At 40.9% G+C, this 60948-nt stretch overlaps 2 protein-coding genes across 2 annotated transcripts; one reads left to right on the plus strand and one right to left on the minus strand.

Annotated features, from left to right (window-relative positions):
- Nucleotides 1–19703: 19703 nt before the first annotated feature.
- On the plus strand, nt 19704–39359 carry tm9sf2 (transmembrane 9 superfamily member 2). Its single transcript, XM_029520544.1, has 17 exons — nt 19704–19934; nt 22615–22682; nt 23180–23273; nt 27209–27333; nt 31271–31400; nt 31788–31912; nt 32128–32239; nt 33237–33316; nt 34426–34534; nt 34864–34996; nt 35373–35492; nt 35741–35798; nt 35877–36036; nt 36290–36441; nt 36724–36835; nt 37795–37966; nt 38370–39359. Exons 1-17 carry the CDS (start codon nt 19818–19820, stop codon nt 38435–38437), a joined length of 1935 nt encoding a protein of 644 aa, XP_029376404.1. The 5' UTR covers nt 19704–19817; the 3' UTR covers nt 38438–39359.
- A 2429-nt stretch (nt 39360–41788) lies between these two features.
- Nucleotides 41789–60143, minus strand: pcca (propionyl-CoA carboxylase subunit alpha). The gene is made up of 23 exons (XM_029520543.1): nt 60090–60143; nt 58609–58686; nt 58397–58444; nt 58196–58264; nt 57971–58084; nt 56373–56426; nt 55164–55295; nt 54546–54582; nt 53922–54000; nt 53319–53421; nt 53104–53198; nt 50735–50885; nt 50254–50397; nt 48994–49068; nt 48792–48860; nt 48216–48291; nt 47831–48044; nt 47486–47588; nt 46952–47050; nt 46774–46827; nt 45282–45422; nt 44428–44505; nt 41789–43095 (listed from the first exon to the last, which is right to left on the minus strand). The coding sequence occupies exons 1-23, from the start codon at nt 60141–60143 to the stop codon at nt 43027–43029; spliced, it is 2136 nt and encodes a 711-aa protein (XP_029376403.1). The 3' UTR covers nt 41789–43026.
- Between the last annotated feature and the right edge of the window lie 805 nt (nt 60144–60948).

Genomic DNA, 60948 nt, shown 5'->3' on the forward strand with positions numbered 1-60948 from the left:
AGCCGCTGAGTTATTATGACATTATGTTATGCCATTTATATATCCAAGCTCACCTATTTCACCGTGTTTATGCTTTGATCTGCACCTGTATTCTATGAGCACGTTTGATTTACCCCTTTTTAGTTAATAAAAACCCCCATAAGTTAAGACATTGGTACACTTCCTTCAGTAATTTTTCTTAAGTCAGTGAAGAACATCCCTTCCAGATTGAGACTTGATAAGAGGCAATAATATGCACAATCCTAGGTACAGTACCACCTCAGGACTGGATGTGGTTCCAATTTAACAAAAATATCTATACTCAGTACTGTTTATATCAAAAAAGTTCACCCTTAAAAGGGCAAAATAGGGAAAACCTAATCAGTGCCAAAGCTTACCAGTGAGGTGGGGTGCGAGTCAGATAGAGGAGTGTGTGGAATCTCAGGGGGAAACAACACCTCCCAATAATAATAATTGATGAAAATCAAACAAAACCAAAAAAGGGGATGCACGACACACACAAAAAGGAAACCTCCACCAGGACACCAGGGACCACCACCGGCATCTCTCAGCATTGGAAAGGAAAACATTAGGAAAAAATTGGTTGGGTTGACTAAACCAAAATAGTCAAAGCACAAAATGTGGTTGGCAGCCTCATAAATATCCGCAACAAAATATTCAACAAAATCCTAGGCAGTCATAGGCCATTATATGGCCTAATAGGCATAAGTGCAGAGACTATTCTAGTTGTTGTTCTAGGGAATATGTGTAATGGTTTTAATATGCATATCATACTGTGAAAGAAAAGAAAAGCCATTATTAATTTATCTTATTTTGCGTTATGAAACAAAAATATATTGAGTTAATGCTACATACAAATATTGTAGCGCCTGCTGGGACATGTTTGAAGAATGGACAAAGCATTAATCAGCCAAGCATTTATTAAATGAACAGTAATGGTTACTGTTGGTTGTAACCACGCCAAACAAAAAAAGAAAACAGGTTAAAGTAACCATACACGACTGTTCAACATCCTCCAGCTTGCACCCACACACACGCACGGCTCTCGTCAAACCCACACACTTACACCCCCGCCTGTCTACCTACTCAACCAACCACAAACCTGGCATTATTTCAAAGAACATTGAACATGTACAACATTATAACCAGACCCTACTGTAGGGTCGCTACACTGCCCTCCCCTCTTAAAGTCCCTTGCCCTGAGGGATCACATAAAAGTTCCTGAGCTGGCCATGGGGCCGTCTTTGTCTCCGAGTCTCATGTCTTAGTTCCTTTTCTGTCTCATGCCCGCTTTCTGCAGCTGGTTGTGGACAAAGGCTCACTCCATTCGGTCCTGGAACCTCCTGGCGTATTCTGGTCCTGGTGGAACCGCCAGTGTGTCTGGGGGTCTGCCAAAAGCCATTTCTGCTGGCATCCGCAGCTCTCACCCCAACGTGAGGAGGGCAGGTGTTCATGAGGTAGAATCCTGTACGGCCGACCTCTAAGCCAATAAGACATGAGGGAGATACATGTCCCAATCACACTGATGTTCCGCAGTTAGGATGCCGAGTTGTTTTTCCAGTGTTCTGTTGAATTGTTCAACCAGTCCATCACTCTGAGGATGTAAAGGAGTAGTCTGAGTCTTTTGCATACCCAGACGGTCACACATAGCAGAGAACACACTTGACTCGAAGTTTCTTCCCTGGTCACTATGGATGACCTCGGCCGCCCCATACCTGGCAAACATGCACTCCACCAGCATCTGCAACAGTCATCACCTCCTGGTCTGGTATGGCATAAGCCTCTGGCCATTTTGTAAAACAATTCATAGCAGCCAGAATGTAACGAATTCCCTTATCTGTGTGAGGGAAGGGAAGGGCCCATTATGTTCACCGCCACCCTCTCCATCGGGGCCCTCACAGCCAACTGCTGAACTGTTCCCGCTGCGCTCTACATTTGGGTGGGTCAGCAGCCTGTGCCTCTCTGCAGACCGTCCCCATTATGCATGGGATGTTGCTCCTCCTCCACACGAAGCTCTTTTTCCTGGGCCTCTCTCTTTTCACAGTATTGGCAGCTGCTGGGAGCACAGGGTTGCTGGGACATGGCCTCAGAATTGGTGTGGCAAGCTCCAGCCTTGTGCTCCACTGTGAAGACGTACGGAGCCAGTTCTTCCAACCAGCGTGCAATCTGCCCTTCCGGCTCCTTGAAGGACATTAACCACTGGAGGGCTGAGTGGTCAGTTCGCACTGTGAAGGGCGGGCAGCACAGATAGTACTTAAAGTGGCTGATTGCTCTCATAATAGCAAGAAGCTCTCTACGTGTCACAGAATAGTGCCGTTCACCTTTGTTGAAAGTCTTACTGAAGTATGCCGCCACCTTCTCCCCTTCAGGCCCCACCTGGCTCAACATGGCCCCCATCCCAATATCACTGGTATCTGTGTCCAGGACAGGTTGAGGTCCGGGGGGGTGAGGATGGGAGTACACAATTTTAACTGGCCAGTGTGTTCTTCCCCAGGTCTAACACACAGTGAGCGACCCTCAGGAAGTACAAAACTAATATACAGGGGTCCTGCACCTCTGCAACCCACACCCTAAAGTTCACTGTCAGTCCCCCCACCCGTATAGCCACCACCCCTCTTCCAAGCATAGGGGCTAGCTCACCAGTCACTATTCGCAGCTTCACCACTGTAGGTGCCAACTGTGTCTCTGCTGGAAACACATCTGGTCTCATCAGTGCTGCTGTGGAGCCAGTGTTGACAAGGGCTGTGCAAGGAGCCCCTGTCCGGATGACAAAATCCTCTACGTAAGTCCAAGCCACCACCCTCACAGACTCACAAAAGCAGCGTTGTCTGCTTTTCTGGGGGATGTGGAACCCCACCCCCCCATCTGTGCAGCTGGGCTCCGTCCACTGGAGACAAGGTAGGGTGGGACACAGGGGCGGGGGTCTGTGTTGTCCCGTTGACCCCAGGGCATTTCCCTGAACATCAGCATGCTTGGGGCCAGCCTGGCCACACAGCCAACATACAAGGGCATTGGCGAGAACAGGTGCTGCTGTGTGGTGATTGCAGCAACGCAGCACGGATTAGTTCAATCAACTCGGACGCCCATGCCGGCTTCTCTTGGCCCGTTCCCTCCTGTACTACAGTTCTCACAACAGGACTGCTTCCGGCGTGGTTACTCTCCGGTGCACCTCCTATGACCTCTCTCTCCAAAGCTAGCTCCAGTGCTTCCTGCAGAGAACTTAGTGGTTATGGCCTGGATGAACTTGTCTCTAGCTAGCTCGATCTGCACTTCAGGGGGCGTGTGGACATATGTTGTCCTTGCCAGGGTTTCAATGTGAATTGCCAACACATGGAGCGGCTCTCCAGGCTGCCTCTGCCTGTTTGACAGCTCTGAATGCAGCATGCCAGGTTGGCTGCATTGTACGAACCGCCACTTTAGAGCCCCAACTAAAGCCCCATAGGCAGCTCTTTCGGCTAGGCTGAGCAGCAGCAAGCGTGATAACGTTTCTTCTGTAAGACACAGGGCCAACTGGAGTGCCTTAATTGTCCTCAGACCAGCCCGCAGCCTGTGCCACCAGTTGAAATTGAGCATGGAAGGCTTCCCAGTCTGCAGTTTTTTTAGAAAACAAACACAAGAAACTTGTGCGACAAAAAAATGGACCAGACTCAGTGATCACCTTCCTAGCAACAAACTTTCCCCCTGCTCTATGTTCCCTACAGATAATATCCAACTAGGCCAGTGAGCAGTGATAGCTATCATGTCTTTGGGGGTCATCAGGTGGGAACCTCCTTTCACCGGTGTTTCATCTAGTTAGGCCCACAACACCTCCAGAAGGCTAGACCGTGAACACTGGCGTCCCAGAGTCACCCCCTAATGCCAGCCATCACCACTCCTCACACAAAGACAACTATCTCAAACAGCACAACTATCACCTACTCTGACCTCTCACCAACTGCACCAGTGAAAGCGGGGTGGGGATAAAGACCCTGGTTCGGGTAGGGGGGAGAAATAGAAGAGGTGGAGAGAAAAGTAGGGATGGGATACAGACCCTGGTTTGGGCAGTAGTGGTTACTGTCGGCCATAAGCATGCCAAACAAAAAAGAAAACGTGGTTTTGGTCTGCCACGTTGAATGGCTGTCAAGTGTTTTCTAAAATGTCATGGCTTCCCACAATTAACAAAGACTTGCCCAGACTCAAGATTCCACTCAATCTTCTGTTTATTTTACCAATAAACAAGGAAGGTGAAAAACATTTAAATAAAACCAATGTAAATAAAATTCACCACCTTCAACAACCAGGGTAAGCACATTTCTAATCAAACAAAATCTGATGCATTTTAACTTGTTTATATTTCAGTTTACTTATTTAAAACAAGGTTTTAAGAAACCTAGTTGAGCCACTATTTGCCTTACAACTTTACACATTAAATCTGAATTAACTTCCCCTACATGCACAGTGTTACTCTACCATCAGCAACAGATAATACAAAGTGCTTACTTTTTGGTTTTAGTCCTTTTTCCCATGCATTTAATCATTTACGTTCTTCTGCAGCAGCTGCTTCTGGTGTCCTCAGTTACCCCCAGCCAAACAACTTTTTATTTTTTATTGTCCTGGTGCTCCTAATTAATCTAATTGCGCCCACCTGCTGAGGCTCACAGCAGCCGGACCCCTTCAGCAGCCCCACCTCCTGGCAGATCACCACAACAATGGCTCATTTCAACCTTAATAGCTTCTTGGTCTTCTTGGCACAACAAAGTGCAGTAAAGATGATTTAATAGTGTCACTTCAGCACTTCACTTCAACGCTTAGGGCTCTAGTACTTGAGAAATGGTGTGACCTGAAATTAATTGTGTTGCCCAAGCTGAGTGCAGCCACTCTACATGTTGATGAAGCAGTGAGTAGTCAGGCAATTGAGGGTGACCCTCATTTTGCTCTGCTTGCTCTCTCTGTGGACAAGGAGGGTGAGGCAGGTGTGCAGGTTAAGATGCCAGTTACTCTGCCTTGCTACGATCCCCTGTCTCCCATCAGCGCTGGCTCCAGAGAACAGGCCCGACTGAAAGTCTGATTTGCTTGTATCCAGATGGAAGCCCAAGAAAAAGAGCGAGACAGGAAAGCGCAGCTTGAGTTTGAAATCTGAGAAATGGAGATCGAGGCTTAGACAGATGTCAAAATGGAACTGGAACTCAAGATTTGGGAGACGTGGTAGCGAAGCATTTTACTTTTGCCACACATGCTGGGTGACAGGGAAACCAAACCAGGTTATTCCTCCAGTGCCGCTGCATCCAATACCTGCAATTGGGGAGCTGTTTGAACGGGTACTTACTGATTGTGTGGGACCATTGCCTTGAACAAAAGAAAAAAACAATTATTAATTATTAGTAGTAATTACTAATTACTCACCATTGTGGCAAACTGCAAATATACTGGACCTTAGAGATGTCAGAGACAAATTAACCTGGCATTAACTGAACAGACAGACAGCGGAGCACAGAATGAGGAAACCTCTGCACAAATTTGACAGGCCTGAGTAAGGTTCCAGTTCTGAGGCTCTGTCAGCTTAGGCTCTGGGTTCACTGACATTGGTCGCAGGGGGGGAATACTGTTAAACAGAAAGAGCAGAAATCTGAGAGGTAAATTCAGATAATTGTTGGCAAAAGCACTGGCTGTGTTATAAGTGTGTTCCAGAGTTACTGTATTCAGTAGAAGATTGCTGCCTAATGTATGTAAGAGCTGATGAATTCTCTGATTGTTTTATTTTTGTTTGTAAAAAAGCCCATGTTGTGAGGTGCGGAAAGGGGGGGGGGGGGGTGAAAACAAAGAAAAATCTACTTCATACACAGTACATAGTCATACATTTCTGATTTTCCACAACCAGTCAAAACATGTGTGAAAATGTTCTTCTCTTAGTTCATTTGGTTGTGTGCTCTGTGATGTCATGATTAACTAATAACCATTTAATGTGTTAATAAATAAAACCATGTCCACCGAAGCAACCACAACAGAAAACTGTACTTATCAAAACGATACATTTGTCTTTGTTTTATATATAACCTCAAACTTGGGTGAATGAAATGTGTAGTTTCAAATCCAAACACCGCCCTCACTGTGCCCTGAAGTTAAAGGGAGAAATTTGACTGGACCAAATTTGCGCCGACAACCAGACCATACCCGTGGGTCGGCCCCCAAATAAAAGTAGTCAAAATGAAATTTTATGGAGTCTTGAATTGATGGAGTTCTGGGTAAGTTCTAAAGAAGAAGTTTTCCCAGGAGACCTGACGAAGCAATAACAAGAAAAAAATAAATAAATAAAAAAGAAACTCAGGAGCCAGAACACGTAGATTACGGTGCACAGGAAATATGCCATCATTTCTGGTGGTTTGCCATTCAGGTGGTGTTGTTATTACATAATTGGAATAGTTCATTGTCTGGTGTAAATTCTATCTCAGCCAAACTATCTCATCAGAAAATGGTTCGAGCAGTTGTGAAGTCCTCTTCTTGTGGTGGAATCAGTTCGGCATGTTTGCAGTCTCTTATTTGATCGGAATATCCAATTTCTTGTTATATCAATCCTTGTGTCCTCGTTGGCCTGGATGCATTCCAGAGCGGCAATTTATCCTCTGATAGTGTTATCGGGTCAACCCAAGTGAAAGGTCAGGGTCAGGGTCAGTTTGTTAAAGCACGGTCATTCAGGGTCATCATGATTCCTATCGTTTCTTTGGCAGATGGCAGCTTGGGCAGTACGATGAATTGGTTCATCTTTGAGAATCTGTCCACCACAGTGAGGATAGTGGTGTTTCCTTCAGAGACAGGGAACCCTGTGACAAAGTCCAGAGAGATGTCAGCCCATGGACACGTTGGGACAGGGAGTGGCTTAAGCAATTCCATCTGACAGAGCATGCACCCATATATTCTTGGACCTCTCGCTCCATGGAGGGCCACCAAAGTCTCTGGGAAATGGCATGCATGGTCCCTTTGACTCCCAGATGACAGGTTAGTAGCGAGGTGTGAGCCCAGTGGATTACCTGTGGACACATATCAACCAGGACAAACAAGCAATTTGCTGGACATCCACCAAGTGTTGGTGTCTCACCATTAGCTCGCTTCACCTCAGATTCAATGTACTAAGTCAACGCTTCTACCACACAGTTCAGTGATAGGATGGGACAAGGCATCAGGCTTGGTGTTCTGGGACCCTGGCCTGTAAGACAATACAAACTTAAAACAATTGAAAAACAGGGTTAGGGTTAGGGTTAGCCATCTTAACCATCTGGTTTGACGTGAGTTAAATCTTTTGGCTTTGCAAATATAATCCAGGTTTTTATGGTCAGTCCATACAATGAAAGGGCGCGTGACTCCCTCTAGCCAATGTCTCCACTCCTCCAGAGCTATCTTGACCGACAACAACTTATGGTTCCAATATCATAGTTCCTCTCCGTGGGTGAACGTTTTCAGGAGAGGAAGACACAGGGGTTCAGCTTGTTGTCCTTCTCTGAGAGTTGGGAAAGAACAGCACCCGCCCCTTCGTTGGAGGTGTCCACCTCCACCATGAACTGCCGGCTGGGATCTTGAACCCTTGAGGATGGGAACAGTGGTGAATGGGGCAGTCATAAAGTCTGTGAGGGGGAACTAGTACCCCAGTTAATGTGTGGGTTATGTTCTTTCAGCCAGGGGAGGCCAAAAATCAAAGAGTGCTGGATAGTGTGAAATAAGTGAAAACATGAGCGCATGATGGTCACCTATAACTACTGTGAAAGGCTCAGTTTTGTGAGTCTCTTTGAATATAGTGCTTCCACTGAGAGCTATGGCCTCTAATGGCTGGGATAGTAGATCAGATTTTAAATTAAGTTTTTTGGCCAACTCCCAGTCCATGAGGCTGTCATTGTTCCCCAAGTCAATGATTACTCCTTGTGAAATGGTGCTGATGCTTAACTCTGATTTCCGTTAGGGGTCGAGGAGGAAATTTGGCAGAGGGGAAACAACTCATCAGTACCCTCATGTCTACTGGTGGGTCTGCCCCTTTAACTGGAGATGCTGCTAGGAAATAACCTTGCTGCCCGCAGTAGAAGCACCATCCTTCGTACAGGAAGCAATGACACTCCTGGGCGGACAATTTGGTTTGGCGCTGCTGCATGGGTTCCTCCACCTCCTCTACCCCTTCCTCCGAGAAACCGGGGGTTTGGGAAGTATGAAGAACTGTGCCAACTGGGTGAAGTGTGTGCCATGCGGACTGATGACATGGTCGGGTTTTTTTTGTCCCTTGCGTTTCTGCATGTAATTGTCAGTTCTAATGTTGAGGATGATCAGGTCCAGAGGCGCTAGCAGATCTTGGATCTGGCCCAAGATGTCTTTGAGGGAACACATCTGATACCTTGTCTTGTAATTATGAGTTTGAAAATTGAAGTCAAATTTTTGAAACATGCTATGCAATAGATTTCAAACAAACGTTTTAACTTTGCTTTGTGTTGAATGATAGCTTGTTAGCTTTAAACCACTTGTTTTCATTCATCTCCGATACAAAATTATGTAATTATAAAATGTCTACGTTCAAAGCACATTTCTCCGGAAAACAATGTATAGAAAAATTACATTTGTAAACAAATGTAGATATAAAGCAGAAAAAGAATTTTTTGAACCTGCACTCTTAGACATAATAGCATTTCTATCACACTTTATGAACCTTTTGATCAGTTTCAGTAGGAGCTGGTTTTCCAAGTTAACAGAGTCTATCCGGCTTAGTTTGGTATGACTATTATGAGGAGTGTAAAGAGTGTAAATACATGGCATAGATGGACACACATGAATAGCTCACTGACTCCACAAGTCACACCATTCCAGTCAGCCTCAATTTATCCAACTCTATTACTGTTGAAGGACCCCAAAAAGCAGGAATAAATAAAAGAATAGGCAAAATTACATAAATTACATAAATACCGCACACAAAAAAACCTTGTGGTTTTTGCACAGAACTGCAAGAGATTATCATACAAATACATTTTCATTCATATATCTTGAAGAAAGAGAAAAAGGGACCCCTTGCTCATTAGCCTATTGTTGCACTATTTAATGACAAGATAACATGACAATTTTCAAAGGATGTTAGCTCTGTCTCATTTTAATATCAGGCTAACCAATGGCAGTGACAATATCTTTGCAGACTTATTTTAGCCCAACTAATAACCTTAACACCTCTTCCAAGGTTGATGGGCACGTCTCAGTTGTTGCCTCCATCCCAGAAAAGAGCTGATGTCCATGTGAGAGCCGACATTACAGGTCGTAAGGGCCAATCAAATATACAATCAGCACAAGCTGTAGAGATTTTTTTATTTTATTTCATTTGCTTATTTTTACTCTGTAACGGCAGTTATTTCAAATGTAGCAAAGCACAATATACAGAAGAAAGTATACTCAAGTAAAAGTAAAATTACTGATTGTTTTAAATTACTCAAAAAATACAAATTACACAGAAATGCTACAATTACAGTAACAAGAGTAAATGTAATTCATTACTTTCCACCCCTGAAGAAAATCAATGCAACTATCAAATTGTTTAGGCAGACTGCGAATATTAAGGTGAAGTAGGGAAAAATAACTTTCCTTTGAAAGTTTGTTAACAACACCAAATGTTTGCTTTCATTATAACATTTTTTGAAAGGACAACATGCAAATGCTCATAGATAGAGTTGAGTTTTTTATCTGATCCATATTTGCTTAACATAATCCAGATTGCATGTCCATGTTCATAACAGTAACGCTCATTTAGCGCTTTTTTGTCTCTATGAGCTTTCTCTATTATAATGAATAATATTATATTTGATTTAGATTTGACTAATGAAACATCCTACTAATTTTTGAAATGAATTCTTATTTATGATTCATGCTGGTATGCCTAAAGTCAATGTTGTTGTGATGGTTTAATATTTTTCCTAATTAAGACATCTATTTTAGTGGTTTGTTACACAATGCACCAATCATAACATTTTCTTCATACAAAAAAGTGCATCACCTGCATTTTGTAATAACTGACGCAATATGTAAGAACTTATTACAAAATGCACCGAAGTTTATTACATATTGCGTTCAAGAATTCTATTACAAAATGCCACGTTATTACATAATGAGATGAAAATTTGTTACGTTATTACATATTGAACCATTATTAATAATGTGTTGCTACACCCCTCCATTTTCTGTCAGTGGGGTTTCCTGTTTTATTTTGTAGCACTTCCTGTCTTGGCTCCTTTTTCCCAGCACGTTTTCCCTACTGTGTAATCACCTCCTCATTTTCCTCATGCCCTGCACCTGTCCCTTGTCTTCTCACCTCTTATATACCCCTCATCACTCTTTACTCTCTGCAAGATCGTTGCATTGTCTTCTTACTCTATGTCCCTGTCTTCTGTTTGCTACCAGTGTTCAGCCCTCATCTTCTCCCTGTAGTGGATTTTTATTTATTTATTTTTTTTTGTTAGTCACTGTTGAACTATTGGGACTCCCTGTTATATTCCCTGTTTCTGTTGTTACTTTGTATTGCTGATCTCTGTTCTTCCTGCTTTGCAGTGGTTTTTCCTTTGCTAATTTTTCCTGCCCCTGCCCTGTGCAGTGATCTTGATTTTACCTTTTGGATTATATTTTTGCCGTTAAAATTCCAGTTTGGTTCTGAGCACTCCTGAGTCCAGTGTCTGCCATGTGGGCCTCATGGCCTTCCCTAACGCTGTTTGTAAATTATGAAAGTCATATATTGGTCAGCATTAGAAAATGGCGGGAAATGCTTATCATTTTGTGTAGAGCTGTTACCTTTTAGTCCAGAGTTGGCATAAAGAATCCATAAAAGATAAATACATAAATGAGTAAAAGCACAAAAGATACAAAGATATACACAGTCAATCCCGAGAACAGCTATGCTACTTCTCAGATAAATAACTAGGAAGGAGGTATTTGAGGTATGCAAATTTTCCTTGTTTGTGTGCCTCTCTGAGTTAGGGGAGGCGCTCCTATCTTTTAAGAGAAACATTTTCTGAATTGGCTTTATATGTGAGAAGTTTCATGACCAGTTGTGAAGTCCTCTTCTTGTGGTGGAATCAGTTCGGCATGTTTGCAGTCTCTTATTTGATCGGAATATCCAATTTCTTGTTATATCAATCCTTGTGTCCTCGTTGGCCTGGATGCATTCCAGAGCGGCAATTTATCCTCTGATAGTGTTATCGGGTCAACCCAAGTGAAAGGTCAGGGTCAGGGTCAGTTTGTTAAAGCACGGTCATTCAGGGTCATCATGATTCCTATCGTTTCTTTGGCAGATGGCAGCTTGGGCAGTACGATGAATTGGTTCATCTTTGAGAATCTGTCCACCACAGTGAGGATAGTGGTGTTTCCTTCAGAGACAGGGAACCCTGTGACAAAGTCCAGAGAGATGTCAGCCCATGGACACGTTGGGACAGGGAGTGGCTTAAGCAATTCCATCTGACAGAGCATGCACCCATATATTCTTGGACCTCTCGCTCCATGGAGGGCCACCAAAGTCTCTGGGAAATGGCATGCATGGTCCCTTTGACTCCCAGATGACAGGTTAGTAGCGAGGTGTGAGCCCAGTGGATTACCTGTGGACACATATCAACCAGGACAAACAAGCAATTTGCTGGACATCCACCAAGTGTTGGTGTCTCACCATTAGCTCGCTTCACCTCAGATTCAATGTACTAAGTCAACGCTTCTACCACACAGTTCAGTGATAGGATGGGACAAGGCATCAGGCTTGGTGTTCTGGGACCCTGGCCTGTAAGACAATACAAACTTAAAACAATTGAAAAACAGGGTTAGGGTTAGGGTTAGCCATCTTAACCATCTGGTTTGACGTGAGTTAAATCTTTTGGCTTTGCAAATATAATCCAGGTTTTTATGGTCAGTCCATACAATGAAAGGGCGCGTGACTCCCTCTAGCCAATGTCTCCACTCCTCCAGAGCTATCTTGACCGACAACAACTTATGGTTCCAATATCATAGTTCCTCTCCGTGGGTGAACGTTTTCAGGAGAGGAAGACACAGGGGTTCAGCTTGTTGTCCTTCTCTGAGAGTTGGGAAAGAACAGCACCCGCCCCTTCGTTGGAGGTGTCCACCTCCACCATGAACTGCCGGCTGGGATCTTGAACCCTTGAGGATGGGAACAGTGGTGAATGGGGCAGTCATAAAGTCTGTGAGGGGGAACTAGTACCCCAGTTAATGTGTGGGTTATGTTCTTTCAGCCAGGGGAGGCCAAAAATCAAAGAGTGCTGGATAGTGTGAAATAAGTGAAAACATGAGCGCATGATGGTCACCTATAACTACTGTGAAAGGCTCAGTTTTGTGAGTCTCTTTGAATATAGTGCTTCCACTGAGAGCTATGGCCTCTAATGGCTGGGATAGTAGATCAGATTTTAAATTAAGTTTTTTGGCCAACTCCCAGTCCATGAGGCTGTCATTGTTCCCCAAGTCAATGATTACTCCTTGTGAAATGGTGCTGATGCTTAACTCTGATTTCCGTTAGGGGTCGAGGAGGAAATTTGGCAGAGGGGAAACAACTCATCAGTACCCTCATGTCTACTGGTGGGTCTGCCCCTTTAACTGGAGATGCTGCTAGGAAATAACCTTGCTGCCCGCAGTAGAAGCACCATCCTTCGTACAGGAAGCAATGACACTCCTGGGCGGACAATTTGGTTTGGCGCTGCTGCATGGGTTCCTCCACCTCCTCTACCCCTTCCTCCGAGAAACCGGGGGTTTGGGAAGTATGAAGAACTGTGCCAACTGGGTGAAGTGTGTGCCATGCGGACTGATGACATGGTCGGGTTTTTTTGTCCCTTGCGTTTCTGCATGTAATTGTCAGTTCTAATGTTGAGGATGATCAGGTCCAGAGGCGCTAGCAGATCTTGGATCTGGCCCAAGATGTCTTTGAGGGAACACATCTGATACCTTGTCTTGTAATTATGAGTTTGAAAATTGAAGTCAAATTTTTGAAACATGCTATGCAATAGATTTCAAACAAACGTTTTAACTTTGCTTTGTGTTGAATGATAGCTTGTTAGCTTTAAACCACTTGTTTTCATTCATCTCCGATACAAAATTATGTAATTATAAAATGTCTACGTTCAAAGCACATTTCTCCGGAAAACAATGTATAGAAAAATTACATTTGTAAACAAATGTAGATATAAAGCAGAAAAAGAATTTTTTGAACCTGCACTCTTAGACATAATAGCATTTCTATCACACTTTATGAACCTTTTGATCAGTTTCAGTAGGAGCTGGTTTTCCAAGTTAACAGAGTCTATCCGGCTTAGTTTGGTATGACTATTATGAGGAGTGTAAAGAGTGTAAATACATGGCATAGATGGACACACATGAATAGCTCACTGACTCCACAAGTCACACCATTCCAGTCAGCCTCAATTTATCCAACTCTATTACTGTTGAAGGACCCCAAAAAGCAGGAATAAATAAAAGAATAGGCAAAATTACATAAATTACATAAATACCGCACACAAAAAAACCTTGTGGTTTTTGCACAGAACTGCAAGAGATTATCATACAAATACATTTTCATTCATATATCTTGAAGAAAGAGAAAAAGGGACCCCTTGCTCATTAGCCTATTGTTGCACTATTTAATGACAAGATAACATGACAATTTTCAAAGGATGTTAGCTCTGTCTCATTTTAATATCAGGCTAACCAATGGCAGTGACAATATCTTTGCAGACTTATTTTAGCCCAACTAATAACCTTAACACCTCTTCCAAGGTTGATGGGCACGTCTCAGTTGTTGCCTCCATCCCAGAAAAGAGCTGATGTCCATGTGAGAGCCGACATTACAGGTCGTAAGGGCCAATCAAATATACAATCAGCACAAGCTGTAGAGATTTTTTTATTTTATTTCATTTGCTTATTTTTACTCTGTAACGGCAGTTATTTCAAATGTAGCAAAGCACAATATACAGAAGAAAGTATACTCAAGTAAAAGTAAAATTACTGATTGTTTTAAATTACTCAAAAAATACAAATTACACAGAAATGCTACAATTACAGTAACAAGAGTAAATGTAATTCATTACTTTCCACCCCTGAAGAAAATCAATGCAACTATCAAATTGTTTAGGCAGACTGCGAATATTAAGGTGAAGTAGGGAAAAATAACTTTCCTTTGAAAGTTTGTTAACAACACCAAATGTTTGCTTTCATTATAACATTTTTTGAAAGGACAACATGCAAATGCTCATAGATAGAGTTGAGTTTTTTATCTGATCCATATTTGCTTAACATAATCCAGATTGCATGTCCATGTTCATAACAGTAACGCTCATTTAGCGCTTTTTTGTCTCTATGAGCTTTCTCTATTATAATGAATAATATTATATTTGATTTAGATTTGACTAATGAAACATCCTACTAATTTTTGAAATGAATTCTTATTTATGATTCATGCTGGTATGCCTAAAGTCAATGTTGTTGTGATGGTTTAATATTTTTCCTAATTAAGACATCTATTTTAGTGGTTTGTTACACAATGCACCAATCATAACATTTTCTTCATACAAAAAAGTGCATCACCTGCATTTTGTAATAACTGACGCAATATGTAAGAACTTATTACAAAATGCACCGAAGTTTATTACATATTGCGTTCAAGAATTCTATTACAAAATGCCACGTTATTACATAATGAGATGAAAATTTGTTACGTTATTACATATTGAACCATTATTAATAATGTGTTGCTACACCCCTCCATTTTCTGTCAGTGGGGTTTCCTGTTTTATTTTGTAGCACTTCCTGTCTTGGCTCCTTTTTCCCAGCACGTTTTCCCTACTGTGTAATCACCTCCTCATTTTCCTCATGCCCTGCACCTGTCCCTTGTCTTCTCACCTCTTATATACCCCTCATCACTCTTTACTCTCTGCAAGATCGTTGCATTGTCTTCTTACTCTATGTCCCTGTCTTCTGTTTGCTACCAGTGTTCAGCCCTCATCTTCTCCCTGTAGTGGATTTTTATTTATTTATTTTTTTTTGTTAGTCACTGTTGAACTATTGGGACTCCCTGTTATATTCCCTGTTTCTGTTGTTACTTTGTATTGCTGATCTCTGTTCTTCCTGCTTTGCAGTGGTTTTTCCTTTGCTAATTTTTCCTGCCCCTGCCCTGTGCAGTGATCTTGATTTTACCTTTTGGATTATATTTTTGCCGTTAAAATTCCAGTTTGGTTCTGAGCACTCCTGAGTCCAGTGTCTGCCATGTGGGCCTCATGGCCTTCCCTAACGCTGTTTGTAAATTATGAAAGTCATATATTGGTCAGCATTAGAAAATGGCGGGAAATGCTTATCATTTTGTGTAGAGCTGTTACCTTTTAGTCCAGAGTTGGCATAAAGAATCCATAAAAAGATAAATACATAAATGAGTAAAAGCACAAAAGATACAAAGATATACACAGTCAATCCCGAGAACAGCTATGCTACTTCTCAGATAAATAACTAGGAAGGAGGTATTTGAGGTATGCAAATTTTCCTTGTTTGTGTGCCTCTCTGAGTTAGGGGAGGCGCTCCTATCTTTTAAGAGAAACATTTTCTGAATTGGCTTTATATGTGAGAAGTTTCATGACCACAGATCTCAGTTGGCTTGGGCTTGTCCTGGAGGTAGCTGGCCAGTTGCTGCTGTAGCTTGGGCTCAGTTCACCTATACTCTCAAATTTCCCTTTTCAGTCAAATGTCAAATCTTCTCAGAACATTTTTCTACCAAATAATGAATTTGTATGAAAAACTTTTTAGGGTCAAGGCCCTACAGCGGAAAGTTTGGTTGGGTACCCAGGCTCTTCCATGTCCTCGTAGCTGGGCTTTGTCTCCTGGCGCTGTGTGGTGCTGGGTGGCCTCTGTCAGTCCATTGTGTGATGGCTGGCCGCTTCCTCTCTCCCCTCTCCGGAGGGTCAAGGGCTCCTCCATGCGCATGGAAGGTTTTCTCCTCCTGTGGTCTCCTTGGTCTGGGACCGTGGCCCCAGCCCCTGCACCACTTCCCCCTTCAGGCGCTCTGCTGATGTCTGCCTGCAGAGGGATTGCTGGGGCTCCCGGGTGGGTCCCTTCAGTTGATGGGGTGCCTCTGGCTTATCTGTTGAATGGTGGTTGGCGTTCAGGTTGTGAAATGTTGGTGTCGAATGTGGACGGTTGGGTGCTGGGGCCCTCCTGCCCCACTCCAGCATATGCTTGCTTCCAGTGGTGCTCGCCATCACTCTCCTGGAACGTTGGAGGCTACGGCATGCCACTTGGCTGTGGTGACTCCCTGGGCTTGGTACCTCACATGCTCCCACACACACAGTGGTGGGAATGGGGGGCTGGGGCTCCTGACCCGACTCTGGGCCCTGGTAATGGTGTCCTGCCTCTGTTATTCAGGCTACCTGATTTGGTTTGTGTTTATTTCTAAGTTAATTCAATTGGTTCTGTTAAGTAAGCTGTCCCCTTAAGAAAGATTGTCATAATTGCGGACTAGCTTTGGATTCTTGTGTTTGTGGACTTTGGGGTTTTGAGTTTGCTTGTTGTATGTTCAGGTTTTTAGTTTCCTGGTTGCCCTGTGTTTCCCTCCTGTGTTGGACTTCTTCCCCAGCCTGCACTTTCTCCACACCTGTCTTGTGTTCCCCCTTGTCAGCCCAGCTCTGCTGCTTGTGTTTTCCCCCCCCACACTTTTCACACCTGTCTTATGTTACCCTAATCAGTCCTGTCCTCCCCCTTGTCTCATTCCAGCCTATCAGCTCCCTGCCTGCCCCTGTCTCCTGACCTGTTCCCTGTTGTGTCATTAGTTCAGTTTGTATTTAAGTCTTGGTTTTCTGTTTATTCATGTCAGATCCTCTGTTGTGTTCAGTTCCATCTTGCATCATAGTTTGCTTTTTGCCTTGCTTGCCAGCCCTGTGTATTATGGATATCATTGACGTTATATTCATCAGTTCACCTTGCTGCCTCAGTCTCCTGCATTTGGGTCCTCACTCCTGCATCCCTGACAGAGACTGCAGAGTAGGTCACGTAAGACTCAAAAAGTGATGGCGACAGGTGACTGTTGCTTCATTCTATTCCTCTAATGTAAGGAACTGTCAACATCTTGTGCTATTCATGGCATCGTTGGTATGTAGTCTTCATTTATGTCAGAGATACTCATGGTAACACAGCCAATATTTTTTTTATTTTTATTTTTTTCAAATGTGCTACATAAATATATAGTGAACGCTGCACTACAAACATACTCCTGATTTCACTTCAACTAATATTGTTTCCTAAAGGGGGCACTGTCAAAACCTGGCAACGCAGCGCGCTTATGGCATTATTTACAACACCGTCACACTTGGTGACGTTAGCTCCGTATCTCAGCGTGAGAAAATTGATTTGCGCCAATGCGGCTCCTGTGGGGGGCAGTGAGGATCACTGTTTGTTAGTCTCATAGTATCGAATTTTAGTTGTGAAATGAGCGTATTCGACGATGATAAACGATCTATGAATGTAGCTTCGTCATGCTGTATTTATTGTCGCGTCTTGCCATCTAGTGGCCGTTTGGAGTCACGGGTAATAATGGTGCATCAGGTCCAAAAGAGGTTCTCTTGTTCGTAACAAAGGGAATTGGACTGAAGTCAGTTGATTCTTGATGTTTGATAGTTAATGCTATGTCTATTCAGTAATGTAAGTTTATTAAGATATTTAATTGAAATGGTGAAACGGAAGGAATATAAAAATGTGCTTTGTATTCCTTCAGTTTCACCATTTCAGTTGTCATAGAACCTGGAGTCAACTGGTCAACCAGGTGTCCAGAGTCTTGATGAGCAGAAGGTGTTGAACTTACTGCCATAGTATATATTAAATAAGGGGGGCAGGATTGATGGTCTCAGGGAATGGCCCCATGCTTGTGTTGGGTCACGTCATTGGTGAATCCTGCCTAAAACGGACTGAGCTGCCCTTTCATTCCACCACTATGTACCCTATCTTTGACTCAACTCCTCCTTTTGAGACATCTTCGACTACCTGGACTCCCATCTCTCCAGAGACCTACACAAAACTCTCTAGACTCTTAACCCTTTAATGTCCTCACGAAGAGAGAGGGGGGGGAGGCAAATTTATTTCTTTGCATTTTTAAAATATAGGCCTCTACCAAACAGTTGAGATAACTCTGATCAATGTATTAAAAATACATTCAAATATCAAAATGTGCTCTACCAAATGGTTGAGCAAGACCTTAAAGGGTTAATTCTGAGTGAGGTGACAGGAAAGTTACAGGATCCTTCACTCCACCAGTTCCAACTGCTTCCCTTCCCCTGTCCATTCTTCTGCATCTTGTCTGTCCTTAGTTCCTCCTCTATTCAATAAAGTGTAGCAGTGCCCCTCTGCCACTCAAAAATAACTAGCTTCCAGGGTTAGGGTTAAAATAATATTTAGCTGAAAGACTAACCTCTTCTTGCATCAGGCTTTTCTTGCGCACTCCCAGGGAAAGTTTCCAACCATTCCAGGCACCAGAGTGTGCTAGTGTTTTCATCCACACCACCATACATCACCAACAGAGCTGGTTGGTTAATGGCCAAGGTTAATGATTGGAAGCCTCACACTGAATAACAAATCACAAGTCCAAGTGTCATGGCTCCAAAAAATAAATAAATAAATAAAAATAACCAGCCTAGTGCAGAGACAGATCAGGTAAAAAAGTCTTAACAGTCAAAGTAGCCCATGAGATAATTGTGAAAAAATACAAAGTATATAAAAAAAAAAAAAAAAAAAAGGACCAGAGACTGAGCTCAGTGTTCTAGCAAAACAAACAAGTTACAACTGAAAAAAGATAAGACAAGGCTGAAGAAACAAGCCTGGATCAAAAACCACACAAGGTACCAAGGGTGAGGCGAGGCTGACAAGGGCACACATAACCTGGACAAAAACAAAAGAAGAAAAACACTATCACAAAACAATGGTCACAAGGGACCTGGGAAAATAACGAGAAAGTCACAAGCAATCACCAAGCAGGCTGAATACCCTGCTGTGCTGGCAGCAAAGAGTGGTCTGAGGAGGGTATATATGGAGGGTTGATTGTTGGTAGATGCAGGGCAGGTGTGCCTTGTCAGCCAAGGGAAGAGGAGTGGAAACACCTACTGGGGCAGAACATGGAGGAGGGGCACATGCTACCATGGTAATAATGATGATGATGAGGGGGGGGGGGGGGGTAGGGGTTGGTGCCAATAAGAGTGTAGGGGGAAGACGCCAATATATAGAGTTAGGTCATCAGGACCTGCTCTGGTGCCAAAAAAGGCAAAATAAGTAGAAGACATCTGGGGTGCCAGGAAAGAGAGCTACAACACAACACACACATAGTGCTGCAAAATCACAGTGGTTGGCTGAAGTTCCAGATAAGGGGGTGAAGACTATCCACATAACACACACAAGTAGCATATCTTAAGTATAAGAAGCATAACACATGTTGTTTTGCTAGTTCTGTCTCTGACTATGTTGTTAGTAGGGCCGATGTGTATAATGAGATTCCCCATCCTGTGTCCGGATTACCTGATTCCTCTTTTAAACCACCTCTTTTCGCCACAACACCTACTCAAGAGACTCACGTGAATAGAACCACTTTAGTTAATGACTCAGATTAACCCAAGTCCGCAAAATGAACCGAGTTTGCCCCAAGCTTGGCGTTATGTGAACCCATAATGCTTTGCTTCATCAAGCGGGACATCCGGTTGTGACGTGTCTGACTGCTGCAGAGCCGGATGTTGTTGGTTGTTAGCCATAGTTTTCAGTTGCAGAGTGGCCGAAGAGGTGGACCGTAACTGTATAACTGTCTAGTGAAGACTGGGGCCGAGAAGAATATGGTGCTTTGGCTGCTTGGAGCTGCGCTGCTGGCTCGAGCGGCCAGCTTCTATCTTCCGGGCCTGGCGCCCGTCAGCTTTTGTGAACCGGGGAACGACCAAATTCCAGACTGCAAGGTAACCATGGCATGTCATCAATGTGACCACCAGGTGTTGTCTCAAAGCATCTGATAGATCGATATTGCGAGAACCCAGAGTTTCAGGAGGTGACTAAATGCGTCGTACGCCAAAACAACCGACAGGCAAACGTTAGGCTAAATTCAACAAATAGCGTGCAAAGCCTGTTTAAACACCTCAAAGTACTTTTGTTAGTGTGAAGAGCAAACTGACAGGATAGTAGCCGACAGGAGATTAATAATGCCAACATTAACCATGATAACCTATCATGAAGCTGATTATTAAATGGATCTGTCCACTATGCGTTGACTGACTCCGAGACTATGGAGGAGGTGTCTATTATCAGAACCACGAATGAAGACATCAACCTGATGTCAGATCAAACAGTGAGACAACACGAAGTGGTTGGTAAAAAACATAAACATTTTCAACAAGAGCTGAAAATTATGAGACGAGACTAGACAAAATCGTAAGGCTGAGGTGCTGGTGCCACATAGGTGTTATTATAAGGGTCTACAGCAGAGAAAGTATCTTTTTTTTCTGTTGACGGACAAATATCTGAAAATGTGGCGCACTGGCATGAATTTCGGCCTTGTCGAAGCAGAGACGTGGAGAAAAGTATTTGGATGAGGTATATCTGACAGGTTTGTCATCGCTGGTAAAATTAGAAATGCATCAGAATATTTGGTCGTATTTCCAATTCTAGCTACAGACCCTTTATGTTATTCCGTGTTGTACATCTTTAACTATCATCGTTAATCAGTGATACAACTGGGCAAACAGCACAATTAACAATTGAGCTATATTTACTGATTGTTATTATTGCTCAGATTATTCTTAGCTTTTTGGTCTATGTCAGTCTTTCAGAAATGATTTGCTTGGGACATAATTATTATTATTATAATTTTTTTTTAAGTGTTTCTAGTTGCCAAAGGAACTCTGTAGCATCTCTGAGTTCCAAGGCTGGAAATGACAGAATGATCAGAGCTATCACACACAATGCTCTTCAGTTTTGTTTTGTTTTGTTTTCCTTTCTTGTTGGTAAAGAGTTTATTCAAGGATATTTCAGGTGTTCCACCTTACTTTGCCATTGCTATGATCTTACATAGTTTGCTTTTTGATCACCGCCTCAAGTGGTTATGTCAGGCTGGAAGATGAGAAGTTAATTCACTCTGAAGAGGATTCTTCATTACAGTTTTTTCAGTGACACAATTTTTTAGTGTTTTCAGTGACACCAAGATTGAACACCTCAGGAAGTACAGCCATTGCAACATTTGCAAGACAGTCTTCACATTTAGAGTAAAGTTCCTCTGGGTGCTCAGGTTTCCTCCCATCATTTGGGAGGTTGTTCATCTCCGTCTGTGTCTGTACCTGTGTGGTGGCCCTGCAATAGACTGCATCCCTCTCTGACCTGGAAATGGATAAGTGGTAGAAGATGAATTAATTAATTTTTGTCATGTTAATTTCAAGCTGGTTGAACTGACACCAGGTTTTCATTTTACACTGGAAAGGTATACAGCTTCACCTAAGGAGGACCCCTTACCTAAGCCATGTCATTCGCATACTTCATTGCTATTTATCATAAAATCATTGCAGTATTTCCTCTGGGATTTTTTTCAGCAGCGGCGGCAGGCTCTCGGGGGGCGGGCATGTTTCCAGATAAGACTGGAGCAAAATCAGTCCAATTAATTGGTTATCGGATGTTTTTCCCCCTCATAATCAGTATCGGCATTGGCCCCAAAAAATCCATATCGGTCGGGCCCTAATATATATAATGAAGACAAAGTGTATTTAAGTGCAGGGTGTGGTCTGTTTCAGCCTCTTTGAGACCATGCGATTAGTCCAGGTGAGTTGGCCTGTATTGGTTTGATTTGGTTTGAGTATAGGACTGTTCAGGTGAGTTTGTTTGCTGAATCTGCTAGTGTATCTTGTCCTCCACCTCCTGCACCCTCCACAATTTCATGCCCCCTACCCAAACCAGGGTCTGTATCCCCACCCCGCTTTCAGTGGTGCAGTTGGTGAGAGGTCAGAGTAGTTGACAGTGGTGCTGTTTGAGATAGTTGTCTTTGTGTGAGGAGCGGTGATGGCTGGCATTAGGGGGTGACTCTGGGATGCCAGTGATGATTGTTTAGTCTCCTGGAAATGTCGTGGGTCTAACTAGATGAAACACCGGTGAAAGGAGATTCCCACCTGATGACCCCAAGGACATGTTGGCTATCACTGCTCACTGTCTTAGTTAGATATTATCTTTAGGGCGCATAGGGCAGGGCGAATGTTTGTATCTTGTGTTTACTCTAAATGTATATAATAAATAAGTGCAGCATGACGTAAGTCTCACATGTGCAGTGGGGTCTGCCAACTTGGACGGTTATGTATGAGAACCCCACTTACCCTACTTGAGTCTAGTTTACACTGATTTACATTGAATTGCTCTAGTTTACACTATTTTGCAGTAGTAGGTCATAGTATAATTTAATTTACACTGTGTGCTGTCTTTGCAGTTCTCCATGATTTATATTTCTTGCTGCAGGACAGGCTTTAAATTTAATGGGATATAAAACATCCAGTGAATTAACAAGGGCTTGGACCTGTAAAAAGAACTGAGTGAAAAAGCCACATTGAGGATTTTCTGACACAGCTCAGTCTAAAAAATTCTTCTGTTCTTGTGTTCTTCTTCTAGTCGACCATCGAACTGTTTGTGAACAGGTTGGATTCAGTGGAGTCTGTTCTACCCTATGAATACACTGCGTAAGTAGCACTGCACAAACCTGTCAGTGTTTCTCTGTAAGATCTTATTCTTTGGACTTCATGATCTACTTCATGTTCTTTTTGTCCAGAATTACTCAAATTTGTTATTGATGATTTTTATGTAAAGTGTTAAAACATTAAAGTGAAATCATCAGACAAAGTGAAGAATCATTGCATCACTGGTGTCTTATGTCAGGTGAAATTGACTGATGTTGAAATATTTTTATCATGGTTTACTCATACCAGACTCAATAAAAGAAAAAACATTACCTTCATCGTGAATGTTGTAGTTTTTCCCCAATTTCCGTTGTAGATTCACATGTAGATCACTTTTGTTAAATCTTAATACAATTTGCATACTGCCAACAACTGGAGTCTTTGGAGTTACAGGACATGAAGACTTGAGAACTCCGCCCACATACTACAGAGTTCACTATGTAAATAGGGGTAACGGCAATAGGTGATGGTCTCTGAACAGTCTTCCCCTTTGTGTGCAGGTTTGACTTCTGCTCAGAGAAAACAATGAAACGTCCATCAGAGAATTTGGGCCAGGTTCTTTTTGGAGAGAGAATTGAGCCCTCACCATACAAGGTATAGACACCAGGGAACTTGTTACGCACAAATCGCACAGACAAAGACTCAGTATTAGTTCATGTTTTGACCGCCTGAGAAATCAGGATTCAATACTTAATTATTTATACAGATCTCTAAAAGGCTATTTTTCTACACACATCGCAGACAGATGAGGTTGTCTTATGAGAATTGTAAATATATAAACAGGGCCAAGGAAAAACATTTGGGCACAAAATTACTGCCATGCTGCCATTATGGCAAACTACTGAAGTAAAATTGTAGATGAATACAGTCAGTGAGACATGCTCAGATTTTTTTTCTACGTGTAACAATGGGGGGTCTAGGAGTTCCCCCCAAATATATGTTAACAGAGTAACCATATTTTCCTGTATTTCCATGCCTTTTAGCCTTTGTTTAGACACTTTGATCTGACAGTACTCTGAGAATAATGATGGGAACATTTTGGAAAGACATTCAGAGGAAACGTTTGGTCCCACATCACATATTTCAAAATATTAAAAAACTAGAAGAACAGAAATCTATTTGCTGATTAATTCACTGCCATCTTTAGTAACATTAACACTTTTTAAGCCTTGACGCTCTGATAATCGGATTACAACTGCTGTAGTGATGTTCTTTTTGATGTTCACTAGGTTAAAAACAAATATAAAATATTTTGTTTTTACACTGTTTGATTTACCTTTGTTTAGCTAGCAGGTAACTGTTTATAAGCACCAAGCATTATCAGTGTCATGGGTCTGTGTGCGTGCAATGTGTGAGAAGCTCTGTTAGCACTGAAAACGTGAACTGGAATTTTATTGACCCAGATTTTCACTTATTGAGCCGGGTTTTCACTCAATAAACAAATGGTAGAGATTTTATAATGAAGCGCTGACAAGGCACTCTGAAAACATCACAGTGGATAGGCATATGCTGTTTATCAAGATGGGAAGAGTGGATTCCAAACTAATAATTTTAATGCGTGTAATGGAAGCTACTCCCATAGTTAGTACACAATCCTACAATTGAGAGAGAGACCACATCATTGATGCAGATGGTGTTTGGACATGCCGGTGGTCCACTAATGGTAGTGGAGTTGTAGACCTCAGTTTTCTTTCCCTTTTTCTAGGATATCAATAACACAGCTACAGACTTGGAGGAGGAGGTTATAAGAAGGGATGCAGCTGATACTGAGGTGAACAGGCCAGTCAAAGAGAGAAATATAGAGCACAAAGCTAGAGTTAAATTGCCTCGGCAAATAGCAAAGAATAGGCGACAGTCAACAGGGATTTGTCAGTAATTTTAAGGAGACTCAGAGGAAACACAAGCAATAGATTAGAGAAGATGGGAGATATTATTTACTCCTATAGTGTAGAAAGATTTGGGGTGCAAGACAGAAAGAGGATTGAAAGAGTACAGTTAAGTCTCAAAGAGAAATGGAGAAATTAGTTAAGGAAAGAAGACAACTACGAAAGTGGTGGAAAAGAGCTACAGAGGAAGAGAGGGAGGGAATGAATGTTTTGAGGAATTGAGAAGCAGGCAAACAGTACTCAGAAGGGCTGAATATCTTAGGAAAAAGAGAAAGAAGAAAGAATATGCAAGGACAGCATTTTACAGAGACCTGTTTAAGATTGTTAAAGGGTTGTTTAACCAGGAAAAGGGAGGGCAGTTTAAAGTAACAAAGTTAGACGTAGAAAAGGATCTAAGAAATACATATTCAGATTTTTTTTTGAGCAGAATAGAGTAGTAGGCCTTCCACCTGTCATGCCACCATTAGGGGACATAGATCATGAGATGGATGTTAGACCACCTAGGTGGTCAGTCAGGTGTGCAAAGGCTTCTTCAGCCACAGGGCCAAATGGAGTCCCCTACAGGGTTTCTAAAAGTGTACCTGATATCCTAAGATTTTTGTGGAGGCAATTAAGAATAGTTTGGGAGAAACAGTTTATTCCCAGAGCCTGGTGTAGGGCAGGAGGCATTTTTATCCCAATGGAGGAGTCTTCAGACCTCAGTCAGTTCCGGATGATCGCTGTCTTAAATGTAGAGGGGAAGATTTTCTTTAGTGTAGTCGCACAGAGATTAGCTAGTTATTTAGAAAGGAATAGCTTAATAGATACGGCAGTACCGAAGGCAGGAATACCAGGTTTCACAGGGTGTTTAGAACACACTAGCATTATTTGGCATGAGATTCAGACAGCCAAGATTGAGAAAAGAGACATGTATGTAATATTTTTGGATTTAGCAAATGCATTTGCTTCAGTTCCATATAACCTTATTTGGGAGGCGTTTGATTTTTTTTTTTTTTTTTTTTGAGTTCCTGGAGTAGTTCTTAATTTAGTAAGAGCATATTTCCAGGATATCAGACTGCAGAGGCTAAAAATAGGCATTATGGCTAGGTGTACAATTTCTCCATTACCATTCACAATGGCGATGGAGGTAATTATTAGAGCTTCTAAGTGGGTTGTAGGTGGAGAGAGGCGGCAGGATAGAATGTGCCTTACGCCAATTAGGGCATACATGGATGATATGGCATTGGTGACTACAACAGTGCCATGTATGAAAAGAGTACTTGAGAGACTTAATAAAAACCTAAAGTGGGTAGTATGAAAACCAAGCCTAGGTCTAGTCTAGGTAGGTGGTACAAGGCAGACTTCAGAAAGCTGTTGCTATGGAACTGGATAGAATAGATAAATTAGGGCTTCCAGGAAAGTTGAAACTGTGGTGTTTGCAGTTTGGATCATTTCCCAGGTTGATGTGGCCACTGTATTTGAGATTCCACTATCTGCTGCAGAGAAAATGGAAAGATTAGTTAGCGTTTACATTAGGAAGTGGCTAGGTGTCCTAGATGTACTGTGGCACTGTATGGGAAAGGCATACTTCAGCTCCCAGTATCTAGTCTAGTGGAGGAGTTTAAATGTAGTAAGGTTAGGACTATTATCTGGGAGTAAAGATGTGGTTGTTTATAAGGGGGTTCCAAACCCAACCAAGGGGAGAAAATTGAATCTAGGAATGGCAGTGCAGGAAGAGAAAGCCACTCTTAAGCTTACAGAGATTGTGGGTAGTGTGCAAATAGGCCGGGGAGGCTTGGGGCTTGGCTCAGGCAAACCGGTGTGGAGTAGAGCATTTCCCAAAGAGAAGAGGAAGCTAGTTGTGGAGCATGTTCATAGACAGGAGGAAATATTAAGAAGTGCGAGGGCAGTGGCTCAGGCTAAGCAGGGCTGTGGTTTAACTGGGAAGGTGTAGAGAAGAAAAAGCTTAGTTGGAAAGAGCTGTGGAGTATGGAGGAAAGTAGTATTTGATTTTTGATAGGGGCAATATATGATGTATTGCCAGCTCCCCAACTTGCTTTCCTCTACCCGCTATGCTTGTTGTGTTGAGGTACTGCAACTCTGAAGCACATGTTGTCAGGCTGTAAGGTTATTCTGTCACAAGGACGGTATACGTGGTGACACATTTTAAAAATCTTAGCTGCAGGCGTTTAAGATATATGGAGGCAGGCAAATTTAGGAGGCTCTAAGACAAGGAGAGTTGTAATTCAATTTGTTCAAGAGGGAGAGAAAGTTTAGATAACAAGGAGGCAACACAGCTTAGAGGGTGCTTGTGATTGGGAAATGCAGGTGGATTTAGGAGGAAAGCTTGTTCTTCCCCAGGAAATAGTCTGTACAAAGCTAAGACCTGTCATCTGGCCAACTAGATGAAGTTTCTTGTGTTTACTAAACTAATGAACTAATGTTTGTCCTAAGGCAACACATCTCAGGTGTGTGTCAGTGCACCTGCATCATGTCAATGGGACATATAACTAACTAAAATTTAAACCAAATTCATTATGAGAAATTTCATGAAGATGTTTTATAACATTTGCACAGTGGACAAATTAATATTGTCCTATCAGTAACAAAAAATACAGTTATATTGGAATAGCACTTATACTAACAGTGTCTCCTGTGTGTTAGTTTGAGTTTAAGAAGCCTGCAATGTGTCAGAAGGTGTGCACCAGAACCTACAACAACAACCCATCAGATAAAGCCAAACTGGACTTCCTCAAAAAAGGGATGTTACTCAACTACCAGCATCACTGGTATGTATAGCTAACAAACACATTTTGGTAAATGATAACATAATTACGCGAACACAACGGAATGTTGTCAGAATGATTTCAGATGAAACAGAGGGCAACAGAAAGGCCTCTAACCATAAGATAATTGTCATTACAGAGTCATCTTCGCTTCACAAACTGTCACATTAATGGTGAGTCCTCTGAAGCATGTGACTGTGTCAGGCAGTAGCACAAGGATCAGTGACGCAGATATTTACGCTACAATGTTTCCTCTGAGATTTTTTCAGCAGCGGGGACAGGCTCTCTGGGTGGCCGTGGAAACGTAAACAAATGACACTTGACTGCAGATTTCACTTTTACAACCTATTTATTGGCTGGCCAGTTGAAAATGTTTTTTTCCGTTACAACCACTACAACCTATACATCTCAGCCATATACAATGTCAGATAAAGGCTGAATGTAAAAAGTCAAAAATCTAAATAAAACAATAAAATGAAGTCAGTAAAAGGCTAATGATACATGACTAGCGTCATCTTCATCAGTTTTCTTTCTCTCGTTAGAGAAATATTTGTACAAACTCATCTGAAAATGCAGTCAACAGTTAATACATCATGGTGTGTAGATATTAGCTAAATGCTGTCAATTAGTTTACACGTTAGCGTCACTGAGTTGGCACCGGGCCCAATTAATTTAAGCTACAGGCATGTTATGTAATGTGAGCTGGCCATCAATACTTTGCGAGTGTCTATTTAACTTGTAAAATCTATGATGAATTATCTTAAGCTAATAAGTCTACCTTTTCTCTGGTAAGTCACTGCCCTATTTTCCAGGATAACACTCCTCTGACTCTCTGACCTGGTGCCTGACGTGATGTCACTTTCAAGGCCCTGCTCTTGCGAGTAATTAATGTTGATTATTGATGTCCGGTGGTGGTGTATTTGCAAAAATTAAAAAAAAAAAAAGGAAAAAGAAATTTGAAGGAGTGGCGGTCCACCACTCCTAAATGAATGTAGAGGAAACTGTGCTAGCATTGACTTTTTGTCATTAAATTATTCCTCCACTGCTGACTGTTTTGTTTACATAGGGAGTATGGTGATTTGTTTATTTCTATCAGACCAAAATTTAACTGGTAACTAACACACCAGCACACGCGTCATTCTTGAACTAAAGTAGCAGTTGTTTTAAATGGTGTCCCACCACATGCTGAGGAAAAATAACTTGGAGCTTATTTGTTCAGATGCACTACCTCACATCAAGAACCAGCTTTCAGAGGACAGTGTACAACTGGAAAACACATCAGCACACTGATCACTCATAACATTATGACATCCTGCCTGATATTGTGTTGATCCCCCTTTGCTGCCAAAACAGCCCTGACCCATCAAGGCATCCACTCCCATAGACCCCCGAAGGTGTGCTGTGGTAGCTGGTACCAAGATGGTAGCAGCAGATCATCTAAGTCCTGTAAATTGTTTGTCCACCACATCCCACAGATGCGCCATTACATTGAGATTTGGGGAATTTGAAGGCCAAGTCAACACCTCAAAATTGTTGTTGTGCTCCTTAAACCATTCCTGAACCATTTTTGCTTTGTTGTATGGTCCAGTATTCTGCTGAAAGAGGCCATAGCTATCAAGGAATATCATTTCCATGAAAGGGTGCATATGGTGTACGACAATTAGGTAGGTAGTATATGTCAAAGTAACTTCCACATTGATGGCAGGACCCAAGGTTTCCAAGTAGAACATTACCTAAAGCATTACACTGCCTTTACTGTCTTGCCTTCTTTCCATAGTGCATTGTCGTACCAAGTGTTCCATGGTAAGCGATGCACACACACCCGGCCTTCCACGTGATGTAAAAGAAAATGTGATTCATCACACAAGGCCACCTTCTTCCTTTGCTCTGTAGTCCAGTCCCGATGCTCACATGGCCATTGTGGACCCTTTCAACTTGGCATGGCCACCCTGACTAGTCTCTGGGTATGCAGCCCCATATGCGAAAAACTGGGATGCATTGTCTATTCTGACACCTTTCTTTCATCTGTTCATCTGTTCACCTTTCTTATCTGTTGGATTGGACCTCACAGGCCATCCTTCGGTCCCCACGCGCATGGATGAGCCATGACCCTGTTGTCAGTTCACCACTCTTCCTTCCTTTGAACATTTTTGAGAGATAATGACCACTGCAGAGTGGGGATGACCAACAACAGCTGCAGTTTTGGAGCTACTCCTGCCCAGTTCACTAGTATCACAATTTTGCCCTTTTCAAACTCGCTCAAATCCTTACAATTGCTAATTTTTCCTGGTTCTAACACATCAACTTTGAGGAGAAAATGCTCATTTGCTCCTTAATATATCCCACCAACTAACAGGTGCCATGATGAAGACATTATCAATGTTATGCCTTATTCGTAGATGTGCGTGCGTGCGTGCGTGTGTGTGTATGTGTGTGTGGCCTATACATATTCACAATAGAAACCAATATCCTTGCCTCCTTCTCGGAAAAGGTAGTGGCCATCAGGGCACAAAACTGTCCACATTGCTCTTCTGCCATTTTTTTTTCCCCCTCCTCTGTCAGTGCCTTACTATCTTCATAACCAAGTCGTTGAGGTCTCCTTCATTGCAAGGCACATCTCTTTTCTCAGCGCTGTAGTTGTCCTACCGCATCTACATTTAATTCCACTATGAGTTAAGTGGTAATTAATCCAAATCAGTTTACAGAAGCGTCAACTGATTTGGTAACCAGAACTACAGGTTAATAATGATTTCACATCACAACTTTTCATTTAATGTTTTTTCTTTATTTTCATGACTATTGACATTGTAGATTCTCACTGAAGCCATCAAAACTATGAATGAACACATGGAATTATGTAGTAAACAAAAAGTGTGAAATAACTAACATTTTTCATATTTGCTTTGCTTTGATTACTGTTTTGAACACTATTGGAATTCTCTTGATAAGCATCTTGAGGTTGTCACCTGAAATGGTTTTCCAACTGTCTTGAAGAAGTTCCCAGAGATGCTGAGTACTTGTTGGCCATTTTGCCTTCAATCTGCAGTCCATCTGGAGAGTGACAGTGACTGAAGGCCTAGTCTTCTGGCAAAGCATTCCATCACTCTGTTACGGTCAAATAGTCTTTACACAGCCTGGAGGTGTGTTTGGGGTTATTGGTCTGTTGAAAAATAAATGATTTCAATGATAATCGCTGTCTTACATTTGTCCCATGTCACTTTCGTATCAGTTCTCCCCTACCAACCTGACTTCTGCACACTACAACTGATGGTCCCAACCCTATTAAGGCAAGAAATTCCACAAATGAACCCTGACTAGGAACACTTGTAAATTGAAAACCACATCATGAAGCTCACTGACGGTGTAAAGATTGTGCAAAGCAGTAATCAATGCAAAGGGTGGCTACTTTGAGGAATCTAAAATATGAAATGTATTATTTCACATGTTTTTGTTTACTACATTATTCCATATGTGGTCATTCATAGTTTTGATGCCTTCATTGAGAATCTACAATGTAAATTAAAATAAAGAAAAACTTTTAAATGAGAAGGTGTGTCCAGACTTTTGACTGGTAGTGTATGTTTTCATGGTCTACGTTTCGGTTGTTTCTCTCCTTTACAGCTGCAGTGCTCTTCTGGCAGACCTCTTTTCACACAAACTTAAAACCTTGCAGATCAAATAGATTGCAGCAGCCAAAAGACACAAAAGGTCACTTTGCACCACTACTAATTATCCATAGGTCTGCACCCTCCACTTGAATTCATTCATACACATTTACACTTGTCCTGAGCCACTGTGTTCTTTTAATTGTTATAGTCTCCTCAAATCAGAAAAAAGAAGGGTTACTGAAAATGTTATATTGAGTAACTATAATGTGTTTGTGATGTCCATTAGTGAGAATCATATTTTTGGTATTGTGTTTGGGGGCGTGTGTGTGTAGGATTGTGGATAACATGCCGGTCACTTGGTGCTATGATGTTGAAGATGGACAGAAGTTTTGTAATCCTGGCTTTCCTATTGGCTGTTATGTCACAGAAGCAGGTCAACCCAAAGATGCCTGCGTGGTCAATGTAAGTGAGTCACACACACAAAGGCTTAATTTGCATACAATAAGAATTTGAATAAGCATGTTTCCTCAGACGTATAAGGATTATAACACCATAAGCTATATAACAAAGGTCAGTCAGATCTAAATTACTTCACATTTAATCAAAAATCCTCCCTGTAAGAGCAGGAACTGAGGATTTCTGAGTCAATATCTATTACTGTGGCATCGAAAGCCAAGGCAATCCTGATGGTCTTCAGTGTTTGAGGTCAGATTTACTAGGGTTAGAATGTGAATCAGCAGTATGCAGTGTCTCACAGTGTCTGAAAGTTCACATCTTACATGTATTAAGAGTGACAGTAAAACCCTAACTATTCTATGATGTTAATTGTGTCCTGGTTGTGCTTTCTAGTCTAACTTTAATGAAAAGGATACCTTTTACATCTTTAATCACGTGGATATCACCATCCATTACCACATTGTTGAGCATGAACAACTCGGAGCACGACTGGTTGCTGCCAAGATTGAACCCAAAAGGTACTGGATTACAATTTATCTGATATCTGGTCTAGATGTAGACAACAAGCGTTTAATCTTATTCACATTCACATCAACTGTAGGAGTTTTTTTCGTATCCCCTGTTGTAAACAACATACTCACAGACTGACACACTAAAACAGCATATGCAGGTTGTGAAGGTTGTACCCTCAGATCAGATAGTGATATGCTAAATTATTTCTCTATATGCATAGCTATGAAAACCTGAAACATGACAGTCCTGACTGTTCCGGAGGACCAAAGTTTCTGAAGAATAAACAGACAGGAGCATTTGAGATACCATACACCTACTCTGTCAGCTTTGTGGTTAGTACAATCTTGTTATTTGTTTTGTTTGTTTTTTTGTTTTGTTACAGTCTGTTGTGCTTCTCTGGTTTTGTAGGAACTTGGGTGTCTTAAGCATTGTGGCAAACAAACTGTTTTTATCACATGTATAATTACCAACAAAGGAGGCAGAAGAATAACCAAACATTTGACACTGTGCAGAGAGAAGAGAGGGAGGGAGAGAGTCAGTGGGGCAATCAGGCATCATACTAAATGCATATTCAAATCAGATCAGATTTATTTGTATAATGCCAAATCATAACAAAGTTACATCATTTCATCATCATCATTTTACATATAGAGCAGGTCTAGACCAAACTCTTTAAAAAATAATTTAAAGAGACCCAACAGAAACTTCCTTTGCCATCTGCCTCGACTGATTGGGTTGAGAGCCGGGGGGCAGTGTAGGGTAAGAATGAGAGCAGGAGAGTGGGATATTCAAAACAGGTGTAGGCAGGAACATGATGCTGTATGAAATTCAAGGAGATAATGCTGTAGTATGGAATTCGTGAGGATAAGGGAGCAGCAGGGGTTGCAGGAACATGGGATGGCGTTGAGTCACAACCTGCAGGTTATGGACAGGGAGAGAGAGGAGAGGGACTGTGAGAGACAGAGACTTCGGGAGAACATGGTTAGTGAATGCACATGCTTGGAGCTGGGAAAAATGGGGATTTATAAGGATTTATAACTGTCTAATGTCTGGAGTTGGAGCAACTAAAGGTTACTAATGCACCTTTATTACACCATTGTGCATTAAAAACTTTGTAACACTATGGTGTGTGTAATAAGAATAACTATTTGGTACAGGTTAAAGTCTGCATGCAGCCCTTTGCTGCATACTGTTTCTCACTACCACTGTAAGAAAGGAAAAAGCCAGACAAAAATAACTGAAAAAGTCTCTTTGAACTTCACTAACATAGGCGTAGCTGAAGGAATGGTTCCGTTTTGTGTTTGCATTCATGCACGTGTGCATTTGTAGGAAGACAAAAACATTCGCTGGGCATCTAGATGGGACTACATCTTGGAGTCAATGCCTCACACTAACATCCAGTGGTTCAGGTAAGACAAACGCACAAAGAAGCCTGTAGAAAGTCAAAATGTCTTTTTTGTTACACAGATTGTGACGTTTTCAGTACACGGACCCAGCTTTCATGTGTCTCTTGATTAGGGCAATTATAAATATATATGAGAAAACAAGACATTTCACTTAGGCATGAAGATGCCCAGGAGGAGTTTGGCTGGAAGTTGGTTCATGGAGGTGTTTTCTGACCTCCCAGGAAGGGGATGATGTTGTCAGTTTTCCTTGGCTCTGGAACTCAGATATTCATCATGACCTTTGTTATCCTGGTGGTAGTTTAATACAATTCAGAGGACAAAGGAAAAGGAAACAATAATTATAAGAATAATAAGGAAAAAATTACTGTTAATAGAATCTTTAATGGAATCAGTTCAAAGGCAAATTTTTCATGTTCGGCAGCTTATAAAAACTTAGAACAGGGTTCTTTACCCTGTTAGTAGTGCACCCTACCACACAGCAACTTTTGGGTCCTGTGTGTTTTGAAAACTATGATATAATCTTCTACTGCTTATCCATTTGTTGGTTGCGGGGGGTGCTGGAGCCAATCCCAGGTCACACTGAGCAAGGGCGAGGTACACCCTCAATAGGTTGCCAGTCCATCGCAGGGAAAACATACAGACAGTGTTTGACAACCACACACTCACACCTATGGACAATTTAGAGTCACCAATTAACCTAAACATGCATATCTTTGGACAGTGGGAGGAAACCACAGCACTCGGAGGAACTTTTCTCTAAATATGAAGTCTGTCTTTAAAAAATTCTACAATGGCTCAACATCTCATGGTACCTCCTGCAATCTGTCACTGAAAACATTTAAAAAATTGAAATCAAGAATCCTTGAGAGTGAATTAACGTTTCATCTTCCAGCCTGACCAGAGACAGACAGAGAGGAGCACTCACACTTACAGGAAAACATGCATGACTTTGGACGTGGGAGGAAATCCACAGAAACACAGGGAGAACATACAAACTCTGCACAGAAAGGTCCCAGGCCTGACCTTGTTCTTGTGGGGCAGTAGCGCTAACGACTATGTTACCGTGTTTACCTGCCCTGTAGTCAGTGATACGTTTACACTTTTCTCTGCAGCATCATGAACTCCCTGGTAATTGTGTTGTTCCTGTCTGGAATGGTAGCAATGATTATGTTGAGGACTCTGCATAAAGACATCGCCAGATACAACCAAATGGACTCTGTGGTAAGTTCTTTCTGTGGCTGCTAGGAGAACTTCTCTGCTGAGACCTCTCAGAGTCAGTGGTTTCACTGTTACTTAGAACTGTAGGATGGAGCTGTTCTTAATGTGCAATGTGTAATGGTTGCTTAAATGTATCAATCCTATGATAATGATGATGATCAAAAAAATAAATAAATATATAGTAGTTCAAAGAACAACCTTACTAGAGAAGAACTTGGTTGGTGTCAGGGATGGGTAATGAATGCCACAAAGCAAAACACATAGGTTTAAAAGTAAAGTTGTTTTGAGGTTGTATTTTCTCTGCAAAACTGCTCATTGGTCTTGTTATGCAGGAAGATGCCCAGGAGGAGTTTGGCTGGAAGTTGGTTCATGGAGATGTTTTCCGACCTCCCAGGAAGGGGATGTTGTTGTCAGTTTTCCTTGGCTCTGGAACTCAGATATTCATCATGACCTTTGTTACCCTTTGTATGTGTTTGTTATCATGATGGTAGTTTAATACGAATCAATGGACAAGGCATTAATGTCAATAATTATAACAATAACAATAATAAGGAATTAATTTTTTTGATTTATGAATGTTAATAGAATCTTTAATGAAATCAGTTCAAATGGTCAGATGAATAAAGATGTATTTAGGTTTTCAAAGTTTAAAGCTAAAGTGGATCTGTTAATTCTAATAAAAATTCACATATAGCTTTGACCTTGTTTTCAAAACTAAGTCTTAAAATTCCAGTTAGTAATTATCAGAAATGTTTACCAGATGGCTAGCTATTTTATAATCAGCTTAAAGGATACAATGTAATTGTTGCTGTCAAACATCTCTGATTTCCCTCCTCTCAAGTCTTTGCCTGTCTGGGGTTCCTTTCTCCTGCGAACCGTGGTGCTTTGATGACATGTGCTGTGGTTCTCTGGGTTCTACTGGGAACTCCTGCTGGATACGTTGCTGCCCGCCTTTACAAATGTAAATGAGAAAGGAATTATGAGAAAAGTATAATGCTATCATAATTTGCTCAGTTTATTCATTGATTGTTAATTGAACAGATCAGATCAGAATAATTTTTTAATGCTGATGGAAATAAAGGGCTTAATAAAAAGTGGTTACAAAATGTATGTAATGAAAGTGAATTTCACCAACCATTGTCACAGTGCAACTTGAGCCTGTACAATTGCTGTTTGATTTATGATTTTTCTTCTGTGGTTAATTTCCAGCTTTTGGAGGAGAAAAGTGGAAGACCAATGTTCTGTTGACGGCATTCCTATGTCCAGGGTGAGATTGTTCAGGCTTGTGCCATTATTCATCAGAGCGCATTCGCTCTCGCATCTAACCCCATCTTTCTCTGTTCAGGGTGGTTTTTGCAGACTTCTTTGTGATGAACCTAATCCTGTGGGGTGAAGGGTCTTCAGCAGCCATGCCCTTTGGGACCTTGGTCGCCATATTGGCTCTTTGGTTTTGTATCTCAGTGCCACTTACCTTTATAGGAGCGTACTTTGGCTTCAAGAAAGCAGTAAGTAAATATGGACATACCATCTTTCATTTGCACACACACACACACACACATCATTTGAGAAAGACAATACAATAATTGCACCTTTTTATAGTCTTTACTAAAGATTGGCACAATAAATTTTAATTTAATTCATCTAAGTAAAGCAGCAGGACTGTAGGTATGGTGGTTTACAATACTTTGCTTGCATCTGTATCACAAGATAATTGAGTCTGTAATGATTTATTGATTTTCTATGTTCTAATTCTTTAAGGCCATCGAGCACCCAGTACGGACCAATCAGATTCCTCGTCAAATCCCTGAGCAGTCGTTCTACACCAGGCCTTTTCCCGGGATCATCATGGGGGGGATTCTTCCTTTTGGATGTATTTTTATTCAGCTATTCTTCATACTGAACTCTATTTGGTGAGATTGAAAACAGACCAGTGTGCAGACCTGTAGATTCTAATCATAAAGCAATGCTCTCTATCTGCTTGGGCTGTTTCATCAGAAACTGAATCTGATACATGTAGAACACTATTAAGTTTATATTCTTTTAGAAGTTTGAGTGGTACTGTTGAGCAGATATACGTGATACATCTCTTTCCATTTAGATCAAAGTATTAACATCATTGTTAAGTCCCAGAGTTCAGTGGATTTGAAGATCTTCCTAACATGTCTCTTCAATTGAATTTAATTGAATTACAGGTCTCATCAGATGTACTACATGTTTGGCTTTCTTTTCCTGGTCTTCATCATCTTGGTCATCACCTGCTCTGAAGCCACTATTCTTCTCTGTTACTTTCACCTGTGTGCTGAGGTAAACAGTCTAATCACCTTAACACTATAGCTTTTTAGCCAGTTATTAACACACTTCAAGTTATTATTAGTAGGAGTACTAATGTTAAATTATAAACCCCAGACTACAACATTTTTGTTCTCTGTAACTCTGTCTCTATGTCTCATCTCTGTCATCTTGAACTATTGGACCACTGACAGTCAGCTGTAACTGTGTCTTCCATGTTGTTGCTAGTTACGGAAGCACATGTGGTGTGATGGTGTGATGTAGTCACGAATGTCACCCAGTGTTTTGAGTGAGAGAGAGAGAGAGAGTGAGACAGAGAGACCTGGGCCTAAAGAGAGTGCAGGTGACAGCATTTTCTTATAGATCCTGCTCCTCAGTTGACTGATCTGATTGCATCGCTGTTTTAACTTTCCCTGGCCTTAGAACTGCTTACATATTTTTTCTCTGTGCTACAGAGTAATTGAGTTCCTTAAACTGAACCAGGTTGTTGCATAAATGTACTGTTACAGCTCAACTTTACAGCAGGAAACATTTGCAGATGTTTCTGTCTATGGAGTCCACAAATCTCCATAAAGCAATGGAGGAAAATACATACATTATAAACTTAATATCTGTGGATAATTTTGATTTATGTCAATACTGTTTTCATCAATTATATTTGACACAAAATTTACAATTTTAAATTTCTCGTTTAACATCACTGTACTGGACTGTGCTGGAGCCAAAAGATCTGGAATTGCGTTGCAGCTGTTTCTCTGACCCAGGTTCTAAATGCTGTTCGTAGTAGTGATTTCTACTGCTCTCTTTTGTCCAGCAGAAAAAGGGGCTTTCAGTAGTTTTAGACATAGGCCCAGTAAAATATCCATATGTGGACTTTCAGCCCTGGAGCAGGATGTTGACACAAGGAGGGTTGGAGTAGTTAAGATGATATTTTTCAATAACTTGCTCTGTGTCTCTTTGTCATTTCCTTACAGGACTACCATTGGCAATGGCGTTCCTTCCTGACCAGCGGGTTCACTGCAGTGTACTTTCTGGTCTATGCTATTCATTACTTCTTCTCCAAGCTGCAGATTACTGGTCTGGCCAGTACAATTCTATATTTTGGATACACCATGATCATGGCTCTAATCTTCTTCTTGTTCACTGGTAGGTGTATTCAAGATATTCAGTAGCTATTGCTTCAAAGCTTTCATGGCAAAGCTGCAGAATTTATGTTTTTCTTTTGGAGATTAAAAACAGTTTATTGATATTGCATAACATTTTAATAATACTGTGATCATATCATGATAATAGTGTTAGGATATTGTGACTGTGATGATTATTATGACATGAAATTATTATGACATTGTGATAACATTACAATAACATGAATATTATGATTGCATCATGATAATGTAATGTAATATTGTATGATGTCATGAAACTCTGAAACATAAGTCTGGACACTGTTTAATCATCACTTTATACTACACTACACTACTACACTTTATACGCGTATAGTCCCAGTAGTCAATACGAGTTTTTTTATGTGTTTATTTTCTATTCTCAGGTACAATCGGCTTCTTTGCCTGTTTCTGGTTTGTAACTAAGATCTACAGTGTGGTCAAAGTAGACTGAAGGAACACACATCAGACTGGCATCAGCATTCCAGCTCAACTGAACATTAAAAACTTGAAGACCTAGCTACTAGTCTCAAGAATGCAGCGAAGACTCTGTCTTGGACAGATGACAGTTTGCTTTGTGTGCCTCGAGTGTTTGTGTGTGAGCATGTGTACATTTGGCTGTGTTTTGTACATACAGTATCTGTCTCCATATACTCAGAATGAAATTAATTATACTTGTACCCGCCTCCTCCCAGTGTCTGCTGAAGCTGGACTACCCAGTCACTGTCATTTTGTTTCATGATCCCTGCACTTTGTATTTGCAGATTTAGTCGGACAAATAAAGATGTCATGGTGGCCTGTCTCTAAACAGCTGCTTTATATTGGCTATTGTAAGTCAGGTTTTTCACTTGGTTTTTGCGTAACTCGTGATCTGTGTCCTTTACGTCAACACACCTGTAACTGGCCTAGTGTGACATGCAGCCCACCTTTCTTAGTTTCTTAATTTCTGCAGTTTTTGTTTCAGTCTCAAGGTGAGGACCGATGGCAGCTTTTATTCTTGTAATTCATCTGACCAGCAGGTGGATCTGCTCATTGGCTTGCAAAACAAGGCCTGCAGCAGTGAGAGGATTTGGTAGACAGCGCAGACTCTCTGTTTAGTTTAGTTGGTCATTCAACATCCAGAATGCTCTACTGCAACAGGACACCACTGTGGGTTGACTCCTACCAAAACACTGGCGCTGTCATTTCTGTGGTTGCTCTGGTATAAACCAAAGCAGTGGTGATACCTTTCAATGCTGCCTCAGTTTGTTTCAAAAATGCCTAGCAATCACAATCACATGGTAGCTACACTGTAATCTGTACCATTTTATGGTCTTCCACTAAATGGGAACATTTCATAGCACATTACAATGTTTTTATTAAAATTTTTTAATGGATTATGTGCATGTGCAGTTTAACACGCTCCTCTGCGCCTCAGTCAGAGCGGTCACCTGCTGAGAATAGAATAGAGTCTCTGTCTATGTTTAGGTCTATAGAAAGTGTGTCTGTCCCCCGACCACCTAAATTTAGAAAAGTTAATAAACCCAAACTAAACAGAAGAGGAGCTAAAAACAGAAATCTAACTGAAATTAAAACAGCCACAAATTCAGTCTCAAATAACACTGCGATCAAATGTGGACTGTTGAACATTCGAACATTATCATCAAAATCTCTACAAGTACATGATCTCACAGCTGATCATCATATTGATTTATTTTGTATAACTGAAACGTGGCTGCAGCAGGATGAGTATGTTAGCATTAATGAAGCTACACCCCCCACTCATGTTAACTTTCATATCCCTCGTACCACAGGTCGAGGAGGGGGGGGTGGCTGCAATATTTCAGTCAAGCCTATTAATCAACCCCAGACCAAAATCTGTCTGCAGGTCTTTTGAAAGCCTCACTCTTAGTCTTTCCCACTCAGACTGGAAAGGTGAAAAACCAGTTCTGTTAGTTACAGTATACCGTCCACCTGGTCTGTACTCAGAATTCCTATCAGAGTTTTCTGAGTTTATATCAGAGTTAGTACTCAGTACAGGTAAAATCATTATACTGGGAGATTTCAATATGCATGTAGATGTAGAAAGCCACAGCCTTAGTTCTGGGTTTCTTTCCCTACTAGACTCAATTGGAAAATCAGAAACATCCTTTCTCAGGATGATGCAGAAAAACTAGTCCATGCATTTGTAACTTCTAGGCTGGACTACTGTAACTCATTACTATCTGGATGTCCAAACAAAGGCCTTAAAAGGCCTTCAGTTAATTCAGAACGCTGCTGCACGAATATTAACAGGAACTTCCCCGTCTCTCCCTGTCACCCTCTCTCCCCCTCGCCCTCTTTCTCTCTCCCTCCGTCTTGCTCGCTCTCCTTTCCTCCCCCCTTGCATGCGTTGATAAGAACCATCCTTCTTAAAAAAACTGTTTCACCCAGTTCTAAGCATTCATACTGCATTTACTAACCATGTTCTGCCAAAGTCTCTGTCTCTCCCAGTTCCTCTCCTCTCTCTCTCTGTCCTCATCCTGCAGGTGGTGACTCATCTCCATCCCATGTTCCTGCAACACCTGCTGGTCCCATATTTAATGAATTCTGTACTACAGCTCAACTCCATGAACTTCATGCAGCAACATGTTCCTGCCTACACCCCCCCCCTCCAATCCCTATCTCACTCTCTCTCTCTCTCTCTCTCTCTCTCTCTCTCTCTCTCTCTCTCTCTCTCTCCTCCTCTCAACCCAACCGGTCGAGGCAGATGGCCGCCCCCCCTGAGCCTGGTTCTGCTCGAGGTTTCTGCCTCTTAAAGGAAGTTTTTCCTTGCCACTGTTGCCAAGTGCTTGCTCATCGGGGGATCTGTTGGGTCTCTTTAAATAAATTTATCAAGAGTTTGGTCTAGACCTGCTCTATATGTAAAGTGCCTTGATGTAACTTTGTTATGATTTGGCGCTATACAAATAATTCTGATTTGATTTGATTTCTTTCTAAAGGTCCATATTGTCCAAAGCATAGATGTTAAAGGTCCATAGAGCCTAAAGGTAGACCTCCAAGTGGCCATTTTGATACTATATATATATATATATATATGTATTACGAAGGGATTGTTCATGCTATAGTAACGTAAAAAATTAATAATAATAATAAATAACTTCTTATATTATGAGCCTATACTGGTCAATGAAAAGTTATCACTCGGGTTACACTACAAGAAAAGCAAGAAGTGAAAATAGTACTGAGAAATGTATATCATCACAACCCAGCACCACACCACCACAGTAGAGCTTAACTTTGTGTATTCCCTTTCTTGTAGTGTGCTTTTCCCTCCTGTCCTCTCCCCATGCCCCCTCCTTGCCGGCGCTGAATCATCACAGCCTCTTGTTCCTGTTCAATACCTGCTGCTGCAATAGTTAATATGAGTTATCTATCCATCTTCTACCGCTTGTTCCATTTCTGAGTTGTGGCAATGGGTTATCATCAACTGCAATTCTGAAAATTTCTTTGATTACTTATCACTGTTATTTTTACTTATTGCGCTTTACTAATGCATTTAGTGGTACCACTTGTAATGGGGGTTCATGGTCTGCAACAATCTAAGATCTGGCTGGATGCATATCCGTTAATCCATGTATATTTTGCGTTGTGCTGGCTTGAGGAAGGATTCAGACGACAATCAGTTACTGGTTACTCTTATATAAGGCAGGGTGGTGGATTTGTCTGGACAAATCAACTGAAAAGTCTCCTCAACAGGAGTTTAAATTATTTAAATTCAACTGAGTTGTTTTTTGCTTTTTTTATTTGAAATGATACTGGCTTCTCCCAAAAGATAAAACATGTACAAGAGGTGTCATTGTGGAAAAAAATAATCTCTCAGCTTTTATTTACACAAAGTGGCATGTCCAAAATTATTCATAACATTTGCAAACTGTCACAGTCTATGGGAAAGTCCAAGGTTCTGGGTCATTTCCAAAAAACAAACAAACAAACAAAAAAAAAAAACTTTTCTGTTGAATAAAAGTAACTTTAAGTCAAAACTTACAATGTGTGTGAATAATTTCAGGTTTAACTGTAAATACCATGTTTAATAAAGAACAGAATGGCAAGTTGCAGCATAATAGCCAGTAAAGGTAAAGCAGAGGACAAGCAACACAGAACAGAGGTGGGAATCAAAAACCACTCTGAGCAGACAGCAAATATCCAGTAAATTAAATGTTCATTTACCACATGACGGTTCTGACAAGGAGGATCCAGATGAGGGGTGTGTATCACAAAACTGGATTTCAGTTTAGGGAGGTAACTTCTGGTGTTTCACGGTAGCTAGCTTCAATCGAAAGCTAATATGCTTTCTGTTGGGGTATATTATCATGCATGTGTGATGCTAGACCTATTTTGGGGGTGCCAGAAAATCTGTAAAGACAGATAACGAAAAGAAATCCCAGTTATGTTAATCCAGGCTCTCGGGCAGAAGCCATGTCCTGTTATATTAGTTCACAAAGAATTTAAAAGATCACCACCCTGTGTTACTAATAGTGTACCAACTCATTTTTTACTTATACTGTTCTGCCTGACGGAGTCAGAGACACTGAATGTAGAAAAGGAGTACTTTATCTGTTGTATATTGAGCCTGTCTTTGTGTCATTTTTTTTAATTGAGTACACAACTTGAGCGGATTCTGTTCCACTCCAGTACAATAGAGGTGAATTGGAGTTTTTTTGTGTGCAGTAATATCTGAAAACAAAAAACAAAAACAAAACCCAAACCATTTGATGACTCAGCAGCAGTTTATTACAAAGATGTGCCTTCACCTTACTGGAAGGGCAGCAGTGTTATTCTCACAAGCACATCAAAACGAAAGGCCACACAACCCAACCTAACAATTTTGTCCAGAAAACAGCTGATACAGCTATGATTCGAGCCACATAAAGGGAAATTAAATGGTAGTGGCCACTGTGGAGACTAGGAGAAGAATCAAGTGGTTATTTCTGTCAATTTGTTTACTGTCCAGGTTGTCAACATCTTCCTTTGAGGGCACAGAAAAAACTATGGCTCAAACTGGGGTGATGTCAAAGGTTTGATTTATTCCAGCTCCACCAGCAGGTCTCCCTCTCCCACTGTCTCCCCTGGCTTACACTGGACACTTTTGACCTGTGAGGATACATGCGCACACAGTTAAAACAGTTAGAACATGAAAGATGCTACATTGTTTTAAGTTTAAGGTGAGTAGTCTGTTTTGTCATCAAATGCATTGGGATTTATGGGCCTGAAGTCAGGTCCATAAATATTTTGACATTCACAGAATTTTCTTCATTGGCTCTGTACAGCAGTGGATTTCAAATGGAACAATGAAGATGTGCTTTAAGAGTAGACTTTCAACTGCAATTTGAGGGTATTTGCATGACTTGGCCATTGCAGAACATTCCACTTCTTTGCCTTGAAAAAAAAAAAAAAACAAAAACCCTCATACTGACCAATAGACTTTCGAATTCATCCTGATGTTTTTAAATCAGCAGTCAAATCATCAATAAATATAAGAGAACCAGCTGGCAGCTATATATGCCAGTGCCATTCCACTACCACCATGCTTCACTGACAAGGTGCTGAGCTTTTCCCTCGTTTCTCCGTACTCTTCTTTTTCCATCATTCTGGTCAAAGTTGATCTTTGACTCATCTGTGCATTGGATCATGTTCCAGAACTGTACAGGCTCTTTTTGATGTTTTTGGCAAGCACTTATCTGGCTCTTCCACTGGCTCACCAATGGTTTACATGGTGAACCCTCTGTATTCACTCTGGTGAAGTCTCTTAATTTTCAACTTCAACCAAGATATGCCTACCTCTTGGAGAGTGTTCTTGATCTGGCCAACTGTTTTGATGTGGGCTTTCTTACCCAGGGAAAGGATTCTTCAGCCATTCACCACACTTGCTTTCTGTGGTCTGCTCTGCACTCTGTCTTTTTAACAATATAAAAAATTTATTGATTTGGCCAGACAAAGATTTAGCTGTTTCCCTGATGGGTTTGTTTTGATGATTTTAGCCTAATGATGGCTTCCTTCACTGATCGTGACAGCTCCTTGGTCCTAACCAGATTCCAAACACAAATACTACGTTTGAAATGAACTGTAGATCTTTTTTGTGCTCCTTCTAAAGGAAATAATGAGGGACTAATACACCGTAGAACAACTGATCAGCCAATTGTCCCATTAATTTTGGTCCCTGAAAAGTTGGAGGGAAAATACTGTATAAAACATGTTGTAATTTCTGCACCATTCACCTGATTTGAATGCAAATATTCTCAAATTAAAATTGAAAGTCTGCACTTAATGCAGTTCCAATTCAAATCCATTGTGCTGGTGTACAGAGCTGAAATGCTGAAAATTGTGCTAGTGTCGAAATATTTATAGACTTGACTGTAGAGGATGCACAGATGCTGTGGGTCTGTATCAGTGACAAACAATGGCTGCAACACCACTGTCTGTTACCTTTGCTTGCTTGACAGCGGTCAAACTGTTTTGCATCTTCATGGCTTCAATCACACAGATCTCCTGACCTTCTGCAACCTACAATAACATACAAAGAGAGTAAAAACAATGACTTAATGTGCAGCTTGTCTTTCAGCCCAGAAAAAAATCCCAAACTGAAGAAAGCTCCAGTTCAACTTCAGTCAGCAGGGTGCCACATCACTTTCATTACAAATCACTCAGACCTGAAACCTATAGTATGTGAATTGAAGGCACATTGTGGCTGTATGAAAAGGTGGGTTCTCTTTTGGTTAGTTGGATCCAATCCTGTAACATCCACTGAATCACAGACTAAAAAAAATTCCACAAATGTATTTTTCTAATTGTGTTTTTTGTAAGCATTTGCGTTTTCATTGTGCTCAGGTAGAATGTATCATTTGTAAGTAAAAGATTATTGTCATTCACATCCTTTCTCACACAACCACCCATGTAGTAAGGCCATGAAATAAGGACATGAGGAATATCATAGTTAAATGCACTTTTTGTACAAAACCTAAAGCTCTGCCCATTTCCCGAAATTGGCTATTATATTGTAATTACATTACACAGTTTTTGCTTTAAGTCAAGTTCAATCAGATTCCACTTCATCTTCCAATGGATGTGTAATGAGCCACATTTAGAATGCCAACTCCATATTTCCAGCTATTTTGGTGCAAGTAACTTAAAAGTAATACAAAAGTAGTTTAATGCCCTACATTTCAAATACAGTAATATTATAATGTAATGAATTACTTTGAATAGACAGTAACAAGTAATAAATAACACATTACAGTTTTGAAGTAACTTGTGAGTTATGAACATATCAGTTGTGTTACCGTGTCTCCAGGTTTGACGGACATTGCCACTACTGTTCCTGGCATTGGTGAACGCAGGATACTACTGGTGTCTTCTGGGACTTTCTCTGGCATGTAGGAATTCAATTGTGCAGCCAACTTTGACAGAACCCTTACCTGAAACTACAAAAAAACATGGAATGTGAGGAAACAGATACCAAATACCCTAACTAACATAAAGGTTGTGGCTGCAGCTTCAAGGGGCAGCTGCTTTAATAGTCTTAACTGGTACTGTTGAGAACAACTGCTTTTGTGTCACTTGGAGAAGCTGCGTGAAGAGTCTCATACATTTGATTCAGTCTGTGTAGTTCATGAGCTGCTACTCCTTCACAATTTGTCAAATAATGGGATATATGTTAAAATTAAAAGAAATGGACAGTCTACATAACTTGTTCATGCACATCAATTTCCTGGATTAAACCTGCTGGTGTCTTTATTGGAACAGCAGGTCATTCTTCTGAAAAGGAAAAAGCCCGAACCTCTCTTTTTTTTTTTTTTTAAACTCCTACTGTAATTGTTTCAATTGCTTCAAGGCAAGCCTAGGGCACATTCTGTTGGGGTGCAAAGTGGTGCTGACCCAAGGTCGCTTTAGGTGGCGCCATGATCAAGTCCTGGCAAAGCTTGCCGAGGTGTTGGAGAGGTACAGTGTGGCAGTGAATCATGCAGAAACATTAACAGAGCCCACACTGGCATGTTTTGTGAGGTCTGGCAGCATGCTCCAGCCTCCCACAGGGGAAAGCCTCACTCCCAGAAAAGAATGCCAGGTGGTGGCAGACCTCAGAAGGCAGCAAGGAAGATTATTAAAACTACTTTTCGGCCAGACATCATCATATGGTCTGCAGTGGAGAAGATGGTCCTCCTTAATCAAGCTCATCGTCCCTTGGGAAGAGGGCAGAGCAGCAGCACATGAACGGAAATACCTCAGGTACACCAAGCTGGCAGCAGAATGCCAAGAGGCTGGCTGGAGAGACAGGAGGTTACCCCATGGAGGTTACCCCATGGAGGTTGGGTGCCATGGATTTGGATACTACAATCTTTAAGAAATTCAAACAGCAAGAACACTTATGGTTGACAGAAGTGATGCCAGCTGTAGTGCATATCCCAGCATCTCATTTTGGATCTTGATCCAGTGATGTACTGTCACTGTGTTATTGAGTCTTTCCTGAGGAAATGCAGAAGCTAACACCATAGTCATTATCAGTTCTATACTCAGTACTGAAGAAGTCAAGAAAACAGCTTAATGACTATAATTCATTTTCTCGCTTATCAACGTAAACTAGCAGCCTAGAGCTCACAGAGAGAGTTCACTAAATTACATCAACTGTAAGTCAATTCGTTGTTATAGGTGTGCTATTCGATTCAATCTGTAATGGAGAGAGAATTGCTTGAACTGACTTTTAACAATGGCAGTACTATTAAAATCTGACATAAACATTTCTTATGATTGGTGATAGCTGTGTATGTGCAGACTCACCATTGTGCCCAGGTACTGCAAGTTGATCTTCCCTGAAGCGTCTCTGGTCAGACACTAAAAAATAGATAAAATAGCTTTTGCAGTCTAAACTGCCCCTTTGTGAAACAAACAAGAGGGTGGAAGGAGTGGTGCCTAACCCGAAGAACCCTAAATTATGTGTGTATGTGTTAGCATTTACCTGAAGCATCCTCTGTGTGCCATTGATGGAAAGAGGGAGCAGTGGGGAGGCCAGATTCCACTGTCCACTGACTTCTACTGTTCCGCCATCCACCTCGACCTACAGACAGATTGTTGTGTTCCACAGTGACATACTGGTGTAAGCCTATGCAGGGACTCAAGATGCATCACATACCTTTCCCTTATCTTAGGCTTGATGAACTGTTAACTCACATTAAGTATTTAATTTCTCTTTTCTTATCAGTTGAGCTGCACCTCATGCTTCAGCTTCAGTGTTTCCAGTGATGTACTTTTCTAGTCTCAAATTACATCAAATCAGATTTATTTGTATAGCACCATTGCACCATAGCACTATTGATACATTTAATTTATATGTGGGTCAAAATATTTCATTTATATATAGATTTGATAGACAATTCCTCTTTTAACCAATGTATGTAACTCATCTAAAACATCAATAAAAGATTATTTATATTTAGATTTATGATTAACTGAATTTAGCTCATCAGCTGAGGGGTACATCTTAGATACTCACATTGTAAACATTTCCTGATTTGACAACTTCCACAGCATAACACCCCTCCCCAAGCTGCACACACAGCTCCCAGTGGCTCCTCTCCACAGGGGTGGGAGACAATCTGGAAGACATACTCATTTAATGTAAACAGGAGCAAGAACATCAGGCGATTTTTGGGGAGTCAAAACATTGTATAGATGTAATCTGGAGATGACATTTCATTTTACAGTGTCTGTTAATGAGCTCAGTGCATTCCTGCCCTTTCTAAGTGTTCATTCATTTAAATTAGTCTGCTCAGGATAAGTAAGTCTGCACTGTTGTAAATATTAAAAAAGGAGGGACCACACCCATGTACATCCTTACTTCAGGCTGCCTAGCACCTTCTGTGACCGAAGCTGAACTGTGACATAGAGTGCTGCTGCTGAGGCCAGCAGCTCCCTGCGTTTGCCTGCCTCCAGTTGGTGACCTTTGAAGCCATCTGGGTAAACCTCCGGGAGGAAGTTGGTGCTGATGTCACCAGAAATGAAGCGTGGGTGGGTGATGATTTCCCGCAAGAGAGAAATATTGTGGGTTACACCTGGAGAGAATAAACCTCATTAAAAAAAAAAAAAAAAAAACCCCAAACATATGCCTTAAAATACAGTACAATTCAAAGGTTTGGGCACACCTTCCCATTCAAAGAAAGAGGAAAATGCATCCAAGTTGTTGACTGGTGCTGTATCCTCAGTGTAAAAATACTAAGGTGTACCTCTGATGACATAATTATCCAGAGCGTCCTCCATCCGGGCCAGGGCTTCACCTCGTGTAGCTCCATAGGTGACCAGCTACAGGTAACACAATAACTTACTGCATAAACACACCCTTGTGGAATAACATTTATCTAACATTTATCATAATCTATTTATTGGCGTGACAATTTGTTCCTAAAAATATTGGCCAAATAGCTTCCCTTCATTGGCTCCTAGTAAAATTCAGAATAGAACTCAAAATCCTTCTCCAAACATACAAAGCTCTGAATGAGCAAGCTAATGCACATTTAGTACTACCAGGTTGCAGTCACTGCATGTTTCCTGTGTGTTTTGTTTGTATTTTTCATATCCTCCTGCATTTGTCCTTTCTCCATCCCTTTACCGAGTCCCCTACTACTCTCCTTCATGCCTGCTTTCACCGTCTTTCAATGCCGGTTGGGTTTCTTTAACAACTACATCAAGAGTTTGGTTAAGACCTGCTCTGTGAGTAAAGTGCCTTGATGTAACTGTTATGATTTGGTGCTGTATAAAAAAAATTTGATTTAATTTAATTAAATGCTAAATATGACACTGACCTTGGAGATCATGGGATCATAATAGATACTGATGTCACTTCCCTCCTCAATTCCACTGTCCACACGGACCTGACAATGAGACAGAAGAGATATCGTTTTCAGAGTGTGAGGCTGGTGTTCTAAATACTGATGAAGAATTGACTATTTTACAGAATGGTGTCTAATGAAACTTTAAGACTCAGACACACGCATGCACGCTTACATTCTTGAGGTTGAGTGGCTCTTGGTACTCAGACAACCGTCCAATAGAGGGAAGACCAAAAGACTTGTACGGATCCTGTCAGATTAGAAAAACACCTCAGGTTTTCACAGCAGTCAGACCAGCAACTTCAGATGACATTTGGTGTTCTGTCACTGTCACAGCTGAACATTATTGATCAGTAACATCAAACTTTAGAGCAGCATCGCTGTCGAAACATTACAATCAAGAGGGCAGAGGGCGTGGCGCCATCACCCTGAAAAAGGAAGTGCTTTGGCTTACAATTCACCACACATAATCAGCGTAACATGCTGAATCCATCTATCAGTTATTACTGAGCACCAACAACTGGACACAGGAAGTTGGCAAGCCTCCTTTATTAAATGACCCCTCCTGCACCTTTTATCAAACAAGCTCACATTCAGTCACTTCCATTTCAAGACACTGAAGATGAAAAGTCATCTGGGCAATTCTGGGCACCTCTAACAGGATATCGTAACTTTTACATATAGTATCGTATAAGCACCAACTTTTGAACACCGGTTCTGACTCCCACCTGGAACATGTCTATGTCAATACTGAATTAGACGCAGAGCACCGCCTCGTGGACACAGGATGTAAGCCAAACAACAAACAAGATTTTCACAATATTTACAGGGTGTGCTTTCCACATTCTACATTACAACATGACATCACATTGGTGGATGTTCTCTATTGCCATATATTGGACACTAATAACAACAACCATATAAAACTCCAGCATACATTGCCCAATCTACCCATAATTTTGCGCACGTGATAAGACTCCTGCCTGAGCACCTCTATGTTTCAGGGTGTGCTCTCCACATCATACACTATGACATGACATTGCTGGAAGTTCTCTGGCATCACAAAACGTACACTCAACAGTGATTTCTTAAAAATAACATACATTGTCAAATCTGCCCTAAATTTTACACACTTGCACATACACCCACTCTGAACAGGTCCATGTATCAATACTGAGTCACACACCTAGCGCCACCTCCTGGAAAGAGGATTTCAGCCTCATTATGCAAACATCGTTGGAAATTATGAGATATTTACAAGACGTTTTTGTTGTTTTCTTGTTCACAGTGTACATTTCCACATAACGTAAAACAAGAGAGAGACTCTCTCCACTTCAAATTAATCTTCACCTGGAAATGTATGTGTGGAGAATATATAGAGCCAAACAAAAAAAGTTTGTTGGCCTATATCTGTTTTCCTTTTTTTGACACACACCTCTGCATAGATTCGACTCTCAATGGCCCAGCCATTTATTGGGATGTCTTCCTGTTTGTGCTGCAGTCTGTAACCCTTGGCAACCCGAATCATCTGCTCCACCAGGTCCAGGCCAGTGATGCATTCTGTTATTGGATGTTCCACCTGGGGTCACAATTAAATGAAGAAGATACAGGTTTCTGCAAAACTTAAGGATCACTCACTGGCGTTTTTCCAGGAATTTTAAATGAATCTTATGGTCATCAGGTGGTTTGTAATGGAAACGGTTTCAGATTGCCAATTCAAACTCCATGCATTGCTTAACACATGGTGACAAGTGGTTAAAAACTCCGCTTGGGTAAGTTTGGCCAAGTTGTTCCTGCTGTAGCCTCACTTTTTTGGCGTGATTGATGCACATGTGCACCAATCATCTTCGATTGATTGATGCACATGTGCACTACACAAATAACAAACAAAACAAACACACATCCTTTTGTCTCACCTGCAGTCGTGTGTTCATCTCCAAAAAGTAAAAGTTTTTCTTAGAGTCCACCAGGAACTCCACAGTCCCAGCACTTGAATACTGCACAGCCTTTGCCAACTGTACTGCCTGCTCTCCCATCGCCTGCCGGGTATCTTGATCCAGGAAAGTGCTGGTAGGACATGAAACTCCAAATCAGCATAGTAAAGGGTCTAATTGAAACAAGTTCAAAAAATAAACACACCTTTTTCTCAACACTTAAAATTTACAGCACTTAAGCACTGATTACTGCAAAAGTAACCACGCTGATAAGACATCAACAGTAGGCTCACTGAGTACTCCGTTAGGACCTATTATTTGGCACTTTAGTAATGTAGTTATCTAATCAGCCAATATAGCAGCAGCAGGTGCTAAAGTTGAATGTGACAGATTATTGCTGGTCTGTGCAGCTGTCAAGTCAAGACAATGCAGAAACTCAGAAGAAAGCACCCAATTAACCAATATCTGCTGAACTGAGGAAATCCCCAGTGTTGCTAAAAATGTTTAGGTGGGAAATGACACTGATGAATAATCACTGTTTGCTGATACCGTGGTATGAAAAAGTTTAGGCACCCCCCAGAGGCAGCATAATAATTTACCGTAATTTCTGGACTATAGAGCGCCCTTGAATATAAGCCGCACCCGCTAAATTTAATGAGAAAAACAGTTTTGTACATATCGGCTGCACTTGTTTATAAACTGCAGGTGTTGGAAATATGGGAGGAAATGGCATATTGCAGGAATTATGTTACACAGAAAGATTTCGCCTTTTCGCCAGATCAATCGCCTTTAACTTGAAAGCTGCATTGTATGCATTGCTTCGTGTGTTTTCCATAAGGGTGGTGCACTGTGACCTGTTCAGTAATTTCATTAGTCTAATGTGACGCTAAATGTATTGGCGGTATGACGCTTGTTACCCATAAAAATCCATAAACTAGCCACATAGTTGTTTAAGATGCAGGATTCAAAGAGTGTGAAAAAAGTAGTGGTTTATAATCCGGAAATTATGGTACTCTATCTTTACAGGAAAAGGTCACATTGTCATGCCATTCATTTTCAAATAAAAGATGAGTAAATTCTTTTTCCTCCACTGCACCCATTTTCCATGGCAATGACGGCAAATGTGTTGCCATAAAAAAGGAATTCCTTTGAACTCCATCACACATAGTCCAATCTGCAATAAATTTGATAAGACTTCCGCCCTGAACATCTGTGTTCATACTGAGTCACACACAGAACGCCACCTCGTGGACACAGGTGGTCAGCCTAAGAATAAACATCAGATTTAAATGATATTTACAGGGTGTTCACCACATAACCCAGGATGCCATGACATGACACAGGATTGGTAGATGTAGACTCCCGCCCTAAACACATCTATATCAATACTGAATCACATGCAGAGCGCCACATGGACACAGGATGTAAGCCAAACAGCAGATTTTCACATCCATCCACATCACTTCCACATCCTACATGACAACATGACATCAGATTGGTGAATGATCTCTATTGCCATATATTGGACACTAATAACAATAACCCTATAAAACTCCACCATACATTGCCCAATCTACCCATAATTTTGCACATGTGATAAGACTCGTGCCCTGAACACTATGTTTCAGGGTGTGTTCTCCACATCATACACTATGACATGACATTGCTGGAAGTTCTCTGGCACCACAAAGTATACACTCCACACTATAACTAACATACATTGTCCAATCTGCCCCAAATTTTACATACTTGCTCATACACCCACTCTGAACAGGTCCATGTATCAATACTGAGTTACACACCTAGCGGAACCTCCTGGATCCAGGATGTCACCCTCATTATGCAAAAATCATCCAAGCTGTGTGATATTTAAGACGTCTTCTCCACAGTGTGCACGTCCACATAACGCAAAACTGATGGGTGCTCTCTGGTGCTGAATAGTGGACAATCACAATATGTTACACACACCACTCACAGCTAAAACTTAAATTTTTGAGTTTGAGTGGGGGCGTGTCCAGGGGCCTCAGAGTTGCGCAGGTGTGGGAAGGCCTGTTCAATACTGCTTGCAGCTTCAATTACTCTTTTTTCTACTTAGCTGCACTGTGATTTGCTTTAACAATACAGCAGAGATTGAAAATAAAGTTGACTATGACTTGTAAAGCAACAGTTCAGCACTCAGTCATTCATTGTACAGAAACTTTCAATTGTTGTGAATGTTTTAAATAAACACAGAAGCTACCAGAAGATAACACAAAACTATTTTAAAATGCAACAGTGAAAACTGACAAAAAAATGAAACAACAAAGCAAAGCCCCTGTAGTTGCTGCTGTGGTCAGTCTTCACTGACTGACCTGGGAGCCTCCTCCACCACCTTCTGATTCCTCCTTTGGATAGAGCACTCCCTCTCATTCAGCCAGAGAGCATTTCCATGCTTATCAGCCAGCACCTATAAGAAGCACACACATACATGTGCATAAACACATACAAAAAAAGCAGTTCATTTTCTATTTTTTAATACAATCTTCATTACACACATCATCACTTTTTAACACCTAAGGTCTCCCACCTGGATCTCTATGTGTCTGGGATTGTCTATGTACTTCTCAATGAGCAGTCTGTCATCACCAAAGCTTGATTCTGCCTCCTGGGATGAGAACCGGAAACCTTCCCTGAATATGACACAGAATTGTTTTGGTTTTCTATTTTTTGTGTGTGTGTTTTTTTTTAAACACAGTCGTGTGTAACAGAGGATCTCTGACACATCTATACAGATATGTGAGCAAATACAATACTGCTCCACCACCCGCCCCCAATTATTTATATTACCAGCCACTCCACTGTTTAAAAAAAAAATTATTAAAATTGTTGAACTGAATTTGAGCTGGACTGTGGACATGACAACATAAAAAAAAATAAAAAATAAAAAAATGAACACAATATCCTGTTGCAGGAACCTCTGGGCTGAGATTTTGAGTCCTACCTAATAGGATTTAGCATTAGCAGACATCTATTGAAGTGGGAAGTAGCTGCACTAAGTTTCTACATTCTTGTTCCAAAAAAGATAAGATCCTCACTGCTTCCAGGAATTGGGCTTTGTACATAATATTCATGTATGAAGATGTTTTGAAGAGAATAGGGTAGAGAGAATAAACAGAAACAGGTCGACTACCTGGTCTCCTCATCATTCCAAGCTATCCTCATTCCTTTCCCCCCTCCTCCTGCAGATGCTTTTATCATCACTGGATAGCCTAGCAATAACACAAATGTCAACACTCAAACTGTAAACATGACTCAGTTAAACCACACAAATGTCAACACCAGCAGCCCCAGTGATAGCATAGGTTTGTCCACCAACAGGCAAGTTCGTATACAGATGCACTTATTCTGCAATGCAATCTTGATCCAGGAATTTAATTTGGAGTACTGTGAATATTTATTCCACCACTCTTCAACTGTGTTTGCCAAAAATAAACAGACAGAATGTCAAAATGCTGTTCATACAGATTATCGGCACAAACCACTATCAAATGCCATTAAACTTCATTCAGCTAAAGAGTATTCTTCCTTGAATACCAGCTCTTGCACCTAGACTATGAAACGCATGTGGTTTCGGAATTAGCTATCGGGATCAAGTCGGTATTTTATTCCTGAGTCCCTGGCCTCAAGTCCTTTTGAAATGATGAGCCAGTATAAAAAAAACAAACAAATGCATACAGTTGAAATGTAAAGAGACAAGCCACAAAACTGCAGACAGACACAGACACATCTTGTCTCAATTGTAGCGATAACTTACCAATGTCCTGTGCTATCTTTACAGCTTCCTCAGCAGTCTGACAAACACATGGATACAGTTAGGGGTGGTGATACATCACAGTAATTTTCCAGTTACTGTCTTTTCCATGTTCTGAACTACACTTACCAGTCCACATGCTCTAGTATGATTATGAATATGGATAAAGAACAAGATGGGTATCATACGGTCAGTCAAACAGTGGTCACAATTGTGCAGTTGCGTGTCTTTGCATAAAATTGTTGAAAATTGTTGAAATCTTATGTGAGATTCTTACCTTATTAAGAATTGTTAATAATAAAAATCTGTGATTTTTTTTAAGGATAATTCATTGCTTGATTGATTGTGTATAAGTATTTGACCTCTTAGCAGGCTGACTGATCTCAGTGGAAATGTTATGCGCCACACAATAATGAAATACAAAGCATTTGTATGTGATCCTGTTTTTATAATGTTTCTGGTTGTGTATTATGCAAGTGTTGAACTCCATATTGTTATACATGTAACAGGAGACATTCTTAATATGGCTCATTATAGTGTTCATTAACAAGACACAATTGGATGAATTTGAAATGAATAGTAAATACTGATGCCCACAAAGAAACCTTCCTATGTGAATACCTTGACAACTCCATCAAATCCTGGGATTGTGTTGACTTTAGCAGCCTTAGCAATTAGCTTGCTCTCAATTTTATCCCCCATCGCCAGAATAGCATGAGTGTCAGGGCCAATGAACGTCACACCCTCTGCGGCCTGTACCAAAATAAAACAACCATGACATTTAGATTTCAGGTGTATTAAAAAAAATATATATATAGGTCATAAGAGTTCTGTAGTCTCTTAATTTATCATGGGAGTGTTCTAGGTGCAATAAACCAATAAGTGAGTCACCTCCCAGTCTCTATCAATCAGGTATACATACACTCTGTCCTGATGGGAATGAAAAGGTTGAGCAATCAATATGCTATGCACAACTTTACCAAGAGTTAACTGCACAAATCACAAAATTAGACAAACTACTTATGTAGTAGGAACATGCTGTTCTTTTGATAATGGGCCTTAAAAATATACTACATCAATGACTTGATACCAGACTTTTGTTGGTCAGTCATGCAACCGTTTCCACAGTGTCAAGGTGGCAATGCTCCTCAAACTGTTCCTGAACACACTTCATTTTAATATTAATACATCCATCCATCCATCTTCTAACACTTTTTCGTTTCCAGATCGCAGGTTGCTGGAGACAACCTGTCCAGGGTACACCCTGGACAGGTTGTCAGTCCATCATAGAGTCAACATACAGAGACAGACAGAGACAAACAACCACTCACGCTCACATTCAGACTTACGGACAATTGAGAAACTTTACCAGTTAGCCTCGACATGCATGTCTTTGGATGGTGGGAGGAAACCGGAGTAACCGGAGGAAACCCACACAGACACAGGGAAAATATGCAAACTCTGCACAGAAAGGACCCAGGCCGGAAACCGAAACTTATTGGTCATGAACAGCTATGGTTATGTCCTAAATTAGGGAGGTATCAGTCATAAAAAGGTGTAGTACAACAATGTTTAAACATTTTCTTGTTCTTTCTTGTTCCTTTCACTTAATTTTAGAGATTGAGTCACCTCAAGGTGAAAATCTTTTCCGAAAAAGACCACATTTTGTGCGCATGTGTGTGTGTTGCCAAGTCTGTTCCCTTAACCATTGTGTGGAACCTGAGCATTAATGTGATAAATAATTAATCTGATAAATGAAACTAATTAGAAAATTACACTGCAGCAAATTGGCTGCTGCAGAAAATTGGTAGGTGACTGTGTATTACTCACCAATCGCTTTGCAAAGTCTTTGTTTTCAGAAAGAAACCCGTAGCCTGGGTGAACCTTGGTAAAGGAAAAAAAAAAAAAAACATAATTAAATGTTTTTCAGACACGAGACTATAGCTACAAGAAATTACCCTGGATATATTTTAGAAATACTGTATATTGGACACACTGCAAAGGCAGACACTTTAGAGACAAAACAAACTGAGAAAATTGATGAACCACAAACCGCAACTTTTAAACTAAAGTGATACATCTTCTAACTGAAGCTCCAATATGGCAAAGGTAAGTTGGCCCATATTCCACCAACATCGCAAAATAAAACCCAATTATTCAAATAAAGCCAGACTGAAATTAGCACCATCTCAGAATTGTTACATTAATACATTCTAGCCCTAATTCAGGCCCATTTTACAAAATCTGGTTTTGTGCATGTCTAACAATGAAATGATCCAAAGAGAGGTGAAATTTACAGCACTGGTTTTATCTGCAGCAGAACCAATGCTCCTAATGGAGCTTTATGATATCGATACAATATAAAAACAAACTTACAAAAAGAAGCAAGACAGCTGCCATTATAAATGTTATAGCCAAGGCTTGGCACACTATGGCCAACAGATGTTTACTCTGTCTGCCACAGATGCAGCATTCTGGGTTCAAAGTCGGCCAAAGGACCTATGCTGCAGTGGCAGTCCAATGCTCGCCAGATTATCTGAGCATTTTCTACCACAGGGTCATGAATAAATGGACAGGACATGGTTGGCAGAAAAAACCGTGGTCTTCTCTTTTTTTTTTTTTTTTTTTTTTAACTTCATTTCATGTTAAGCTCATAAGAATTGGAATAAATATGCTTTATTGATTAACTGAATTTGCAAACAATGTTAGTGGTGTAACATGATTTTTAAAAGCTTTTTTTTGTTTCTCACACAAAAAGGCAGACATTCTTTGACATGCAGCTATGCTAAACCTGAAAGTCACTACGTTTGCATGACACCTAAAAGAACAGAATTATTGCATGTGCTTAAGTTTTGCGCCAAGCTATGACCCAGAAGTCAAACAGCATTTAAAACGTAAACGTAGGAGGTCAGTCAAAAAAATTCAACTAACATGTCGAACATGGCAATGTCTGCAGCAAAAGCTAATTTAATTTCGCTTTTTTTCATTCCACCTCTGTTGTGGTCTGTGATGTCATAGGTCAATCAGTAGTGCCCCATTATCCACAAGCTGAAAGAGTGCATATCACCACCTATCATAGCAGAAGCGACATCATTTCAATAAATACATTTATTTCACTGGGACGAGGACAGAAGTCTGATTAGATGACTTTATCGAGCTATAACCATAGCTTGACTTAACTCTGCATGTAAATGTACTGACTGATGGAACCAAAGTGCCCATAAAGGCAGTTGAAGTGTTGGAAGAGTAATTTTTACGGATGCAATATGGCTGCTGCACTGTTGAGTCCTAAGGCCATAAAAGGTATTCATTTTTTTTAATATAATGTTTATATATATATACTAAACAAAAGATTAGGCACACTATATAGGAGAAATAAGTTGTAATCTATTGAGTTTATTCATGATGTCTACCACCGCACCACTTACAGCTTGTGCTCCAGTCACTCTGATGGCATCCATGATGGCATCCATGTTCAGATAGCTCTTACTTGTAGGAGCGGACCCAACACACACTGCTTCATCTGCCATCTTCACATGGACCTAGTCACATACAGGAGGTCAAGCCCAGTCTTTCGCTGTGCCCTAAAATACATCAAAAAAGGCTAAAACCGGATTTCTAATTGGAACAGCAGATCACATGTACTGACTCACAGCACTGGAATCCACATCACTGTGAACAGCTACAGTCTGAATACCCATCTTTTTGCATGTCTTGATCACCTGATGGAGAAACACAAAAGAATGCTACAGTCAACCATGTATTGTGTTTATGTGGGTATAGATAATTGTGTGCTGTGGTAAATGCACTATAATATTTAGTTAGTGTGGGGTGGGTGTATTTCTTCTATTTACTCTGCAAGCAATCTCTCCTCTGTTGGCAATGAGGATCTTATCAAAGGTCTGTGAAGAGAAACAGATTAGGAGGTTTATCATTAGCTTAACAAGGACATTCTTCACTCTAAAACAACAGCTTTGTTTACCCACTTGCTCAGGAGTAGTTTCCACATGGCATTACACTCCTTAGGAGAAAGTTTCCCTCCTTTTGTTACCACATCAGTGTTTACCTTTTCACTGGGACTGTAGACTGTAGAATACTGAACCTTGCCATGGACTCCACTACATCTGGACTGGAGTGAAGCATACTGAAATACAAATCAAATCAAAATCAAATCAAAATCAGATTTATTTGTATAGCTCCAAATCATAACAAAGTTACATCAAGGCACTTTACATATAGAGCAGGTCTAGACCAAACTCTTTATAAATTTATTTAAAGAGACCCAACAGATCCCCCATTGAGCAAGCACTTGGCAACAGTGGCAAGGAAAAACTTCCTTTAAGAGGCAGAAACCTCGAGCAGAACCAGGCTCAGGGAGGGGGTTGAGAGTGGGAGAGAGAGAGAGAGAGAAATACACAAACCTAATCTCAATCATTTGTTTACAATGTAAAGCCTTATTGCCAAATTTAAATAATTTAATAATATATTAATGTACAAAATGTAACAACAACTTGTTTCAACAGTAAACTGGAAACGAGCTTAATGGATATTTACCGTCACTGGAGAGCAATACTTTTTCGGTAAAATGCAACCCTAACACTGTGTGCATGTGATCATCATATAGAATACAAACAAGTTCAGTGTTTCCCCTACCATTATATTAGGGGGTCGCCCCGGCCTCCCAAAGGCACCTCCAGTCCCCCCCAGAAGGTCAAGTTAATTTAATATAATTTATTTTTCTATATAGTGCCAGACCACAACAGACATCATTTAAGGTTACTTTTCTTATATAACATGTCTATAGCTACCTTGTGCTTTTATTAAACAACATAGTAATTTGTTATTTATTTTTATTTACGCGACTGAATGTAATTATTGTCTCTCCATGTTCGCACAGTTCTCCTCTAAGCTCTGTATCACACACGGTGGCCTACATATACAGGGAAATATGTACTTTCCACTCCTTACATCATAAAACACATGTATCTGTACTTCTACTTAAGTACAGAGTGTGAGTACTTTTGCCACCTCTGCGGACCATCTAGCAGCCTGTCTGCGGATCTCAATAAATGGGCCAGAAGTTTCAGACTTCCCATATGAAGAGGCGCTGGAATTGTTCTTCCATAAGCACAGGAAGATTCACTGCAATGACCAAACTCCTTATTGTTCAGTTCTATTGTATTATATATTGTTGTCATTAAAAAATATCATGATTCCGATTCATTTTGGACCCGTTGGTTTCTCGGTTCTGCTGACATCTAAACTAATCGCTACAAAACTAATATTTCAGTGTTACTGAAATTAAATTTTCATCAAATAATTGCACTTTGTCGAAGGCAAAACCACAACTGACATTCCGACAAAAGTCTTTTCTTTATGGTTTAGAGGTTTACACATTTTGGAAGAATAACCTTTGCTTTAACTGCAACGAACTCTTCGCATCTGCTCGTCGGGTTTGTGGTTTGTTTCACTGCCCACTGAGGGCCACAGGGACAATGGGTACGTGCTGAACAAGAGGACATGTTCTGCAAATTCTGCTCGACTCACCTTAACCGCGAACAGGAGTCTGGCCAAAGACGATGAAATAGTGGGTGCAGCCATATTCTTCGTCTTCTTCCTCTTCTTTCCTCGTCTTCTTGGTTTTTAACGCGGTTGGCAAAAAACGTTATGGTGCATTACCGCCACCGACTGGTATGGAGTGTGTATCGAGCGTCTGACTTAATTGTACTAAGGGAAACTTAGACAATGAAATAAAACAAGATTATATTCTTTTTATCAAACCTGTTCTAAGATATTCTATTAGAGTATCATAACATTTTACATTCAAACTTCTCTGTAGAATGTCTCTTAAACTAACACAAGCTTCCTGTTTTGTGAGGCTCAATATGAGTTTTTATTTCTTCATTACATTTTGGACAGTAAAGTATGACATGTTCTATTGTTTCCTGTTGATCACAAGAGTCACAGTTTCCTGAAAGATGATTTGTCCACCTGTCAGCTGTTTCATTCCCACTTATTCCTTCATGATCTAATGTTATGCTCAGTTCCATAATTTTAATTTGTGCAGCCACGTTGCTCTACAGTGACGGGCTTGTCCTTCTCCTTCTTCTAATTTTTAGGCGGTGTGGTGGAAAAAAGTTGACAAAAACCTTGGAAAAAGAGTCTGCACACATCAGCTGTCTTTTCTTGAGTTTAATAGCATTGGACCGTCCGCATGGACAGTCAGTCAGTGAGAGAGCCCCGAGCTCTCCAAAACATACAGGTTATATAGTGTTATTGATAAGAATGGGGATAGTAAACAAAATATATGGTGTTAGCATCATTCTCATAACAATCTGTCCAGCTGAGACCTTGAGCACCTTGACCATTGACTTTCCTATAACCCCAGCAGAGCTCTCCCATCATA

The sequence above is a fragment of the Echeneis naucrates genome, chromosome 15 (genome assembly GCF_900963305.1).
Source record: "Echeneis naucrates chromosome 15, fEcheNa1.1, whole genome shotgun sequence".
NCBI lineage: Eukaryota > Metazoa > Chordata > Actinopteri > Carangiformes > Echeneidae > Echeneis > Echeneis naucrates.

Coding starts and splice junctions, on each gene's coding strand:
- tm9sf2 (XM_029520544.1), top strand. CDS start 19,818: ATGGTGCTTTGGCTGCTTGGAGCTGCGCTGCTGGCTCGAGCGGCCAGC. Junction 31,913..32,127: donor GCCAAGATTGAACCCAAAAG/GTACTGGATTAC, acceptor CTATATGCATAG/CTATGAAAACCTGAAACATG. Junction 34,997..35,372: donor CATGACCTTTGTTACCCTTT/GTATGTGTTTGT, acceptor CCTCCTCTCAAG/TCTTTGCCTGTCTGGGGTTC.
- pcca (XM_029520543.1), bottom strand. CDS start 60,143: ATGGCTGCACCCACTATTTCATCGTCTTTGGCCAGACTCCTGTTCGCG. Junction 53,422..53,921: donor TGGAATGATGAGGAGACCAG/GTAGTCGACCTG, acceptor TGTCATATTCAG/GGAAGGTTTCCGGTTCTCAT. Junction 46,828..46,951: donor GCACACAGAGGATGCTTCAG/GTAAATGCTAAC, acceptor TCTATTTTTTAG/TGTCTGACCAGAGACGCTTC.